This window comes from Danio aesculapii, chromosome 3 (genome assembly GCF_903798145.1).
Source record: "Danio aesculapii chromosome 3, fDanAes4.1, whole genome shotgun sequence".
NCBI classification, from domain to species: domain Eukaryota; kingdom Metazoa; phylum Chordata; class Actinopteri; order Cypriniformes; family Danionidae; genus Danio; species Danio aesculapii.
In genome coordinates this window covers 7161778-7228339 of record NC_079437.1, presented here as the reverse complement: position 1 = coordinate 7228339, position 66562 = coordinate 7161778, and the positions used below count along the sequence as shown (strand labels likewise).

At 40.3% G+C, this 66562-nt stretch overlaps 3 protein-coding genes across 4 annotated transcripts in view; 1 reads left to right on the top strand and 2 right to left on the bottom strand.

The window, feature by feature from the left end:
* Positions 1-6233: 6233 nt before the first annotated feature.
* On the bottom strand, positions 6234-26457 carry LOC130220770 (GTPase IMAP family member 9-like). Its single transcript, XM_056453007.1, has 3 exons — positions 26340-26457; positions 11327-11940; positions 6234-10885 (listed from the first exon to the last, which is right to left on the bottom strand). Exons 2-3 carry the CDS (start codon positions 11922-11924, stop codon positions 9882-9884), a joined length of 1602 nt encoding a protein of 533 aa, XP_056308982.1. The 5' UTR covers positions 11925-11940; positions 26340-26457; the 3' UTR covers positions 6234-9881.
* A 480-nt stretch (positions 26458-26937) lies between these two features.
* Positions 26938-32932, top strand: LOC130220785 (GTPase IMAP family member 3-like). Its single transcript, XM_056453028.1, has 3 exons — positions 26938-27022; positions 30487-30547; positions 30631-32932. Exons 2-3 carry the CDS (start codon positions 30536-30538, stop codon positions 31645-31647), a joined length of 1029 nt encoding a protein of 342 aa, XP_056309003.1. The 5' UTR covers positions 26938-27022; positions 30487-30535; the 3' UTR covers positions 31648-32932.
* Positions 32933-59197: 26265 nt separating this feature from the next.
* LOC130220778 (GTPase IMAP family member 9-like) overlaps positions 59198-66562 on the bottom strand; it is a 24028-nt gene continuing 16663 nt past the window's right edge. For both annotated transcript variants that reach the window (XM_056453020.1, XM_056453019.1), the window contains one exon: positions 59198-63156. In XM_056453020.1, the coding sequence (XP_056308995.1) occupies positions 61828-63156 (1329 nt within the window). In that variant the 3' untranslated portion in view covers positions 59198-61827. The remainder of the gene's footprint in view (positions 63157-66562) is intronic.

Sequence of the window (66562 nt, the reverse complement as noted above, 5' to 3'; positions counted from 1 at the left end):
GAGGGTAGAAGGATTATTTTAGTAGTTAAAAAGGACAATTCCAAATTTATTCTTTGTAATATATATGGGCATAATAATAAAACTGATAATAATAAAATGTTTAATAAATTATCCCTAGAACTTAAAAAAATTACTTCTAAATATCCAGATTCTATAATAATTTTAGGTGGTGACTTTAATGAGTGTGTTAACGATGCAGTAGATAGATTTTCCTCTAAAGCAGCAGAATACCAATTGCTTAATATTAATATCTCTTTTTGCGTTCTAAATTTAATCTAAATGATTCATGGCGTTTCTTTAATCCAAACAAAACAGAATTTACATGGTCCAATAAAAGCAAGTCATTGCAATCTAGGATTGATTTTTTTTTTATTTCTTCTTCAGCCCTACCAATTGTAAACGAGTCATTACATATATTTGCTCCTTTAACTGATCACAAACTGGTTAAATTACAATTGCTCTGTAATACAGATAACAACTCTAAACTGAGAGGTTATTGGAAGTTTAATAACTCATTACTTAAAGATAAATTGTTCAATGATAAAATAAAAGAGCTTTTTTTCAGATATTTTTTCTGAATTACCTAATAACAATTGTAAAAGTAAATGGGAATATTTCAAATATAAAGCTAGACAAATAGCAATTAAAAGAAGTAAAGACCTTAAAAAAAAAACAAAAAAAAAACATTCAAAATCTTTTAGATAAAGTAAATTCACTATTCCAAAAAAAGTTGACCCCTAATGAAAATTTAGATAATGCTTATAATCTAATAATCAAGATAATCTAGTAATTAGATAATGCTTTCTTAGACCTAGCTAAAGGTTTTTTAATCAGATCAAGAGCTAAATGGCTTGAAGAGGGTGAAACTAACTCAAGTTATTTTTTTGCACAAGAGAAAAGAAATTATGAAAGAAAGTCGCTTACTGCTCTTAATATCGAGGGCTCAACCTGTACAAATCCTTGTAAAATCTCATCTTTCGTGTCAGCGTTTTATAAAAATCTTTACTCATCGAAGTTTGATGCTCATAAATGCGAAGAATTTTTTCACATGACTGATGAAGATTTTGCCAAATTTTGTGATGATGATTTAACTAAAAAGGAAATACAAATTGCTCTATTCTCAATGAAAAAAAAATAAATCCCCTGGCATTGATGGGTTCTCTGTAGAATTTTATACGCACTTCTGGTACTGTCACGGATTAGCCAGGCTCTTCCACCAGTATCACGCAACGAGCACCTTCACCTGAGTATTAACCATGCACAGCTGCACCCAATCACTCAAACTCACTATGTAAGCACACACCTCACCTCACTCATTGTCCGGTCTCATTCCAACGAAGCGGACTCTTAGTGAACACCTCCTGGTTATCACTACCCTTCGATCTCAGCATTTGGACTTACCCATACTCTGTTTCCTTCCAGTCTGTCCAGTGTTCCCGGTGTCCTGTCAGAGTTGTGTGTGTCGTCAGTCTGTCTTCCCCGCAAGCCCTCTGGTGTGTGCATTCGGTCTTCCTCAGTGTCTGTCATCCATCCTGCCACAGAGGATCATCAGTTCCACCGAACTCCAGTCACTCCTCATAAATTATCCTTATATGCTCCACTGTTGGAATAAACATCATTAAATACTTACTCACCTTGTTTGTCCGTCTGCTTCCCTAACAGGTACTTAATACAAGACATATTATTAATGCTGTATAATGAATGTATTACTGAAAAAGAAATGACAACTACTATGAAACAAGGAATCATATTGATAATTCCAAAACCAGAAAAGGACTCACTTTTATTCGACAATTGGAGACCCATTACATTATTAACGGTAGATTTCAAGATATTAGCATTGGTATTTTCTAACAGATTAAAAACTAAATTAATTCTTATGATTACAGAATCTCAGTCTGGCTTCTTAAATGGTAGATATATTAGTAACAATATAAGATTGGTCTTGGATCTAATTGATTATGCAGATTTTATTAAATCTAAAGCTATAACTTTTTTTCTTGATTTCTACAAAGCGTTTGATACAATAGAACATAAATTTCTTTTCCACTCTCTCAAAAAATTATTGGAGATTATTAATCTCCACTGCTGTATGGATATCTGTTATGTTAATGTACAAAATAAACCTGATTTAACGTCCACAAACTGCGATTGAAGCATCTTCCTTTATAATTGTTCTGACACACGGCTGTGCTGATGAAGTGAATCGCTGTAATTCATGACACACATGCTCTAATTTAAAACATGTTAAACATGTGAAACTCATTCTTGATCACATTTGATGATGATTGATGATCACAGAGAGCTGAACAGATCTTTTATTCCCGGCTGCTTTGCGCTCGTCCTCTCTTGTTGATATGATTATACACGTGACTACCGGGACATGTTAATACGCGCAGCTGTCAATCAATTTGGTGGGCGGGGGGACCGCACTCCTACGTTAAGTTGCGGTCGATCTGAACACCGCTCCAATTGGTCCACCATTTTTATGTTGTTAAATTGAAAAAAAAAAAGCACTGGGTGTGTTTATATCAGCCCAATATGACAGTTTATACACCATACATGCACATATGTCTGTCCAAACAGCTTGAAAAGTAGATTTTTTACCATAGGTGCCCTTTAAAGAGTCTCTGATGCTGGTAATATACAAGCATAGTTCAGTGATCAATGCCTTAAAATTTGGTTGCTTATTAGTTAATTTACATTTATGAATGCACAATTTTGTTAACAATAAAAGTAAATTAAATAAAAACAATTTTCCTCTTGATAAGGATAGACAGTAAAGCCAAAAAGTACATTTTCCCACAATATAAAAGAGGTTTTGAACACTGAAAATTGTTAATAATCTTTTGCAGCTCTTCCTTTTGACTGAGTATGTACAATGCCAAAATAAGTGTAAAAGCGTCTCCTCGTATTCATTACAGAAATACAATTTACATCAATTCCACTTTTACATTTCTGTAAATAATGTTTTGCTGGATAAAATCTGTGGAGAAGTTTAGAGGATATTTCTTTAATTTTGTTTCTAACCTGATATTTCTGTGGTAACAGCCACACTTTCTTCAGCAAGTCAAGTCACCCTTTAATAAAGACATCCAATAAAACTTTATATAAGGAACAGTAGTGATTTCTGTTTGGAAAAGAGTTGGAAAAGCTCTATTATTACTCTTGGTATTTACTGTAAAACAAGTTTTGCCAAGATAAGATTTAGTCAAATCAAAAGACAATGGCATATTTGGCAATGGCAATACTGTGGCAATAATGGCAATGGCAATACTGTGGCATATCACTTGAAAGGAAGGACATTCATTCCGTCCTATTAATTTCACCCATGATTTCCTCTGTCCTTTGTCTTTTCGTGGAAATTGAGGTAAGGATGTTGTTTTTTTTAAGCTGGAGCAGCCGAGAACACTGCAATAACAGCGACGAGACGACTCTGCCATTCTATCTCACTCTGTTCCATTGGAACCGGATGTTGTGATACGCCGTTTCGCTTACCGGAACTAGGAAGTGTGAAAAAGACCTATTTCAATAATCTTAAACTGTTTTTAAAATGTTGCAGATAAAATGTTTCAGCTTTGTTCAAATGTCTTATTGCTTGAACATTCTTCAAAGAACATTCCACATGTCACATCTCAATGATGTTCTTAAAACATTTCTCTAATATGACTGTGAGAATGTTTTTACTTTGGTTATATGAAACATTGTGAAAATGTTTTCTAAGAGAACATTGCATAATCTGGTCTCTTACCAACATTTTCAAAACATTGCTAAAATGTTCTTGTTCATTGTTTTGGGAAAAACATTTTTAAAATATTCCTTGGATATTACATTGAAATGTCTTCTTTAAAACATTAACACAACCTGTAGGGAATGTTAGCCAAAGTTGAGAGAACGTTCCCTTCTAGCTGGGCCGCAGCATTTGAGAGAACAGGCTTAAACATTATACATTTTCTTTGACATTACATTTGCAATTACAAAAAAACGTGCCCTTTTGGACTTAAACCCAGCAAATATTTATGCATCCAATTTACAACCAGCTTCTAGTTTCTAATTAGTTTAGCATAAATAGTTTAACCATGAAAATAAATAGTTGCTACTATTAGTAATGTTGTTAAATGCATTTAAACCATTTAACTTATAAGTCAAAGGGTTGTTGGACAATGAAAATGGTTAAGTAATCATGTTTAATACAGTCATGTGACTAAAGTAGTTAGTTTCTAACATAAAAGCTTCTCACTTCATTTGTTTGTCTCTTGGCTTTGTGGTATAGTATTCAACGTTTATATAATATGGACAAGATAATTATTAAGAATGACGTAACATACCAGTCTTCCATAGAACTATCGCTTAAGCTTTCATTTTTGTGTTCCCCTGAAGATAAGGGTTGCCATTGCACAGTGGAAGCTGGCAACCGACAGTGAATACAGAAGTATTGGCCATCTTTTTGGTGTCAGTAGAATGACTGTGTATCAGTGTGTGCAGGAGTTCTGCGACTCTCCATGCGAATTATTGATTCAAGAGCAGAAATGTTTTCCTGACCAGCAAAAACTTGAAGAATTGGCAACTTACTTTGACAATCAATGGGAACTTCCCCACACATACCCATTATAGGAGGAGTATCACTGCAATTATTTTGATTGAAGCGCCTCATAGACAGGGACGAGGAGGTTTTAGACATATAAATACACACAAGTACTATTAAAACAATACATTAGGGTTTGTAAAACACACAAGGAAGTCTAACAATCCATTCAAATATAATTTGCAGATGTGTTTTATTTATATCAGATACACATAGAGAAAGTAACTATGAAGTTTAATCTATTCGCTACAATCCAACTCGCTCTTTAAGATCTCAAAACTCAAGGCTTCTTGTAGTACATTAAACAGCAAAGTCGAGTAAAGGAGGTCGAGCCTTCTCATTTATAGCTCCTAAACTCTGGAATAGCCTTCCTGATAACGTCCGAGGCTCAGACACACTCTCCCAATTCAAAACTAGATTAAAGACCTATCTGTTCAGTAAAGCATACACTCAGTGCATCACTTAGCTGTGTGATACAGGAATGTGCTCCACACAGGTTTCTGCATCTCGTTTATATACACTATGAACATCAGCTACGGTAATTATTCTCTTTATTCTCTATTTCCACCTGGGGATACTCATCGCGAGCCCCTCAAACCTCGCAGCACCACTAATGTGATCCAGGACCAGCGACAAGATGATCCAGAGGTTTCCATGTCCTGGACCAGGCCGTATCCAGCTGCTGTGGTGGTCATGGAGAGGTGGAGAACATGAGACTGATTCCTGTGACCAGAGATGTATAGTAACGAAGTAGATCTACTTCACTACTGTACTAAAAGGCAGTATCTGTACTTTACTGGAGTATTGTTTTTTTCTCCTACTTCCACTTTTACTTCAGTACATATTTTCGATGAGTTTAATACTTTTACTCCGATAGATTTTTTATGAGCTGCATCGTTACTCGTTACTAGAGGTGTCAAAATGGTCGATATCGGTTCAGTAATAGATCATAACGTGTTATTACGTACTGACGTCATTTATCTCCTATGTGCGGTGTCGCAATACTATGGCGAAGGACGGAGGCGCGAGGGCGAGTGAAGGCGGCACAGCACACGAGCCGATATTTCACTACTACAGAGAAATGTTGTGAGACTCCATCTCTGCCTCTCTCACTTTGGACATTTGACCCGCTGGCCTGTTTGTGAGGTAACTGTTCATCTCCTCTTGGCTGTTAAAGCGATACTTGTGGATCCAGACCTGGGCGTGTATGAGGTGCAAGTTTTCTCCACTGTGTCTGTTATAGATTACCTGTGATAACCGCGTATTATACATACATAGACTGTAACCGCGGCTGTTCTTCCTGCCATCAGTGAACAACGCTTTCATTTCTAAAGCCGATAGCAGCCCTTTCTGTTGAGAAGGTGAAGACAATAACTAATCAAAGGGGTGTAAGACCTCGCCTGTCAGCGTTAAAAAGCAGGCGGGAGAATATTTACATTAGTTTATTTGCTATAAATGCTCATGCTGTCTTCTGTGCATGAGTTTTGTTTGATACATTCAGAAAGAGTGTTTTCTTTGAGCGGGTCAAATTAAGATTACAGTTCACATATATTACTGCTGTGTTAAAGGACACAATTTTATTACAAGTAACCATTTAACTGTTACACCAAGAAAAAAACCAATAGAATTTTTTTTATTTATTGCATTTCTTAACTCCTAATGTCGCTAGTTAACACAATCAATACATTTTCCCCCAACACATCCCATAATTTCTAAAATATCAGCCTCTACCAAATGGTTGAGATGTTGGTGTATGGTAAAAGTACCAGAATGAATAAATATACTATAAAAATATGAAGTTTAAGACCAATTTAATTAAAACATAATCAAAATGAAACATTTTTGAATACTAAATCATAGCCATAAGCCATAAAATATTTCAGATTTTCATTTAACACAGTAATATACACGTTTTCTTTTTGTTACAATAAAATCAAAATCAAGTGAATTAGAACGTTCGTTTACAGCGTTTACAACCAGTAAATTGTGCTCTGAAAATGGGTTTCAATAGTGTTTTGAGTGGATTATGGACTGTTTTTGTGACACACAACTTTAAAAGGTGTGTGTTAAAGCTGTTATAATCTGTCAGATCTGTGGATCAAGCGTGAGAGAAAAACAGTATTGTAAGTCATGTTTCTTTTCGTTCAGCTTAATGACGTGCCCCCAAAAAGAGATTTAAAATAAACAAAACAATATGATGTCTTTTGACTGCATTCTTTAATAACTACATTACACAATACTTGTACTTTTACTTTCAGTACTTGAGTAGTAAATTTAGAAATAAACTACTTGCAATACTTCAGTACAAAAAATGGTGAATACTTTAGTACTTCCACTTAAGTATGGTGCTTAAAGAGCACTTTTACTTCTACTCAAGTAAAAATACAAGTACTCTATCAAAAAGTGACTTAAGTCTGGGTCTCTAGTACTTTATACATCTCTGCCTGTGACACTCCAGGGACAGACGAGTCTTCGCTGATGTCAACTTCTCCAGCGTCTAGACTGCAGCTCTGCACAAGACATTTGGCCAGCGGAGAAATTAAAATGGTCGTGCCCAACTGAGCCTGGTTTCTCTCAAGGTTTTGTTTTCTTCACTTCCGCCAATTAGTGAAGTTTTTCCCTCTCCGCTGTCGCCACTGGCTTGCATGGTTCAGGATCTGTAGAGCTGCGCATCGTTGGATTTGCTCTTCAGTGTTTGGACTCTCAGTAGTGATTATTAAACCACACTGAACTGAGCTCAACTGAACTGAACTTAAACACTACAAACTGAACTACACTGTTCCTATTTACTGTGACCTTTTATGTGAAGCTGCTTTGACACAATCTACATTGTATAAGCGCTATACAAATAAAGGGGAATTGAATTGAATTATTATTATTATTATTATAACAGCTCAGAGATATTCAAGGAGCAACATGTTTGTGCACTTTCTAAAGAGTGTAGTTCTGTTTTTGAATAAAGGGTTTGGAAATAAATGCTTTTCTGTATTTTTTTTCATTCATTGATTAATCGTAAAAATAATCGACAGATTAATAGATTGTTAAAAATAATCGTTAGTTGCAGCGCTAGTAAAAAAGGTAATTTATTATTTTCTTGGATAGTTAATGATGTGCTGTTCTAAGTGCAGTCTGGAATAAAAAGCCCCCAAATTTTTCATCCTGTGTCTGCTGTCATTACACATTAAATGCCAAGGCTGCATATATACAGCTGCTCTCTGAGGATTTTAAGTATTTCTTTTATCCTCATTTGTAAGTCATGATTGGTTACATCAAATGAATGGCTGAACTCACAAGGGGTCACTGTCTAAGTATCTGTGTAACAATCATAACGAATAAAAAAAAACATCAGAAATGAGTGTTAGTGTGATTAAGCTTTTATGAATTTATTATTATTATTATTATTAATAGTAATAGCCAGGGTAAAAATCCAAAGTCATGTTAGGGTATCTATATTACAAACTTTAGTTTAGACACAAGGTGAAACCAGTACAATTTTATTCAGATGTATTGTAAGGAATTAGTCTTAAATTTAAAACAATCTTTTCAATGAGATTTAACCCAATATCGATTTGATTATCTAGATTTGGCTATCGATTAGATCAATATAATTATCAGGTCTAGCAAGGAAGGAGCAATTTTTTTTTTATGAAAGCCCAGAAGAGTTATGAACAAAAAGTCAAATGGGTCACACGTTATTTTGATGGTCCCCTCACTGATAGTCTCTTGAGTTAAAGTAATTTACAAGTTCATATCTATTTACTCTCATCTGGATAGTATCTGTAGATTGTTTATGTTTTTTTAATGTTCTTAGGCCATGTCTAAACATTAGGCATGTAGTGATTCACCGGTTATGTCGATTGAAAATTCATTAAAATATGTGACAATTCAAACTGGTAGAAATGTTAAATGAATCAGGAATCATGTTTTGAACAGAGGGGGCACTATGTTTACAGGCGCAAACTTGCTTTACATCACATCAGTGGCGAGCAAGAGGCAAGGCGGCAGAGTAAAATGACAGCAGTGAAGTGCGCTAGACAAACACAAACTGTGTGTAAATACTGCAAAATGACAGCACAGCACAGTGAAAAACTACTGTCACAGACATCTGTGCGCAAAAAAACTATAAATAGACCAAATCATGCGGACCGGATGATTTGCAGCTCCGCTTGCTCAGACAAACGCTGACTTTACGGAGATCACACATCAGCGTTTTCATAGCGAAAGATGTTTTAGAGACTGAGAGAGCTGTGCTGTTACAGAACCAGCTATTACATTATTTTTACCCTCTCCTTTTCAAATTAGTTTATGCATATGTTTATCATTTGCTTATTATATCATATATTATAATCTGTTTTTTATGCCAGTGGTCAGTCCCCTGGAGCAGAGGGTCTATTAACCACCTCTGTACTAACTGCTCTCTAGTTTAGGACAGGCTTTTCTCTCCACACCAACAATCTCAGTCCCCAGTGAGTTTGTTCATCAGCAGGGGACATTGTGAATGTGCAAATACCTCAGCTTATGCCAGAAAAGATTTGCCGATATATTTATATTTTTTTATGTAAATTTCCAGCACAGTCACAGTTTTAGTGTTTATATTAAAGAGACATCTTTAGTTTGTATTATTCACTTTTTTATTAGGATTTTATTTTAAAATTCACATTTAGTTATTGCAGAAAAGGTTTTAGTTTGTAAAAAGAATTGTGCAGCATTTAAGAAAAAAACAAAATAGCTCTTATTAACCTTAAATTTGTCTAAAATAATTTTGTACACCTTTTTTAAAATATATTTTCAAGAGTGCTCTACTATTTGTTGCATTTAAGTTAGCTTTTACTTAACAATGAATTTACTTTAAGCTTATGTATATTCATCTGGTCATCTGTTGTCACATTAGGCCATAATGAAGTGAAAATCTTTATATATGGTTTAAGATACTTTAAATGGATGTTGTATTGATACTTATAGGCAGCTGAATGTGCATAAATACAGACTGCTAACAAAGGCTGTAGTTGTATAAAGTGTAGTTGGATGCAGACTAATACACTTTTGAACGTCTAGAACCTAAACTAGTAATACATTGATAACACTTTACTGATCACAATTTATTAGATGTTTGTATGTTGTAGACCTTGCCTAAGAACATTAAAAACTTAAGAACTTGTAAGTTAACTTATGGTCAGCAGGTCCATAACTTATGGTCTTTAAGAGACCATCAAAATAAAGTGTGACCATAAAAGTTTTAAAAAAATAGATATACTTTGGTCATATTAAAAAAAACCCTGAGAAACGTTAAAAAACGTTAAAAAAGCCATGAGAAAAGGTTGTATATGCTTTTAAAGAAATCAGCAATCTTAGTAAAAAATGACCAAAATCCATTACTTTCATCTTTCTCATTTTTCTCTCCGTCTTGTCTTTCTTTCTCATTTTTCTCTCCGTCTTGTGTTTCTTTCTCATTTTTCTCTCCGTCTTGTCTTTCTTTCTCATTTTTCTCCTCATACTCTGCTCTGACTTTCTCCGTTGCTTCCTTTCTCACTCTCTCCATCTCATCTTGTCTTTGTTTTTCCTTTTGTTGTTTTCTCTCCTCTTCCTTTCTCAGTCTCTCCTCTTCTTCCTCTCGTCTGAATCTCTGAGCGTCTTCATACATCTGGTTACTGTAGTGTGCTCCTCCATTCTGCTCTATCATTGAGTCAATCTTCTGCAGTAGCTCCTCCACCTGCTGTCTGTTATTCACATCTCTGTTGTTGAACAGCTGATATCTGCCTCCACACTGCTGGACTAGAGATCTTAATCTACAGTTCTCCTCTATCAGCTTCTCTACAGACTCTCCATCCAGCAGATCTCCATGAGTAAAGAGAATGATGGAGTATTTCAACACTTCTTCACCAAACATCAGCTCAATCTTCTGAGCAATCTGCTGCTCATGTTCAGTGAATCTCATGTTCACAGGAAACACAATGAGGAAAGCGTGAGGTCCAGGCCTGGAGATATACACACTTCTGGCGATCTCCATCATTAACTCTTCAGGATTCATCTTTGTGTCAAATAATCCAGGAGTGTCGCCTACAGACACAGATCTGCCTGAAACTGTGGCCTGAGCTGCTGAACATTCACTGGTTACTGAATTCATGCTCATCACAGATGTGAACTCTTTCTGTCCCAGGATTATGTTTCCAGCTGCACTTTTACCAACACCAGATTTACCCAGAAGAACAATCCGTCTGGAGGGGAGACCAGAGACACGAGAGACTGGCTCAATATCTTCTGGTGTTTTTCTCTTTAGTAGATTTAGTTTATCGGCACCAACTGAAAAAAAAACAGAAAAAAATAAACAGGAACCAATTTTTAAACTTCAGCAAATAAGTTTTGTTAAAGTGTAAAGAATATTTTAAGTCAGCATAACCAGAAGTTGCTGAGACTTTTATTTCCGTATGTTGATGTACTTTCAACAGAAACTGTATATTGAGTAACGGGTAGGGCTTTCTTTTGCACATAATTTCCTCATAGTAAAGTGACAGTAAGGGAGTAGAGGCTAAGAATATTAAGGCTAAAGCGTCAAACTGACATCAACAGAGAAGGACAGATTTTAAGGAGTTTGAATTAAGATTACCCAAACAAACTATTTTTTTTCAGTGCATTAATTTAAATTAATAAAATTTTCACTTAAATAAAAACATGTGAGCTGACAAAGAAAAAAGTGTACAATTTGATTTCACATGGATATTAATATTATTATAAAGCACTCACCCACTATGTCCAGGTAATTCTTCAGTATTTTTGTAATCAGCATCTTCACTTGTTCACTCGGTCCCTCCTCCTCCTCCATCTTGTTCTTGTTGTTGAACATATGGTATCTGTGCTCATATTTCTGCACGAGTGTCTTCAGTTCTTCAGTCTCCTCTATGAACTCCTGTATTGTCGTGTTTTCTTCCTCCAGTTCGTCTCCTCTGGTGAACAGAATCCAGCTGTTTTTCAGCCGTTCTTCTCCCAGCATCTTCTCAATCTTCTCCACAGTTTTTCTCTCTTCTTCAGTGAATCTGTCAGCTCTGATGACCAGCAGAAACACACACAGACCTGATGCACATTTCTGGAGGACTTTTTTATTGATCATCTGCTGAATCTCTTCATCACTCAGCTTTGTGTCAAACAATCCTGGAGTGTCATAAACAGTGACTGGTAGTTCACAGAATGTTCCAGACTCCACAGTGACATCTCGTGTGACTGATTTGGCACTTTTCTTGAAGATAAAGGCTTGTCGACCCAGGATTGTGTTTCCAGTTGAACTTTTTCCAGCTCCTGTTTTTCCCAGCAGGACCACATTTAACTCAAAATTATTTTCAGTCATTTTCCGTGTGTCTAGCCTAAAATTTAAAAGATGCAAAGAAAAAAGTAAAAGTTACTAATAATTATTTAGCTGAGTTGAGCTGAGCATTTCCTTTCTGTTGTAAATATACATTTAAGGCACAGTGATGAGAGCCTGGTGTTCTTTAAAAGCTTTGACAGTTGTGAAATAAAAGCACTCACAGCTGAGTTTTTAGAAAAGTGCTTGGGTTTCTGCAGCGCAAAAACATGCTTCGGTAGACACACTCCCTTATACTCAGCAGTCTACATATTTGTTGACTCACTACAAACATAAGCAGCAAATTTCACAAATTTCAGGGCGGCTCTGAATAAGTTTTTAATCTATTAACTGCAGCTTGATACACAGCCCGCCAGCCTGTACTGGAAGCATCTGTCAGGATGACAGCATGACTGGACACTGTTAACATTATGAGGTGCCTCATAGAATTTAATTAAAACTTCACTTATCAACACATACATAAAACACATGCATATACACCTATAAATTACTTGCACACATATTATTGGATGTTCAAAACAATAATTATGAAACTTGCATATATAAACTTGATGAAATGCATGCACTCACATACGCTTATATGCTTATCTGTGAAAACTCAATCATTGTGTATACACCCACAACAACACATGCACATACATTCACATTTGCTGCATGCAAACACACCTATACAGACTTGTATATACATATAAACTGGATCTATGTGTATACACCTATAAAATCATGGAAATATAGAAAAGTGTTATGCATGCATAGACACCCGCATAACACTTGCATAAACATACAAAATACAGCTCATAAACATGTATAGAATTAGTTGTCAATATAGATACAGTATATAAAAGTGTTTCAAATGTGGGTGTACATGAACTTTTTAGTGTAAAAGCAATATTACTGTAATTTATAAATGTATATGTATGTAGTGGTGTAACGAATTACATATCTCATGGTTAGGGTCACATTATGGTTTTTTAGTCACGGATCGGACCATTTTTCGGATCAGCCAAAAAAGGGAGGAGACAAGTGTAATTTGCTTTGTATTTATTACAGAAACAGCACTGCAAGACACTTTTGGTTTTAACAAACAGAACTGACAACCTGAAATTTAATTAAAAATGAAATGAAGAAATAATCTCATACATGTGATTTGAATTACGCGTACGCGAGAGGTGATCTCTTTACGGTCGGTACAAATTTATGATTATCTACAAGTTAAAAAAAATGTAGGCTATTAAAATCTGTGGGTTATGTGTGTTTCGAACAGTGGGTTGTGATCCGTACAGAGCACAGATCAACCATGATCCGTTACACACCTACTTACATGCGTTTTATTTATTCGTTGATAAGCAAAGTTTGGTTTGAATCCTATGTGGTGTCTCATAACCCAATTTGCATTCTTACACACTTGTGAAAAGATGGCTCATGAAGTCGTTACTTAACAATGCATAGAAATTGATCTGGCTTTGACTTTGCCGTGACTTCCATTTTTAAAATTAGAGTCCCACATACATAGTAAGTTTCATATAAGCTTAGATAAAGTAAACATAAATCTCCAACAACACATTTTGATGTCTGGTGTCAAAATGTAATCTCAGAGTAGTAACAAAACAGATGTGAGCAGTCCTGTAGACGTTCATCTCTGATGCAAATGACAATGATATTTGCACTGTAAACGTACTCACAGCTTCTCTAGCAGCTAAAAATATGGCACAAAAAAATAAAATAAAATTCCACGATCACAGTCCGGTCTCACGCCTTCACACACAAGTGTCTTTATACCATATGATTTTGTTAGCTCACATTGCTAGTTATGCGGTAAACAATTCATTTGCGCATGTCATTTCTGCAAATTGTTTGCCCTTCTAATCTTTCACTGAAATCTGATGCACTTGCTGTTTGTTTCACTTAAATTGTCAGATTACGTATAACATAGGAATTGGTTGTGGCTAACATATTTAATCACGCTGCTCCAGCTGTCAGTTTTTCCAACAAGCAGAAATGGTTAGCAGGAGGAGTCTGTTAGGTTGTACAAACACTCCCCAAACCCTTTTCCCCATCTTTCTGAATAAAATTCCTACTTTACTACATCCAATCAGTGTGCAGTAAAAAAAGCAAGTCACGCCCACCGTTGTGTCATTTCATATTCATATTGGGAACTGCGTCACAGTTAGCAAAAAAAAAAAAAAAATAGCGATCACAGCTTCCGGTTTATGCGGACTTCAACGTTGACTAACTCCTTCGGAGCATTAACCTACTGTATTTCACAAATATGGCAATTGATTGCCATTGATTAGTTTCCCATATCAATCATTATTTCATTATTGTGTACTGTGTGTTTTGGTACTCAAATTAAATTGGGCCGCATGGAGAGGAGAAGAACCGTTCTTTCCCTGGTGGAGGGCCGGGCCTCACCTCTGTGAATGAATGTAGCGATCCGAAAAAGAGCAGCTTTTCCTCCCTCTGGGTGTGGAAGCCCAGTTGCTGCCAGTAAGGGACGTGCTGCTTCCAGCTCTCAACTTTAGTGCACTTCGCCACAGGCTTTGAGGACACCAGAGAATGAGCTACTTTCTCGCACCTCCAGCCTCTCCATGTAGGAGTCCATCTCTTATTTTCAGCTCTTTCTTGGGACACTCTGCTTCCCAGGGTGAGCACTCCCCATCCCGAATCTGCCCCTTCGCAGTTATGTCAGCGATCGTACGATGCTGCTCGTTCGGACTTTGTCAGCCTGGTTAGCGCTGCTCAGCCTGTCATAGTAGCTCACGACTCAGACTCAGCTATGCGTTTCAATTTGCTGTTGGCTTCCTGAATTCATGGGTGTGTATTTAGGTGGTCATCGCTATGCCACCCCTGTCTAATGTGAGAAGATGGTTATCTTCCTGGCGAAGGATTCAATCGAGCTGGTCCCTCCAGCTGAGATGAAGTGTGGGTTCACGCCCCCAATTCAGGTACTCAGAGAACGGTGGTTATACCAATCCTATCTGCACGTTTTGATCTGTCATCTGTTCAGGATGCCGATCAAGATGCTCATGCAGAAACACATCCCCCAGTGCGTCCGTCCATGGGATTGGTTGCAGCTATAGACCTGAAGGAAGCTCACTCCATGTCTCGCTGTCTCTCCCTTTTTATATTGTGTTTTTTCTGATGTGCAACAGGGACCAAGCATGGCAGTGAACAGTCCTCCCCTTCAGGCTCTCCCTGTTTCCATGCATGAAGAATGCCCTGTGCCTTTTTGGTGCACGAGCATCTGCATTTTTTAATTGTTCAAAGACCTGAAAAGACAAACCAGTTAATGAATTAGTTATGCACAGGGACCTGGTGCTCCGGCACCTCAGCCTGTTCGGGTTTCGTTCAACCAAGAATGAGCAAGCTCACCCCGGGCAGAGCTTCTCTTGTCTCGGGTTGGAGCTGGACATGGTCTCCATCACAGTGTGCTTTACTAAGAGCGTGCTGTGCTAGTGCTGCCCTGTAATTCGGCAGTTACAGTGGTTTCATTGATGTTATTCAGAGGCTCCTGAGGCATATACAATTTGTAGCTGCTATCACACCGCTCAAATTGTTCTTATGAGACCACATCAGCACTGGCTTCACGATCGGGTCCCCAGATGGCCATGTCGCGCGGAGATACATCAGGTGTCCATCACCATATTGTGTCACCGCACCTTCAGTCCCTGGATGGACCTTGCCTTTTATGGGCCTGGTGCCCTTAGAACAAGTGCCCAGTCATGCTGTCATTCTGACAGATGCTTTCAGTACGGGTTGGCGGACTGTGTGTATCATGCATGCAGATACAGGTTCGTAAACCAGCCTTCGGTTGTGTTGACATTTCAATTGCCTGGATCTTTTGGCAGTGTTTCTTGCTCTCTGCCGGTCCCTACTGGTACAGGAGGGGAAACATGTGTTGGTTAGGACGGTCAGCAAGCTGCGATAGCGTACATAAACCGTTTAGGTGATGTGCACTACTGCCGCATGTCTCAGCTCATTCGCCATCTGCTTCTCCAGAGTCATGCGGCTAAATAGCTGTGCACCATTCATATCCCGTACGACCTCTACCGTGCCAGATTACATGCTCTCACGGCAGTTACGTCTCCGGGAGAATGGAGACTCCACCCCGGCAAGGTCCAGCTGTTATGGGCACACTTCAGAGAAGCCCAGGTCATCCTGCTGCTTCTCCCGAGCGGCCCTTTGCTAGCTGCTTTCCCTGCTCTGCACTAATGCGCTGGCTCTCAGCTGGCCTCGGCTTTACACAATATGCATTTTTTTCCCCAGTGAGCCTGTGCACACAGACTCTGTGCATGGTCGGGGAGACGAGGAGCGGGTCTTGCTTTTTGTGCCTCCTTGGTTTCCGGACTCAGACTCCTTGTGAAGACCCTCCCTGATGAATTCCCCAGAAGAAGCACTTTCTTTTTCTGGGACAGGCACCCTCTGACACCGGTGCAGGGTTCTGGAACCTCCATGGATGGTTTCTAGACAGAACGTGGAGGACTTAGATGACCTATCAGTCGATGGTTAACACTATTACTCAGGCTAGAGCACCCTGGAAAGGCAAGCCTATGTCCTGTAGTAGAGTCTATTTGTTGTGTGGAGCTCTTCTCTCTGAGAAGAACCCCGGACATGCCAGATGAGTGTTGCGTTTTCTTCCTTCAAGATAGCTGGAGCGCAGGCTGTCACCCTCCACACTGAAGGTTTGGCATGCTGCCATGGCCTCTCTCTGTGGGGTGACAGATGATAGTGCGCTAGGAAAGCATAACATCATCAGCCAGTTCCTCACAGGCAGTTAGTGTGAGATGGTTATTTCCATCCTCACCCCCCTCTCTTGCCCTCTTGGGATCCCTCTAGCCCCAGCAGTTATGGTTAGATCTGTTGAGCCACTCGATTCAGTATCTATAAGCTGGTTATGTGCGGTACCCCATGGCGACCCCATATGCTTATTCAGACACAAAGTGTTCCCCCTGACCAGGCGGACCCGTGTCTTCCCTACCCACTAACCAGCTTAACATATGTAGCACTCGCCCTCCATAGGACTAGTCCATATGTTCTTATTGCCATCAAGCCTCCCCTCTTGAGTAGCAGGTGGCATCCGCAGTGTTCTCCTACATTGGGGACTGGCACACCTTCCCAACGTACTGTCATATTTCTTTTAATCCCTAGTCTATATTAGTTTGGTAAAAGCACATTTACAACCCCTGATCTAAATGTTCTAATTATTCCCATGTAATGGTAATTAACGGGGCTGCTGGAAGGTTGTGCTCTTGTTAATGCTTGTGTGCTCCCGCTATGCTTGGCAAACTTTAGCGATATGGGCTTAGCTGCTTTGGCATTTTCCATACAGTCTCCCATATTACCAGACACACGTTGTAGTTCCTATGAATGGGAACGTTCTGCTTACGTATGTAACCCACCTTCTCCAAATAGGAAAAGAAGATGTGTGTCTCCACTGCCACAGCAGCTGAGTCTCCAGCTGTTAGCTGAGTGATCGGCTCGTCAGCATGCAAAAACTCTAATGCTCACTTCTCAGCCACCAGCTGATATATCCCACTAATGTCTAATCGGTGACAGCTGTGGTGCTAAGCTCCGCCAATTCATTTGGCATTCATTGGCCCGTTTTCTTACTTTTCAGAGTGGTTGGTCATCTGGCATACTTCCATAGTCTGTTACCAGACACACGTTGTAGTTCCCTATAGGGGGTACATGGGATACATACGCAACCAGGACATTTCAGGTGTCATTTTGTCCCATTCTTCCTGCAAACAAGTCTTAAGGTGGGCAATAGTGCGCTTCAAAATGTGCCACACATTCTCCATTGGACACAGGTCGGGACTGCATGCACGCCAGTTAAGCACCTGCATCTTCTTCCTCGGAAGCAGAACTCTGTAATGTGTGCAGAATGTGGTTTTGCACTGTCTAGTTTAAATATTCATGGGCGTCCCTGGAAAAGAAGGCGGCAGATTGTGCTCCAAAATCTCACTGTGCTTTTCAACATTAATGCTGCATCACAGAAGTGCAAGTTACCTTTGCCAAGGACACTGACACGACCCCATACCATGACAGACCCTGACTTTTGGACTTGTTGCTGGAAACAGTCTGTTTGATCTTCTTCTTCTTTGACAAACGGCATCCATCGCAGAGAAGTAGACGATGCTTCTGGACGCTTAACATAGGGGTTTCCATTTGGCACAATACAGTTTTTACTGCTTAGCTTAGGCTTGCAACCTTGTCCTTTATGCCCCTGTCACAACTTTTGTTGCAAAATGTGTTGCAAGAAACAAGTGTTCATTTTGAAAAATAAAAATCACGAGGAACACATTAAACCATGTGTGTTGTATTGTCTGCAATGAAATACAAATCAAAGTAAATGTAGAAATCACTACTTTTTATTTGCGTTTTCCATACTGTCTGTAGGAAAGTCCTATAACAGGGTTGCAGTTCTTATGAGTACCCACTAGATGGCGCACCTCTCTAATTTGACAGACATTTGCCACTTTCACTTTAAGAGCAAGCACGTGGCACAAATAACATGTGGGGCATGGTGAGACTGCAAAAGATCTATCCTGTGTGCGTTCATGCCAAGAAAACCACACACACCCACAAACACACACATCCCCTCTGTACCTATACCAATAACAGGTGACCTGTACTAATATACCCATCATTAAAGCTTTTGTTGGATGAAACTCTCCAAGCCCTTTACTCTCTTACCGGAGTCTCCAGTTTTCAAGGACTATCAGAACAATCCAGAGGTTTCACCTCTACAAATGGTCCTTCGAGCCGGATGATAGTAACCTTGAAGACAACATGCAATGCGAGCAGGAGGTCACAACCTTGTACTTGTGCGACCTTGTACTCAGCGGGAGAGACATCCACCAGCCTACTTGGGTGATTATGATGTTGGGTATCAACCAAGCCAGTTTCCAGCTTCCAGTGCAGGGGACAGTAGTACAATGCCAGCAGCTGCCATTGCATCTGCACATTCATCTGCAAACTCACGTCAAAACCAAGCTAGGACAAAGACCACCAGAAGCAGTGTACCCAGCTGGACGACAGCTTCGCAACTGACAGAGCTACAGGCAGCTATTGTAGAGGAAAAGTTAAAGAGCATAGAGCTTGCAGAGATGCAGAGGCAGATGGTGGAGGAGAGCAAAGCTGAGGAGCAGTGCGAGTTCCAGGATCAACAAGCACACTTTGCATTATATGAGAGAAAAGAATTACTCAGAGAGCAGCAGAGGAGAAGTCATCAGTTAGATGAAGAGGCTCGTGCAGCACACAAGACCAAAGAACTGATCACCAAACAGCTTGAGAGACAGCGTCACATTAAGCAGAAAGAGATGGAGCTGGAGAAAGCATGTCTTGTTGCATCACTTCTCAGAGAATCAGAGACTGAAAATGCAACTGCTGTTTCACAAATTGGAAGTGAACTTGACCCAGAGCAGGTACAGACTGATATCATATATCATATATGCATCATATATGTCTCCAGATTCAACAGCGACCAGATATGCTCAGCCACCTCACCAGTCAATTCCAGTACCGTCTCAGCCCCAAAATCAGTCACAAAATCCTGTTAGGCAACAGCAGTTTAGTTCACAGCCATTACCCAGGCTAAATGTTCAATTCAATTCAATTCAATTCACCTTTATTTGTATAGCGCTTATACAATGTAGATTGTGTCAAAGCAGCTTCACATAAAAGGTCACAGTAAATAGGAACAGTGTAGTTCAGTTTGTAGTGTTTAAGTTCAGTTCAGTTTAGCTCAGTTCAGTGTGGTTTAATAATCACTACTGAGAGTCCAAATACTGAAGAGCAAATCCAACGATGCGCAGCTCTACAGATCCTGAACCATGCAAGCCAGTGGCGACAGCGGAGAGGGAAAAAAAACTTCACTAAAGGCGGAAGTGAAGAAAAAAAAACCTTGAGAGAAACCAGGCTCAGTTGGGCACAACCATTTTAATTTCTCCGCTGGCCAAACGTCTTGTGCAGAGCTGCAGTCTCAGTGGCGGAGGCTGGAAGCTGGCCTCAGCGAAGACTCGTCTGTCTCTGGAGCGTCACAGGAATCAGTCTCATGTTCTCCACTCCTCCATGACCATCACAGTAGCTGCTCAGGATTCGGCCAGGTCCAGGATATAAAAAACCTTGGGATCATCTCGTCGTTGGTCTTGGATCGAATCAGTGACTCTGCATAGTCTGAGGGCCTCGGGAAGAGTATGCCCAGGTGGAAATGGAGAATAAAGAAAATAATTAGCGTAGCTGATGTTCACAGTGTATATCAACAAGATGCATAACCTGTGTGGAAGCCCCCAAGTGTTCCCTGTGTACAGCCACCAGCCCCAGCCAATGTTATGGACATGCTAATCGCCAATTCATATGGTATACCTAAACCAGCTCTGCCTACATTTGAGAGTGGTTGGGAGTCAGACTTTGCCCTATTAAAAATGGCATTAGATAGTCTCATAGGTGGCCACGCTCATCTCACAGAGCAGTTTAAATACCAGGTACTTCTAGACAGAATAAGACTACCCAGTGCATACATATTAGCACAAGCCTATATGCATGATCCTACACCGTACACTTCTGCATTTGCAAGCCCTCCAAGACAAATATGGGCAACCCCGTCATGGGCAACTTGTACAAAGTGAACTTGGGTAAATTTGGAACTCTCCACCAGTTAGAGTAGGGGTTGCTGATGACTTTGATAACTTTGCTCTTGCAGTACATGCAGTTGTAGGCATGCTTCGTACTTTAGAAGGGGAGAATGGGTATGAACTAAAATGTGGCTCACACGTGGACAGACTTTTAGTCAAATTGCTGGCTAACTATCGAGACGAGTTTGTTGAACATTGTCTCAGTCGTGGTATACTGGTCACAGGGACAGATAAAACATACACTCTTCATGACTTTGCCTGTGATTTTAGCTGAAGCCATGCTGCTAAGCGCATTTCAAGTAGAGCTGTTGACATGTTTCAAGAACAGATGAAGCCTCAAAGGAAAGGGAAGAGTAGCCACACATCATCTTCTGTGTACTACAACATAAGTAGCAGTCATGATAAATTGCCCCTTACCACTCCGCCATGTCGTACCTTTCCACAAAAGCCTAGAGACAAACCTAAAGCTTACTGTCCATACTGTAATACCCGTGAGCATTATCTCAGTTTGTGTTCCAAATTTTGAGAACTGTTCGACATGAGGTTGTTCACCTGAAGGGGTCATCTGTTTTATTTGAAATTTCACCCGCTGACAATCAGAATCAGAAATCAGAATCAGAAAGAGCTTTATTGCCAGGTATGTTCACACATACGAGGAATTTGTTTTTGTGACAGAGCTTCTACAGTGCAACAGGATTACAGAGACAGGACAAAAAACAGATAATAAATATATTTAAAAAAAATAGAAGTAAGCAGTGAGTGCAAATATACAGATTGACAAGTGTATGTACGTGTTTATTACTATATACAACGTTATAAGTGCAGCTGTTATGTGCAAATTGGCATGTAAAGTGTGTTTTTAATTAAATAGCTCTGCACACCGAACTATTCGGCGTAGTCTTTGGAGGTCATAATTAGTAGCTGAGCTAAACCAGACAGTTATTAATGTGCAGATGACTGATTCAATGATGGAGGTGTAGAACTGTTTCAGCAGCTCCTTTGGGAGTTTAAACTTCCTCAGCTGACGAAGAAAGTACAGCCTCTGTTGAGCTTTTTTGACAATGGAGTCAATGTGAGCAGAGCATAATGCAGTCCCATATTTACTGCATCATCCACAGACCTGTTTGCTCTGTAGGCAAACTGAAGAGAGTCCAGTGAGGGTTTAGTGATGTCCTTCAGGTGGGCCAGCACCAGTTTTTCAAAGGACTTCATGACCACAGATGTTAGTGCCACCGGTCTGTAGTCATTTAGTCCTGTAAGTTTGGGTTTCTTTGGGATGGGGATGATGGTGGGGCGTTTGAGGCAGGAGGGAACTTCACACAGCTCCAGTGATCTGTTGAAGATCAGGGTGAAGATGGGGGCCAGTTGGTCAGCACAGGATTTTAAACAGGCTGGTGTTATAAAATCTGGGCCTGGTGCTTTTTTCCTCTTCTGTTTCCGGAAGACCTGGCGCACCTCCTCTTCGTTAAACTGTAGGGCAGGTATGAGGGAGGCAGGGGGTGGTGGAGGTGTTAATGGTGGCGTGAAGAGCAGTTCAGAGTGGGTGTGGGGGGTTTTCTCAAACCGGCAGTAAAACTCATTCAGGTCGTTTGCAAGTCGTTCATTGTCTACAGTGCTGGGGGATGGTGTCTTGTAGTTTGTGATGTTTTTCAGACTTTTCCACACAGATGCTGAGTCGCTGGAAGAGAACTGACTCCTTAGTTTCTTAGAATAGTTCCTTTTTGCGACTCTGATCTCCTTTTCCAGTGTGTATTTGGCCTGCTTATACAAGGCCCTATCCCCATTCCTGTAAGCAACCTCCTTGGCCTGACGTAGCTGTCTGAGTTTTACAGTGAACCATGGTTTGTCATTGTTGTATGTGAGTTGAGTCCTGGTAGGAATGCACACGTCTTCACAGAAACTGATATAAGATGTTACAGTCTCTGTGAGCTCATCCAGATCGTTTGCAACAGCTTCAAAAACACTCCAGTCAGTGAGGTGGAAACAGGCTTGTAGATCCCGCTCTGTTTCGTTAGTCCATCGTTTCACAGATCTTAATACAGGTTTGGCTGTTTTCAGTTTCTGCCTGTAGGTTGGAATGAGATGAATCAAACAATGGTCAGAGTGTCCCAAAGCTGCTCGTTGGACGGAGCGGTACGCATCCTTTATTGTAGTATAGCAGTGATCCAGTATATTTCTGTCTCTTGTGGGACATGTAACATGCTGTCTATATTTTGGCAATTCACAGGACAGTTTTGCTTTGTTAAAGTCCCCGAGAATGATTAAAACAGAGTCCGGGTGTAGTTGCTCTAGCACCGTGATCTGATCAGCTAGTTTCTGTATCGCCAGACTCGCGTGCGCGAGCGGAGGAATGTAAACACTGACGAGGATGAACGAGCAGAACTCGCGCGGGGAGTAAAAAGGCTTGCAGTTAATAAACAGTGCTTCGAGATCTGGACAGCACATCTTCTTTAAAACTGTTACATCTGTACACCACCTTTCATTGATGTAAAAGCACGTCCCGCCACCGCGTGATTTCCGCGTTGATTCTTCGTCGCGATCCGCTCTGAACAGCTGATAGCCCGATAGGTGAAGCGCGTTGTCCTGTATGGTGTTGTTCAGCCAGGTTTCCGTGAAACACAGAGCAGCTGAATGCAGAAAATCCCTGTTTGTCTGAGAGAGCAGAATGAGTTCGTCTATTTTGTTGGGTAGAGAGCGGATATTTGCCAGATGGATGCTAGGCAACGCGGTCCGAAATCCGCGCTGTCTGAGTTTCACAAGCGCGCCTGCACGCTTTCCTCGTCTGCGCGCTTGAAAGCGTTTGAGTAGCACCGCGGCTTCTCCGACTACAATGTCCAACAGAACATCAGATACATCCAGGTATGGAAAATATTTGGTGGTGTATCTGCCCGAATGTCCAACAATTCGTCTCTGGTGAAACTAATTGTAGGAATATGACTCGAGACAGGACAAACTAACAAAAACACAAACACTACTGCAGAGCACGACACGGAGGCGGCCATCGTCATCGGCGCCATCTTGGATAATCCTAGACAAAAATACAAGATCCATTATGCCTTTACTGCTGATGAATTGGGTTTCTCAGAGCATACTTACCCAGTGAAAGTACTGATGAAAAAGTACAGGCATTTGCGAGGGTTACCAATACTAGAAATTGATAGTGTGTGGCCTGTGCTACTGATCGGTTCCGACTTTCCACATTTGCTCATTCCCACTCAGCCTGTGCATATGGCCCATCTGGTGGACCTGTAGCAATTTGCATCCCGCTTGGCTGGACACTCCAAGGTCCTGCCAGCTTGATGCATGTTCCTAGCGAGGAGCAGCAGTGTCTCTTCACTGCAGTGGGACCTACCCACTTAGAGTTACAGAGACATGTGGAGAAATTGTGGCAGATTGACACTTTGCCTAATATCAGTAAGAAAGGAGCCACACGATCCAAGCTAGATCAGCAAGCACTTGAATGGCTTGAGCAGCACACTGTAAGGGTGAATGTAAATGGCACAATGAGATATGCTACACCACTTCTCAGGCGGAAAAACAGTCCTTGTCTAAAAGCACTCAAATTGGCTTGTCTTTCACTACTTCGAAGTACAGAGCGAAGAATCATTAATGACCCTAAGCAAACCCTGAGGTTCCACCTCTACAAATGTGGGCACCATTAAACCTTTTAAAACTTTGTCTCTTCATCACTAAGAATCTCTTTATTTGAAATTGCCATGACACAGTAGATGGCACCATTTTCCTACCAAATTACGGCACATTATGTTATCGCTCATGAATGAAATTTAAATGTTCTTTAAAGTTATCCAGCATATGTTTTACACAGCAGGTTCCCTTCCAGCTGCAATCCATAATTGGGAAACACCCATACACTCTCATTCACACACATATATTATGGACAATTTAGTTAACCCAATTGCCAATAGCGCACTCCACACAGAAATGCTAACTGACCCAGCTGAGGCTTGAACTAGCGACCTTCTTGCTGTGAGGCGACAGCACTACCCAGTGTGCCACCATTTAAATTATCATTTTGTAATAAAAAAACAAACAAAAAAAACGTATACCATAATGTGTCGCATTCAACTGAGTTTTAATAGATTTACTCCTTTAAACCCACACGAAAAATGTTTCAAGAAGTACTTATACAGTATAATAAAATGTACTACTACTAATAAGTATTTACAACTCTTTGTTAATGAATGAAACTACATTCTATAATTAAAAACAAACAATGATGATAAACTAATATTTACGTTATTACTAACAGTTGCTACAGTTTAGTAAAATATTTATTATGTTAGTTTATTTGTTTGTATCCCTATATTTGTTGCAACTACAATTACCACAAATGAATTCGAGTACTTTAACATGGTTCAAAAACAATATATTACTTACTAGTAATTACTATAGTATTTAATGTGGGAAAACAAACAATTAGTCAAATAATATTATTATATAATATATATGCATTATAAATGAAACCTGTCCCATTTGTTGATTATATATCTCTGAAAAATGTTTCCACAAAGCCAGCGAATGGGTAGTATCTGCTCTTTTGACTCTGTCAATAAATTTTGACTGATAGAAAACTGAACTGTTCAGTCTATTATAATGAATGCCTGAATTGGTGACACCAAAAGGGCCATGTCATTGTTCAATGGTTGTTGTGTTTTTATTATTTAATGTCTACTCTACACCTATTCCAACTGTATCCCCTACAGTAATAAAAAAAACATAATTTATTGTTGTACATCGTACTGTATTGATGAGGGAGGCCTGAGATGATGTTAATAACGTTTACAGCCGTCATTAATCGTTGGATTTGCTCTTCAATATTTGGACTCTCAGTAGTGATTATTAAACCACACTCAACAGAACTGAACTGAACTTAAACACTACAAACTGAACTACACTGTTCCTATTTACTGTGACCTTTTATGTGAAGCTGCTTTGACACAATCTACATTGTATAAGCGCTATACAAATAAAGGTGAATTGAATTGAATTAACCCTATATGGTTCGCCTCTGCCTAGATCGTTGTCAGGTATTGTGGGTCTGCAGCTGGATATTATTGCACACAGCCGCCTACTCTGCTGTAGGCTACTCTCAACCGAGGATGTGAAATCAGCAGTTGTCAGGCAGAATTTCTACTGATACGTTGTGAGTTATGGAACTGAAGTGAAGAGTAAACAACAACCCTCTATACACTCTCAAAAAAAAGGTTGTTTATTGACTGGTTCCATGAAGATTTCACATCAAAATAACATCACACAAATGGCTCTTTACATGTGGAAATTTTGTAAACATCTTAAAATGTTTTAAATGTTCGTCACGCTAAAAAAAGAAAGAAAGCAGAGCTCCTTGAAGTGTTAATTAGAAGTGTTTATTTCACCCCTCTGTCTTTTAACAAGGTACTTGCTTAGTAGCCATAGATGATGCTAATGTTGCTGTATTAAAATCATTTAAGCTCTATGACCTTAGGTAATGTTAGATAATATTCGGTAAGCAAATGTTAGTAGATGATCATAGTCAAAAAGTCCAACTGTTGTAAATGACACATTTCCTTTTGATACATTTAGGAATCTCGAGTTAAATGTGATTATAGAACAAAACGGCACAAATAATCTGTGATCGTGTTTTTGACAATTTAATAAGTATTGTTGTACAGAGTTCAGTTCTCTATCAGAGTCCATAAGTTCATTAAATTATTATTTCACAACTTTATGATAAAGGTTATTGTGGTGCAGTAATTAACCTTACCTTTACGAGAAGGAATATCGAAATACAGTTGTGTATTACAGATGACTTTGCGAAGGTTTCAACAGTAAATTTCTGCTTTCGATTTTAAACTACACTCTTATTTAGCCACTTTGGGAAGGCAGAACCAAAGCTGTTTCAGACAGCTGACATCTTAAAGGGGAAAGGTGGGGGGGGGGGGGGGGGGGGGGGGGGCGGTATTAAATATTAAAGTCACCATTTTAGTTTGACAAGGTTAAAGACAAGCAGGGTTGATGGAGAACATACAGTATGTGTGTTTTATATACACACATTGTCCCACATTAGTGTGAACAATTTGTTATAAAAAGGTAATGCTTAATTATGTTTGTGCTAAATATGATGGATACCTGTTTATTTAAAATGCACTACATTTACAATGCGATTTACAGTAGGCCTACATAATATTAAATTATTTTTTTGTGGCAACTACACAGTCAGATTTGCCCACATTTACGTGAACATGTTTATGCTTCAGAGAAAATGTTTCAATGGCATTCATTGCCGGTTCAGCTGATAGAGTCACAGCGCCTTCTGCTGGAGGTAAACAGCATCACATCATTCAGTAATGCTGTTGTTAAAAGTGAAAGTAATACAGTATCCGACATTTTGTTGAAGCTCACTGAAGACTGAAGACATCTTAGCTCGACTGTTTTTACTTCGTCTCCGTGAGTACAATTATATTAATCTATATTTAACAAACTCATTGTGCTGAAAGTAGTTGGTTTTCTTTTGTGAATGCTTCCATTTATAATACTTTGACATGTTATAAAAAATAAATATTTAGCTATATTTGTGAAACATTAAACTAACCAGATCTTGATCATGATCTTGATTCTTGAATCGACCTTGAAAGCAAATACTAAACATCCAGAACCAATTAAGAAGCAATTTGTGTAATAAATGTCCACAACATTCAAACTGTGCTTGTACTATTATATCATGTCTATTTGAATAGAAGTGAGCCTTGTCATGTTTCTAACTGCATTTTATTACTTACTTCATCACTTACCCAAAGTTTGAGTTACTGTACGTTGTATCTAGAGACAAGAAAAGTGATATCTGTATATTTAAATAAGCCAATCCTCCTTATATGCATTGCACAATAGTTAAGCAGGGCCCCCAGATCAGATTTCAGGGTTATTTGGGGATTTAATTACAGTTTCATTTTCGCTGCAGTATTTTGGTTTTCATTTGGTTTGGTCTAATTTTCATAAATAAAGTGCAGAGATGGCAAAAGTACACACATCCTTTACTTGAGTAGAAGTAAACGACTGTGTAAAATGACTCTAATACAAAAGTGTAGTCAGTACTTCAACTTTTACCAAAGTAAAAGTAAAGTCTCAAATATGTAATTAAGTAAAAAGTATCCATTAATACTACCTGTTTTAGTTTCACACTGGTAACTAGACCTTACATACTGATATATTTTTATAAAATAACTTACATTTCTAATTTTGATGTTTAAAACATTGTTGCGGGGCGGCACGGTGGCTCAGTGGTTAGCACTGTTGCCTCATTGCAAGAAGGTCACTGATTCAAGTGCTGAATTTATATTATAGTGCAGTACAACTGTATACACAGCCATTACAAATGCAATTTTTTATGTATACAACATGGAAACTTGTTCAAAGCAACTCTAAAGAAATCTGATATATGCCAATCAATGCAAATTACATAAATATTTGGATTTCACATATATTAAATATGCTATATATGAAAGAGATATAAAAAAAATAATATAAAAATGGCTGTTTACACACACACACACACACACAGTTGCAAGAAAAAGTATGTAAACCTTTGGGTTTAGTAATTAGTTGACCCTCCTTTGGATCAGACAAAAGACAAGACAAGAATGAGTGTTAATCAATAGATTAGAAACCTATATATATATATATATATATATATATATATATATATATATATATATATATATATATATGAACATGTTTGTAATTTCTATAGTTAAAAAAAAAAATTTGAATATAAAATGGTTGCAAATATGCAAACAGACAGTTTTGCTATATTGCTATATTTTGAAATATGTTGCATGTTGTATATGTAAAAATATATGTAAACTCCAATGTAATTTGTGTATATTTCCATTTATCTAGTTTCTATATGAGAACACATCAATTAATTTACACACACTAGCAAAAAAAAAAAATATGTACTGTAATATAATTTAAATTTTACTTTGCAAGTTAGTTAATGCAAATTATAACAGCCTTCCATTGCTGTTGTTGCCGGTAACAGGGTGAGCACGTATTTCACGCGTGCAGTCAGAGTCCATGCATGCTGAGGTTGATTCAAGCAGAATGTCTTTAATTTGTGCAAGTGAATAAAACAAAGCCTCAATCTTTGCTTCTCCTTTCTTCATTAGCATGTGCATATAAACTTTGTACCTTGTACACACAGCACATATCTAAACACTGCATTATTCCCACACTAGCAAGCAAGTTACCTGTTAGCACGGTCAAAAAACGCGTGCTTTCCCATTACTGACGCTTTTCCATGCTTACAAAGGCACCTTATGCCGAGTTCAGCCTGCATGGTTTTAGCCCCGATTTTGACTCACCAACAGGTTTTGAGAAATCGCCGACAAATGGCTGAAATCACAGGCAAATCAGTGCTCGTTCACGTGAGTGACTATCACACAGTATGAACTATCAAAGACGCCATCTGAGGGAATCACTGATGAGTCGCCTATGCCTGGGAGATAATTGGCATGCTGAATATCTGGAGCTGTCAGCGAATCAAATCATGCCGTGTGAAATGAGCTTTGTCTGAAAATAACATCGGCGATCACCTACAGCCAATGAGAGAGCAGTATTCACTAGTGTGGGTATCTACAGGCCAGCAGGAGGTTGAGTGAGAAGTTAAAATTGCTCATTTTCGCTTTATTTGGACCGAAGAAATGGAGGAAAAACTAGCGGAGGTTTGACAGGAGCACCTGTGTCGTGCTAATTCCCTTCAAACCCAGGTGAACAAATATGTACATTTTCTACCCCATTAAAGGCTTCTTTATGTAGTTAATAACAAAAGATATACTACGTGTTTTGGGGTGTGAGACGTCATTTGGCCAAAGTTGTCGACGATTCTCCTATTGTAAAGTAATGCAATGTGAAAGCCCCTGTCGCCGATCCATCTTGCAGTGTAAACAAAGCAGCGATACAATGCTAGCCCAGATAGTCATGCAGTGAAAACATCTGTGACATGACTACTTTGAAAGTCCTGCAGTCTGAACTCAGCATTAGTTACACTTATCATTTAGCGACATCTAGTCACAAAATCACTACAATATAAAAAAGTAACTCCTACACAGATCCAATTGTGATCATCAGGTGAAAATTAATAATTGGAATTTCTGAAATCTCTTGCAGAAATTTCTAATTTACAAATGATCAGACAACAATCAAACAAGCTGAAAATCTATGAACAATAAGGATGTGATTCATAACAATGATTTATTGATTAAACATAAAGATCAATAATGAATAATAGACAAATGTATGAAAGAGACAGTGATAGAGCAAATTCGGTGGATGGGGATGATTGGGAGGCCAGGATCGTAAGGGCCGATTGAGGGACTTTGGCCAGGACACCGGGTTACACCCCTACTTTTTACCAGAAATGCCATGGGATTTTTAATGAACACAGAGAGTCAGGACCTTGGTTTAACATCTCATTTGAAAGACGGCGCCCACTAACAGTATAGTGTCCCCTTCACTATACTGGGGCATTAGGACTCACACAGACCACAGGTTGAGCGCCCCCTGCTGGCCTCTCTAACAACACTTCCAACAGCAATCTGATTTTCCCATGTGGTCTCCTATCCAGGTACTGACCAGGCTAGCTTCAGTGAGTAACTGGTCTTGAGCTGCGGGGTAATATAGCTGTGGCATGGCATTTGTATAGACTTATTTTGTGCAGCGAAAATGATATTCTGTGATTATGTGTATTGTACTAACACAATTGAAAATATGCTGAAATGTTTAAAAAAAGTACTCCTTTGATCAACTGTAGGATTTAAGTGCTAAGAGAAATAGATATTAATAGACAATTTTAAGAAATGAAATGTAGTCATCTTTGTGTTTTATAAATCTGCAGTGTTGTTGTTCTTGTTTAGTTTGCAATAAATCTTGGTGAAAGTGTCATCTGAAAAATCAAACGGGACCATGATGTATCAGGTGAGTCAACATTAAACATTTATTAATGTGCAATCATATATTGCAGATGCAGCTGATTTTCATTGTGTTATTTTGTGTTTTAGAGCTTTGAGAACACGGCACAGAGGACAGATGGAGATGAATCTTCTGTCAAACACCGGCTGCTGCTGCTGATTGGGAAAACCGGGTCTGGGAAAAGCATCACAGGAAACATGATCTTCAATGCTTCAGTGTTTGAGTCCAGGAAAAGCTCTTCATCAGTGACGAGAGTCAGTCAAACACACACTGGATCTGTGAATAACCGCAGAGTAACAGTGGTCGATACTCCAGACTTCAGATTCTCCACACACACTGACTTTGACTCAGACTTTGAGCTGAAGACCACTCTTCGGTCATGTGCACCAGGAGCTCATGTTATTCTGCTCTTTCTGCCTTTAAGCACCTTCACTGAGCAGGAGCAGGAGTTCATCCACTGGTTTGAGCAGAAGTTTGGTGCAGAAGCTCTCAGATTTACTCTGGTGCTCTTCACTCATGCAGATAAACCACACATGAGGACACTAGGAGAACTGATCAGGGGAAACACCCAATTATCTGATTTCATTAATCGGTATGGTCACAGATATCATGAGTTCAACATTAAAGCTCCAGCAAACAGTCGACAGGTGACTGAACTGATGGAGAAAGTAGAGAGACTGGTGTCTGAGAACTCACACTACTCCTATACACTGGAGATGATGGAGGAGGAGGAGAAGAGGAGAGAAGAGAAGGAGATGAGAGAGGAAGAGGAGAAAGAGAGAGAACATCAGATTACATTAGAGAGAGTCAGACAAGAGACTGAGATACAGGTCAGGAGAGAATATGACGAGGAAAAACAGAGGAGAGAAGAGGAGATTAGAAAGAGAGAAGAGCAGATGGCATTAGAGAGAGACAGACGAGAGACAGATATACGAGTCAGGGGAGAATATGAGGAAGAGAAGAGGAGAGAAGAGAAAGAGAATAAAGAGAGAGAACAGCAGATGACATTAAATAAAGCAGGAAGTAAGAAAAACAAACAATTCAATAAAAAAAATAGAAACTATAAGGGTCAGAAAAAGGAAAAAAATCGATGTGTTTTCAGTTGATTTACATGATCAGTGTAATTCTGTTTTGTGTGTGTGTGTGTGTGTGTTAATGAGTAAGAAAGACTCTTCACTGTGGATGCTTATGTGTGGCTTCATTACTTGAGTTTGCTCAGGGATTCTCTGTAGACTGATGTGGGAGAGTCCATTCATTTCTTCTTCTCCTCATGAGTGTCCCAGTTTTAAGTAAATCATTAAAACATTAATAAATGCCTCAGCAGTCTACTGGTCTCAGAAATTTTGTTTATCACAGTGTTATTGTGCAAAGACATGAGTATTTTCCTCCTCAGTGCTCATCAGCATGAATGCCTCAAGGTTCTTCTGTGTTAAAGTGCTTCTGAGCCAGTTTTTTTTATGAATTTCAATATTGAAAAACTTCTCCCATTACTTGTGTGATTGACAGAGTTAATAGCAACTTGTAGGTGAGTCCAATAACATGGTAGGAGTCAGTTAGAAGATTGTACTAAGAGAGAATGAGATGGACACAAATGGCAGTTTTTACAAGAGGAACCAGTTTTGCTCTCTAGTTTCTACATCCTGCTGTTCCACGGAAGGATCAACATCACTTTATTGTGGCATTTCACTGGCTGTCCTGACAATGTAACCTTGCAGAGGGGACATCTTTAGTCTGTCCCACTGAGATGCAATGCTGCACAGTTCACCACAAACTGTAGCTCTTTTGTTAAATTTAAGCAGACATGTGCTTATTTCTTCCAGAGCTGAGCTTTGGACTCCATTTTTCCTCACATGAACAAAGTTTTTAGGGCCTGAACAGGCAAGATGAGAACAAAGTTTTTCATTAGCATAAAACCACTTGTGCATACTGTCTATTACTGTGTCCATAATGACATTGTGTTACCCTGAAGTCAGCATCTGCTGATGGCAGCCGCTCATCTTCTGCAAGCTCTCCTGGCATCTTTTTCTTCTTTCTGATCCTTCTTTCAGAAAGCGCAGCCTGTACTACAAGCACACACTCTCCCTTCTCTGGCAACTTTCCATTAGCCAACTTCACAAACCCATCAGCTGCACACTTAACTCCATCAAAATCCCTGGCACACTTTCTGAGACCCTCTTCTGTCCCCTCAACCAGACATTGAGCTGTGATTATAACCATTCTCCTTGTAGAAGCCATTTATTGTATATTGGTGATTGGCCACAAGGTGGCAGTACCAGACTATATAACTGTGGCTTCACTGCATGGAGAAAGAAAGCATTGGTAGGAAGCACAGTTTTTGACCGTGACGTAACTTTGACTGTTACTTAAGGTAAAGAAAGTAGTGTAATATTGATGAAGGAATTGTGTTTATTGGAAAATAAAGACGTTTTTATTTGCATCTATTTTGCCTACGAACTCTGACTTTTATGCGTAAAAAAAACTTGCTTGCTCTACCAACAATAGCAGCAATGGAACGCAGCTACACCCCTTGTCTGTAGGTATTTTGAATGGGGGATGTAAGCTCAAACATGTGAAGGAAGAGTTGAGCAGTGAGCACTGTCTCATATTTCAAAAGGACTTATATGAATCACTTTGCCTTGGCCCCTCACAGTTGGCTTTTGCTCTTTGTCTTCTACGGTGGTGTCACAAGTCTAAAGTAATTCAATAAACAAGGCTCCCTGAGGATTCCTGAAGCACCCAAACACGTTACTTATGGCTCTTTTCCACTGACTGATACGGTACGGTTCGGTTTGGTACAGGTCACCTTTATCAGGCTTGCGTTTCCACTAACAAGGGTACCCTTTTGGTGGGCGTGGTGTATGACAGAAAGTTTCAGTCGACGTCATTCTAGCTCGAGGAAAAGTCAAAGTAAAGCTGTACGGGTCACTCACATATCATATGAGAAGCTCTTCTCACAAAACAGACGCTTCATACACAAATACTTGTGTAGAAATGTTTATTAGTAACTTTTCAATGAACATGAGCTGATTATAACTGCAGATCAATGACAGTGCGAAACAGCCTACTGTAACGTCTGTAATTAATTAACTAAACAAATGAACATATAAACACATACAGCCCCTTAAAGTCTCCGTTATGTTCCCAACTACAGAAGAACTACATATAGCAGACATTTAGTCCGTATTTAGGTTCAAAACAACACAAATTATAGCCTACAGTCAGTGAAAACCTCTCATCTGTGTCTGTAATCTTCAGCAGCACATGTAGCCTCTGTCATTCCCGGTTCATATTAGTCCAAAATGTGAAGATAATAAGTTAGTTATACATTTTTTCCGGCTTCTCCTTTGTTACTTCGCGCTTCACTCTCGTGTTTGTCAGTGTCTGACAGGATCGGGTTTCAAAAGCACGTCAATAATCAAGCACAGGTTATTATCATCAGCTCTAGAAGTTTGTTATTTCAGATATAATGTTAGCAAGAAAGTGAAACCGCTCGCGCCTCAGACTGACTCGTAAAAACTACGGGGCACAGGGTAAATCTGCTCTTCTTGCCTTTGTGGCTGTTCATCCAGACGGCAACAAGGTTTGTTTGAGCTCAGATCGTCCATGGCTCGTTATTATATGTATTTATAATCCCGCTGTAATCTCTCGCTGTGTATTTCAAACATGGCGGGTTTTTTGTTTTCATTCTGGCTTGTTGCGTAAGCGAATGACGTATCTCCGTAAACTAATAGTGTTAGGTGCGTGTGTGGCTCCGCCTTTTGGTACCCTTTCTCGTGTTTGGTACCCTTTCAAAAGGGTGCCGAAAAAGTGGTACGGTACGGTTCGGTTCGGTACGCTTTTTGACAGTGGAAACGGCCATAAAAGCGTACCAAACCAAACCGTGCCACTCAGTGGAAACGGGCCATAAGTGCCTGATCCTTGATGTTGACCCTTTTGGGCACAGTTGTCTGTGATGCATTTCCTGACTCTTCTCTTCCCACTTCTGCATGGTCTTGTATGATTCTCTTAAAAAAACTGCTATATCATTAAGCAGTAAAAACAGAGATGCACTTTCTCCAACACTGCCTGTTGTGTCTGCCAGTACAAGATTCAAAAGTTGTGAATAACACCAATTATGAACCTTATTGGGGGAATGCTCAGAGAGGAGTGTAGAAAACCACCTAAAGTGTCCCTGCATATTAACTGCACCATCTGTTGAGTTGCCCACACATGTGCCAATGTCAATATTAAGATTCAGTAGCACTTTTTTCTACAAAACAAATACTGGCCAGTAGATAACACACACACCTCCAGTCTTTCTTGAATGACACCTGTTACATATTAAAGTATGATTGAACACTGGTCTTTGGAACTGATATCCTGGGTTGTGTCAAGCTGGACAGAAAACATGCCAGCTTGTCTCACTTCTTCTGCTATAGTCAATTTTATCAGCTGGGCGATGGCATCCACAACTTTTTTAAATGTCTTGCTTCCTTGTTTGACAGCAGAGTAACTGACATAACTGGCTTTTGCACCAGTTTCATGTTGCTTTTTGCTGTTTTCAATGCTAGTGTTATTATGCTGTTGGAGGCAAATGTCATATCTACTCAAGAGTAGAATTAGCTCCAGGATGTTCCCAGCAAGCAATAGCCGTCATTTTATCAGCTAGGTGAAGTATAGACCATATCTAGTCCGGCTACGTGTAACCCAGTTTTAGCCTGAATAACCTTAAATTTGGTTGCATCAGTGGTGTAGCCCCCCCCAAAAAAGGTGGTGTACTATTGCACCCAACCCAAATTTTAAATGAAAGTAGGCAAATAAACGACGAAAGTCAATGTTTCTTTGATTCATAAGCTATATATATGCTATATATATATATATATATATATATATATATATATATATATATATATATATATATATATATATATATATATATATATATATATATATATATAACTTAACATCAGCTACCTGTAACTATTAACTTCCACGAAAGGAAAAACAAATGCTATGTCAATGTTGTCAATCATTACAGGTTTCCAGCTTTCTTCAAAATATCTTCTTTTGTGTTCAACAGAGGGAAAAAAGACAAACCGGTTTGGAACAAGTAAAGGTTGAGTAAATGATGGAAAAACTACCAATTTAAAAACAAAAAAAACAAAAACAAATTTGTTCGTTTTAAAGGGAGATAGTAAAAATCTAATCCTATTCAGTGATTTATGTTTAGCTAATAGTGCCCCCAGCAGACCCAGAGATTGGCTGAATATATTATGCTGTGATAAAACCCAACTGTTTAACTCTAAAGAGACTTGTAAAAATGTACATAATGTACAAAAAAATCAAGACAGCTATATCAAGTACTGTGTGTAACATAAACTGTAAATTTAAAATAAAAAATTAAATCAGGAAAACAAAGGCACAGCACACTTTCAAATAAGATTAAAATAAAATACAGTATGTAGCTTATTTAATCATTTTAATATTGAAACTTTCTTTACTGGCTTATTACTTTTCATTTGATAGGTTGCTTTAAACATCAATCAGCCATTAAGTTTGATTGTCACCTTTGTGCATGCTTGTTTTAAACCTAGCTAATAGGAGTCTGTCCTCTGCTGATGCTATTGTATACTAGTAGTTTCCCTTTTGAATCACATATTGTTACGTGTGTAAGTAAGAATTTAAAATAATACACTTAAAAATGTTTGACTAATATGGTAGGGTTGTATACCAAACTAGAAGTATTCCACTGTATTTCATAGACAGGCAAAGCCATTTGAGTTCTGAATGAGCCAAATATGCTCAACATACCTGTTTTCTGTAGTACAAATCATTTTCTGTATTCAATTAATTTTTCCATAAATTCAATAAATAAAACGGCCACTTTCTAAATTCAAAATAGCATAAATATGAACATAAAAATGTACAGGCTATTTTACATATTTCACAATCATAATATAAGTCATAATAGGGAAAATAATAATACGATACAACACGTGATGTTTCACTCTGATATGCAGTTGAAATGAAAACATTAACTGAGCGGTTCTGTCACTGTGTTTAATCCTGTTCATGAATGTATGCTATAGTTAATGCCACATGCACTGTTAATTTTGAAATAAACATAGCGAAATGTTCATTAAGAGCTGCATTTTTGCTGGAGGAAACAGCTGTGATGATGAGCGGAGCGCCGAGGAAACAGTAGATGGGCAAACCCCATTACTCCTCCATGACCCATTGGGGTACAACTGATAAGTGTTTCTGTATATGCAGATATTACATCAATCTTTCGATAAACACAAACCTTGTGCTCTCGCACTGCACAGCTGTGATTTGCTGATTAAATATAAAACTAGCCGAAAATGGAGCGGCGGGAGTCTGTTCATATCAAAATTAAAGGGGACTGAGGTGATAATATAGTAGTGTACAGTATGAGCTAATCGCAAAACTTTTAGGGGGCTGAATAGATATAAATAAATATAGGAGGGCTAAAGCGACGCCCATACTGTTTTATAATTTTTACCTGAGCGTTTCAGCGAGACATCATCATTCAGTTGACTTGTCATGGTCTTCGAAAAACTCACAGCTGTTTCTCACAATTTTCTCATAGCTGCTGCACTCGTCAGGGGGCGGAGATTGGCGCAATTTATACAAAATTCCCCAATTGTAACAAATTAAGATGCGAGTTAAAAAACCCCATTTGGTATACAGTTAAAGGGGACGTGAATAAGTACAATTTAGGGAAGTCTAATCAGCAAAACAAGTGAGTACACCAAGGGTATACGCAATTATTGATCCGCAGAAGTGGTAATACCCAAACATCTCATGGAAAAAAGTAGGCATACGGCGTATACGTGCGTATAGCAAGGACTACACCACTGGGTTGCATGATGTTTTTTTTGCTAAATATAGCTTATGATATGTATAATAACGTTTATGAGGTTCCTGCAAGTAAAAGACGTAGTTTCAGTTTCTCGGTGAAGTATAGACCCAATCTAGTCCGGCTATGTGTAACCCATCTCTAGCCCAAAAAAACTTAAATTTGCTTACCTGTCTTTTTTTGGCAAAATACCTTGTGATATGTATGATATTCCTTTAAGTAAGGAAAGTCAATCGCATATAAGGTGTTTGGGCTTTTAAATATATATGCTATTTTCATAGTCTGAGCGTAGCCTTGAATTAGCTTGTCATCCGGCCGGCTATTTATAGCCCACTGATAGCCTAAACTGATTCACTGTATTTGGCCGTGCAGCGCGTGCATCACGCACGCATTATCAGTAAGTGTTAAGGTGTAATTTCGTGACATGTTCTATTTGTAGACATAATTTAGCTTTGAATTAGATGGGATTTACCTACCTCGCAAAATTGACAAAAAAAATTTATTGCAGAATTACTGCCTTTTTATTTTTAATTAAAAATGAATATGGTATAATATATCTTATTTATAATATATTACATATACCTTACGGTAAAACAAGCCAGATCTAATCAGTTAAGAAAAATCAATGCAGTTCTGTACCCCACACGATAGATGGCGGTATTGCACGTTTGTCAAGTCGGCTCGGCTGAAATGGACCAACAAATCAAGAGGAAGAAGCTATGATAGGAATGAGGGAAGTGTGGGGAAATGATTAGTCTGTAAACCTAACATCTGGTCCACACTCCGGGGCTGAAGGTGGCGGTAATGCACCAAAACGCTGGATGCCAACTGCCGTAAAATTATAAGAAGAAGAGGAAGAAGCTGTTGTGGTTTGAAATTTGTAGCGCTAAGGATTGCGAGTGCAAGTGGCCTGCAAGGAAAGTGTAATCTGCTTTAATATCATGTTGTTTAGCAATGTTTTTTATTATATGTGCGAGTTTTAATATAGTATTACGCTAATATCAAAGCACAGGCACCCTTTATTTAGTGATGAACGATGAATCAAATCCTCAAACCGACTCCGCAAATGATGAATCAAATCCTCAAACTGACATCGCAAATGGTGAATCAAATCCTCAAACCGACTCCACAAATGATGAATCAAATCCTCAAAACGACTCCGCAAATGGTGAATCAAATCCTCTAATCGACTCCGCAAATGATGAATCAAATCCTCAAAACGACTCCGCAAATGATGAATCAAATCCTCAAAACGACTCCGCAAATGATGAATCAAATCCTCAAACCGACTCCGCAAATGATGAATCAAATCCTCAAAACGACTCCGCAAATGGTGAATCAAATCCTCTAATCGACTCCACAAATGGTGAATCAAATCCACAAACCGACTCCGCAAATGATGAATCAAATCCTCAAACCGACTCCGCAAATGATGAATCAAATCCTCAAACCGACTCCGCAAATGGTGAATCAAATTCTCAAACCGACTGCGCAAATGGTGAATCAAATCCTCAAGCCGACTTCGCAAATGGTGAATCAAATCCCCAAACTGACATCGCAAATGGTGAATCAAATCCTCAAACCGACTCCGCAAATGATGAATCAAATCCTGAAACTGACATTGCAAATGATGAATCAAATCCTCAAACTGACATCGCAAATGGTGAATCCAATCCTCAAACCGACTCCGCAAATGATAAATCAAATCCTCAAACTGACACCACAAATGATGAATCAAATCCTCAAACTGACATTGCAAATGATGAATCAAATCCTCAAACCGACTCCACATATGATGAATCAAATCCTCAAACCGACTCCACAAATGATGAATCAAATCCTCAAACCGACTCCGCAAATGATGAATCTAATCCTCAAACCGACTCCACAAATGATGAATCAAATCCTCAAACTGACATTGCAAATGATGAATCAAATCCTCAAACCGACTCCTCAAATGATGAATCAAAACCTCAAACTGACATCGCAAATGGTGAATCAAATCCTCAAACCGACTCCGCAAATGATGAATCAAATCCTGAAACTGACATTGCAAATGATGAATCAAATCCTCAAACTGACATCGCAAATGGTGAATCAAATCCTCCAAACGACTCCGCAAATGGTGAATCAAATCCTGAAACTGACATCGCAAATGGTGAATCCAATCCTCAAACCGACTCCGCAAATGATGAATCAAATCCTCAAACTGACACCACAAATGATGAATCAAATTCTCAAACCGACTCCGCAAATGATGAATCTAATCCTCAAACCGACTCCGCAAATGATGAATCTAATCCTCAAACCGACTCCTCAAATGATGAATCAAATCCTCAAACCGACTCCGCAAATGATGAATCAAATCCTCAAACCGACTCCACAAATGATGAATCAAATCCTCAAACCGACTCCACAAATGATGAATCAAATCCTCAAACCGACTCCACAAATGATGAATCAAATCCTCAAACCGACTCCACAAATGATGAATCTAATCCTCAAACTGACATCGCAAATGATGAATCAAATCCTCAAACCGACTCCTCAAATGATGAATCAAATCCTCAAACCGACTCCTCAAATGATGAATCAAATCCTCAAACCGACTCCGCAAATGATGAATCTAATCCTCAAACCGACTCCACAAATGATGAATCAAATCCTCAAACCGACTCCACAAATGATGAATCAAATCCTCAAACCGACTCCACAAATGATGAATCAAATCCTCAAACCGACTCCACAAATGATGAATCAAATCCTCAAACCGACTCCGCAAATGATGAATCTAATCCTCAAACCGACTCCACAAATGATGAATCAAATCCTCAAACCGACTCCACAAATGATGAATCAAATCCTCAAACCGACTCCACAAATGATGAATCAAATCCTCAAACTGACATTGCAAATGGTGAATCAAATCCTCCAAACGACTCCGCAAATGATGAATCAAATCCTCCAAACGACTCCGCAAATGATGAATCAAATCCTGAAACTGACATCGCAAATGGTGAATCCAATCCTCAAACTGACTCCACAAATGATGAATCAAATCCTCAAACCGACTCCACAAATAATGAATCAAATCCTCAAACCGACTCTGCAAATAATGAATCAAATCCTCAAACCGACTCCACATATGATGAATCAAATCCTCAAACCGACTCCACAAATGATGAATCAAATCCTCAAACCGACTCCGCAAATGATGAATCTAATCCTCAAACCGACTCCGCAAATGATGAATCTAATCCTCAAACCGACTCCACAAATGATGAATCAAATCCTCAAACCGACTCCACAAATGATGAATCAAATCCTCAAACCGACTCCACAAATGATGAATCAAATCCTCAAACTGACATCGCAAATGGTGAATCAAATCCTCCAAACGACTCCGCAAATGATGAATCAAATCCTCCAAACGACTCCGCAAATGGTGAATCAAATCCTGAAACTGACATCGCAAATGGTGAATCCAATCCTCAAACTGACTCCACAAATGATGAATCAAATCCTCAAACCGACTCCACAAATAATGAATCAAATCCTCAAACCGACTCTGCAAATAATGAATCAAATCCTCAAACCGACTCCACATATGATGAATCAAATCCTCAAACCGACTCCACAAATGATGAATCAAATCCTCAAACCGACTCCGCAAATGATGAATCTAATCCTCAAACCGACTCCGCAAATGATGAATCTAATCCTCAAACTGACATCGCAAATGATGAATCAAATCCTGAAACCGACTCCTCAAATGATTAATCAAATCCTCAAACCGACTCCACAAATGATGAATCAAATCCTCAAACCGACTCCGCAAATGATGAATCTAATCCTCAAACCGACTCCGCAAATGATGAATCTAATCCTCAAACTGACATCGCAAATGATGAATCAAATCCTGAAACCGACTCCTCAAATGATGAATCAAATCCTCAAACCGACTCCGCAAATGATGAATCAAATCCTCAAACCGACTCCGCAAATGATGAATCAAATCCTCAAACCGACTCCTCAAATGATGAATCAAATCCTCAAACCGACTCCACAAATGATGAATCAAATCCTCAAACCGACTCCGCAAATGATGAATCAAATCCTCAAACCGACTCCGCAAATGATGAATCTAATCCTCAAACTGACATCGCAAATGATGAATCAAATCCTCAAACCGACTCCACAAATGATGAATCAAATCCTCAAACCGACTCCGCAAATGATGAATCAAATCCTCAAACCGACTCTGCAAATGATGAATCTAATCCTCAAACCGACTCCACAAATGATGAATCAAATCCTCAAACTGACATTGCAAATGATGAATCAAATCCTCAAACCGACTCCTCAAATGATGAATCAAAACCTCAAACTGACATCGCAAATGGTGAATCAAATCCTCAAACCGACTCCGCAAATGATGAATCAAATCCTGAAACTGACATTGCAAATGATGAATCAAATCCTCAAACTGACATCGCAAATGGTGAATCAAATCCTCCAAACGACTCCGCAAATGGTGAATCAAATCCTGAAACTGACATCGCAAATGGTGAATCCAATCCTCAAACCGACTCCGCAAATGATGAATAAAATCCTCAAACTGACACCACAAATGATGAATCAAATTCTCAAACCGACTCCGCAAATGATGAATCTAATCCTCAAACCGACTCCGCAAATGATGAATCTAATCCTCAAACCGACTCCTCAAATGATGAATCAAATCCTCAAACCGACTCCACAAATGATGAATCAAATCCTCAAACCGACTCCACAAATGATGAATCAAATCCTCAAACCGACTCCACAAATGATGAATCTAATCCTCAAACCGACTCCACAAATGATGAATCAAATCCTCAAACCGACTCCACAAATGATGAATCAAATCCTCAAACCGACTCCACAAATGATGAATCAAATCCTCAAACCGACTCCTCAAATGATGAATCAAATCCTCAAACCGACTCCGCAAATGATGAATCTAATCCTCAAACCGACTCCACAAATGATGAATCAAATCCTCAAACCGACTCCACAAATGATGAATCAAATCCTCAAACCGACTCCACAAATGATGAATCAAATCCTCAAACCAACTCCACAAATGATGAATCAAATCCTCAAACCGACTCCACAAATGATGAATCAAATCCTCAAACCGACTCCGCAAATGATGAATCTAATCCTCAAACCGACTCCACAAATGATGAATCAAATCCTCAAACCGACTCCACAAATGATGAATCAAATCCTCAAACCGACTCCACAAATGATGAATCAAATCCTCAAACTGACATCGCAAATGGTGAATCAAATCCTCCAAACGACTCTGCAAATGATGAATCAAATCCTCCAAACGACTCTGCAAATGGTGAATCAAATCCTGAAACTGACATCGCAAATGGTGAATCCAATCCTCAAACTGACTCCACAAATGATGAATCAAATCCTCAAACCGACTCCACAAATAATGAATCAAATCCTCAAACCGACTCTGCAAATAATGAATCAAATCCTCAAACCGACTCCACATATGATGAATCAAATCCTCAAACCGACTCCACAAATGATGAATCAAATCCTCAAACCGACTCCGCAAATGATGAATCTAATCCTCAAACCGACTCCGCAAATGATGAATCTAATCCTCAAACTGACATCGCAAATGATGAATCAAATCCTGAAACCGACTCCTCAAATGATGAATCAAATCCTCAAACCGACTCCACAAATGATGAATCAAATCCTCAAACCGACTCCGCAAATGATGAATCTAATCCTCAAACCGACTCCGCAAATGATGAATCTAATCCTCAAACTGACATTGCAAATGATGAATCAAATCCTCAAACCGACTCCTCAAATGATGAATCAAATCCTCAAACCGACTCCACAAATGATGAATCAAATCCTCAAACCGACTCCGCAAATGATGAATCAAATCCTCAAACCGACTCCACAAATGATGAATCAAATCCTCAAACCGACTCCACAAATGATGAATCAAATCCTCAAACCGACTCCGCAAATGATGAATCAAATCCTCAAACCGACTCCGCAAATGATGAATCTAATCCTCAAACTGACATCGCAAATGATGAATCAAATCCTCAAACCGACTCCACAAATGATGAATCAAATCCTCAAACCGACTCCGCAAATGATGAATCAAATCCTCAAACCGACTCTGCAAATGATGAATCAAATCCTCAAACCGACTCCACAAATGATGAATCAAATCCTCAAACTGACATTGCAAATGATGAATCAAATCCTCAAACCGACTCCACAAATGATGAATCTAATCCTCAAACCGACTCCACAAATGATGAATCAAATCCTCAAACCGACTCCGCAAATGATGAATCAAATCCTCAAACCGACTCCTCAAATGATGAATCAAATCCTCAAACCGACTCCACAAATGATGAATCAAATCCTCAAACCGACTCCGCAAATGATGAATCAAATCCTCAAACCGACTCCGCAAATGATGAATCAAATCCTCAAACTGACATCGCAAATGATGAATCAAATCCTCAAACCGACTCCACAAATGATGAATCAAATCCTCAAACCGACTCCGCAAATGATGAATCAAATCCTCAAACCGACTCTGCAAATGATGAATCAAATCCTCAAACCGACTCCACAAATGATGAATCAAATCCTCAAACCGACTCCACAAATGATGAATCAAATCCTCAAACCGACTCCACAAATGATGAATCAAATCCTCAAACCGACTCCTCAAATGATGAATCAAATCCTCAAACCGACTCCGCAAATGGTGAATCAAATCCTCAAACCGACTCCACAAATGATGAATCAAATCCTCAAACCGACTCCACAAATGATGAATCAAATCCTCAAACCGACTCCGCAAATGATGAATCAAATCCTCAAACCGACTCTGCAAATGATGAATCAAATCCTCAAACCGACTCCACAAATGATGAATCAAATCCTCAAACCGACTCCACAAATGATGAATCAAATCCTCAAACCGACTCCACAAATGATGAATCAAATCCTCAAACCGACTCCGCAAATGATGAATCAAATCCTCAAACCGACTCTGCAAATAATGAATCAAATCCTCAAACCGACTCCTCAAATGATGAATCAAATCCTCAAACCGACTCCGCAAATGGTGAATCAAATCCTCAAACCGACTCCACAAATGATGAATCAAATCCTCAAACCGACTCCACAAATGATGAATCAAATCCTCAAACCGACTCCGCAAATGATGAATCAAATCCTCAAACCGACTCTGCAAATGATGAATCAAATCCTCAAACCGACTCCACAAATGATGAATCAAATCCTCAAACTGACATCGCAAATGATAAATCAAATGCAAATGAGGTGTCAATCAACTAGCCTAGGCAGAGCTTTAAGGCGGAAGAGTTTGTTGACAACTACCGGTAGCGCTTTGAATTTTTCAAAGTGAAAAGAAAGTGTTCAGATTTGCCTGACCTATTCCAAGACGTATCCGTATAAGAAGTTTTACTTGTGAAAGACAAAGCGAGAAGTCCCCTACTGCTTCTGTCCACATTCTGAAGTGTTCATCAGATGGGTACATCTATCCCAGGAGGCCACGAAAGAGTATACGGGAGGAAGATGATACTGTACGTCATTGTGGGAAAAAAACTTCCATAACTGACGTTACAAGCGCAACTTTAAATAAATGGCAGGTTTAATTAATCTTAATTTAAATAATATTTTTATTACAAAAGATATCCTTGTTAAACTTCATCTAATTTGTTGTTACCTTTATTGTTAACATTTTTCATCCACAAGTAGAACATGCTTAAAGCTTGTTTTCCTGTCTTGTTTGATTATATAATCATATATTCTTATATCAAAAGATTACATTCGTTCTCTTTTCGCCGTCTTTGTTAATTGTTAAAGATACAGCAATGTTTCCCTAAGCCTGTATGAAATTGTTATTTCTGCATAATAATGATTAATAATAATTGTTATTAATAACAATCCCATAATAATACAAATAAAATAGCAAGGAGAGAAGCAATAACACCTAATAGCATCAGTAACTTGATAACCCTACCTAATAGTTTTTATCAGCCTTTCCAATGTTGGCACATTGGTACATATGCACAAAGATGTCGGACAGCTGCTTGAAGATCTTCCTTTTGAGAAGTTTTACACTTGAAAAATGTAAGTATTTACTTTAGACTGCAAAGCCCACCCCAACACTTACAAAAATAATAAATGCTGTTCACACGCACACACACATACATATATATATATATATATATATATATATATATATATATATATATATATATATATATATATATATATATATATATATATGCCACAGCTATCCATGAATAGTCACTAGAAATGTAGCCAAGGTGAGTACATCATTTTTTTTTCAGTCAAAATATGAAATAATGTATAGATTATTGAAATTATTCATTTATTCATCAACAATTAAAGAAAATATTAATGTATGATTAAAAGAATGAATAATAGTAACCATGATAAATAAATACAAGTCAACAAGATATGAAACTAAGTTTTATTCAAACAATCATGTTTTTCAGACAAAACCCCATGTTCTGCTGCATCTCCACACAGTTGGGCCAGTTCTGCAGGACTTCACTTGTTTTTGCCATCACATCCCTAAGTGCTGCAGTCAGACTGGAACAGAGTTGTGACATGAGGCTGTCCATGCCTGAGAAACCGATTCATACTGAAGATGAAGAGACCACACCAGCATCTGGCTCAGATGAGGACACACAGGCAGGTGGAGGGATGCAGGGTCTTGTCCATGGCACTACAGCATCTTCAACATCTCCTTCATTGTTTTCAGCACACTGCTGTGCTCACTGCACACACTAGACATTTCAGATTATACAAAGCACATAATAAAGAAGTCATTTTAACAGCACACTGTCATTTGAGTTCTGAATTGGAATTAATAACATGATCTTCATGTTTTAGATTCAGGTTTTCCCTAAGGTTTTCAACATTAAGGAAATTGTTGTAATAGCTGTTTGAAATTACAATATTTTTATTGCGACTTCCTGATTTGTCCTTAAGTCGCTAGAGAGGCAGTGAGGGTCCTTGTGAATTTGTGACGCGTTGATGGCTGAGACAGACACACTGAGCCCAAGATGTTATTAGCAAAACTTTATATATAGTTGAAACATGACAAACAAAACAGCAATTTGTGGGTCAAATACCTGTTGTGTATGGAGCTGATTATTGCATTGTAGTGATATAGGGTTGTTGCGTGTGCTGTGGCGGTCAACAAAAAGTACAGCTACCCCACTCTCATGCTCTCCTCCGAACACCTGTGTGATTGTGCACGTGCTTTATTTGCTCTAGCAGGTGCCCATTATAATTAAATGAAAAGTAATATGGCTCCTATAATATTGTTAAAAAGTATGATGGTAGCATTTGTTCAGTCACTCTGCACCAGCTAACACACAAACATGTGTGCTTCCTTCTCTAACAACCAGACAAGTCACATTACCTCTGTGATTTGTGTGCTCAAAATTACATTTTCATAAATGTATCACCAAATGAACAGAAGAAAACACAAGTTGTATTAATATTACATGTATCTAACCTAAGCAGAATTGACAACAGTGAATTCTACATCAGCACAAACACATCACTCAGACGTCTGTTTAATGTTATAATTTGCTGATCTGCAATACCTCATATTTTATTTTTAACATTTAATATTCGTCTTTATGTAAATTCATGTTTGAAACGTAACGTCATGTGCTTACAGAAGTTCCAACATGATGTTTTACAGCAAAATAAAATAAATATACTATAAAGCATCTTTACACTTTCAGTAATTCTACAGTTCACTGTACAGTAGCTCAACTATTGCGATTTTACTGTAACTCAAGGAACTTTCTTTATGGTTTTAATTTTTTACATGTCAAGATGTCTGCATCCAATTTTCCACAATGACGTACAGTATCATCTTCCTCCCGTATACTCTTTCGTGGCCTCCTGGGATAGATGTACCCATCTGATGAACACTTCAGAATGTGGACAGAAGCAGTAGGGGACTTCTCGCTTTGTCTTTCACAAGTAAAACTTCTTATACGGATACGTCTTGGAATAGGTCAGGCAAATCTGAACACCTTGAAAAATTCAAAGCGCTACCGGTAGTTGTCAACAAACTCTTCCGCCTTAAAGCTCTGCCTAGGCTAGTTGATTGACACCTCATTTGCATTTGATTTATCATTTGCGATGTCAGTTTGAGGATTTGATTCATCATTTGTGGAGTCGGTTTGAGGATTTGATTCATCATTTGCAGAGTCGGTTTGAGGATTTGATTCATCATTTGTGGAGTCGGTTTGAGGATTTGATTCATCATTTGCGGAGTCGGTTTGAGGATTTGATTCATCATTTGCAGAGTCGGTTTGAGGATTTGATTCATCATTTGCGGAGTCGGTTTGAGGATTTGATTCATCATTTGTGGAGTCGGTTTGAGGATTTGATTCATCATTTGCGATGTCAGTTTGAGGATTAGATTCATCATTTGCGGAGTCGGTTTGAGGATTTGATTCATCATTTGTGGAGTCGGTTTGAGGATTTGATTCATCATTTGCGATGTCAGTTTGAGGATTTGATTCATCATTTGTGGAGTCGGTTTGAGGATTTGATTCATCATTTGCGATGTCAGTTTGAGGATTTGATTCATCATTTGAGGAGTCGGTTTGAGGATTTGATTCATCATTTGCGGAGTCGGTTTGAGGATTTGATTCATCATTTGTGGAGTCGGTTTGAGGATTTGATTCATCATTTGAGGAGTCGGTTTCAGGATTTGATTCATCATTTGCGATGTCAGTTTGAGGATTTGATTCATCATTTGCGGAGTCGGTTTGAGGATTAGATTCATCATTTGCGGAGTCGGTTTGAGGATTTGATTCATCATTTATGGAGTCGGTTTGAGGACTTGATTCATCATTTGAGGAGTCGGTTTCAGGATTTGATTCATCATTTGCGATGTCAGTTTGAGGATTAGATTCATCATTTGCGGAGTCGGTTTGAGGATTAGATTCATCATTTGCGGAGTCGGTTTGAGGATTTGATTCATCATTTGTGGAGTCGGTTTGAGGATTTGATTCATCATATGTGGAGTCGGTTTGAGGATTTGATTCATTATTTGCAGAGTCGGTTTGAGGATTTGATTCATTATTTGTGGAGTCGGTTTGAGGATTTGATTCATCATTTGTGGAGTCAGTTTGAGGATTGGATTCACCATTTGCGATGTCAGTTTCAGGATTTGATTCACCATTTGCGGAGTCGTTTGGAGGATTTGATTCATCATTTGCGGAGTCGTTTGGAGGATTTGATTCAACATTTGCGATGTCAGTTTGAGGATTTGATTCATCATTTGTGGAGTCGGTTTGAGGATTTGATTCATCATTTGCGGAGTCGGTTTGAGGATTTGATTCATCATTTGTGGAGTCGGTTTGAGGATTTGATTCATCATTTGTGGAGTCGGTTTGAGGATTTGATTCACCATTTGCGGAGTCGGTTTGAGGATTTGATTCACCATTTGTGGAGTCGGTTTGAGGATTTGATTCATCATTTGTGGAGTCGGTTTGAAGATTTGATTCATTATTTGCAGAGTCGGTTTAAGGATTTGATTTATCATTAGCGGAGTCGATTTGAGGATTTGATTCACCATTTGAGGAGTCGGTTTGAGGACTTGATTTACCATTTGCAGAGTCGTTTGGAGGATTTGATTCATAGTTTGCGGAGTCGATTTGATGATTTGATTCACCATTTGCGGAGTCGGTTTGAGGATGTGATTCACCATTTGGGGAGTCAGTTCTAGGATTTGATTCACCATTTGCGATGTCAGTTTGAGGATTTGATTCACCATTTGCGGAGTCGGTTTGAGGATTTGATTCATCATTTGCGGAGTCGGTTTGAGGATTTGATTCATCATTTGTGGAGTCGGTTTGAGGATTTGATTCATCATTTGTGGAGTCGGTTTGAGGATTTGATTCATCATTTGCGGAGTCGATTTGAGGATTTGATTCACCATTTGAGGAGTCGGTTTGAGGATTTGATTTACCATTTGCAGAGTCGTTTGGAGGATTTGATTCATCATTTGCAGAGTCGATTTGATGATTTGATTCACCATTTGCGGAGTCGGTTTGAGGATTTAATTCATCATTTGTGGAGTCGGTTTGAGGATTTGATTCACCATTTGCGGAGTCGGTTTGAGGATTTGATTCATCATTTGCGGAGTCGGTTTGAGGATTTGATTTACCATTTGCGGAGTCGGTTTGAGGATTTGATTCACCATTTGCGGAGTCGGTTTGAGGATTTGATTCATCATTTGTGGAGTCGGTTTGAGGATTTGATTCATCATTTGCAGAGTCGGTTTGAGGATTTGATTCATCATTTGAGGAGTCGGTTTGAGGATTTGATTCATCATTTGCGGAGTCGGTTTGAGGATTTGATTCATCATTTGTGGAGTCGGTTTGAGGATTTGATTCATCATTTGAGGAGTCGGTTTCAGGATTTGATTCATCATTTGCGATGTCAGTTTGAGGATTAGATTCATCATTTGCGGAGTCGGTTTGAGGATTAGATTCATCATTTGCGGAGTCGGTTTGAGGATTTGATTCATCATTTGTGGAGTCGGTTTGAGGATTTGATTCATCATTTGAGGAGTCGGTTTGAGGATTTGATTCATCATTTGCGGAGTAGGTTTGAGGATTTGATTCATCATTTGTGGAGTCGGTTTGAGGATTTGATTCATCATTTGAGGAGTCGGTTTCAGGATTTGATTCATCATTTGCGATGTCAGTTTGAGGATTAGATTCATCATTTGCGATGTCAGTTTGAGGATTAGATTCATCATTTGCGGAGTCGGTTTGAGGATTAGATTCATCATTTGCGGAGTCGGTTTGAGGATTTGATTCATCATTTGAGGAGTCGGTTTCAGGATTTGATTCATCATTTGCGATGTCAGTTTGAGGATTAGATTCATCATTTGCGGAGTCGGTTTGAGGATTAGATTCATCATTTGCGGAGTCGGTTTGAGGATTTGATTCATCATTTGTGGAGTCGGTTTGAGGATTTGATTCATCATATGTGGAGTCGGTTTGAGGATTTGATTCATTATTTGCAGAGTCGGTTTGAGGATTTGATTCATTATTTGTGGAGTCGGTTTGAGGATTTGATTCATCATTTGTGGAGTCAGTTTGAGGATTGGATTCACCATTTGCGATGTCAGTTTCAGGATTTGATTCACCATTTGCGGAGTCGTTTGGAGGATTTGATTCATCATTTGCGGAGTCGTTTGGAGGATTTGATTCAACATTTGCGATGTCAGTTTGAGGATTTGATTCATCATTTGTGGAGTCGGTTTGAGGATTTGATTCATCATTTGCAGAGTCGGTTTGAGGATTTGATTCATCATTTGTGGAGTCGGTTTGAGGATTTGATTCATCATTTGTGGAGTCGGTTTGAGGATTTGATTCATCATTTGTGGAGTCGGTTTGAGGATTTGATTCACCATTTGCGGAGTCGGTTTGAGGATTTGATTCACCATTTGCGGAGTCGGTTTGAGGATTTGATTCATCATTTGTGGAGTCGGTTTGAGGATTTGATTCACCATTTGCGGAGTCGGTTTGAGGATTTGATTCACCATTTGTGGAGTCGGTTTGAGGATTTGATTCATCATTTGTGGAGTCGGTTTGAAGATTTGATTCATTATTTGCAGAGTCGGTTTAAGGATTTGATTTATCATTAGCGGAGTCGATTTGAGGATTTGATTCACCATTTGAGGAGTCGGTTTGAGGACTTGATTTACCATTTGCAGAGTCGTTTGGAGGATTTGATTCATAGTTTGCGGAGTCGATTTGATGATTTGATTCACCATTTGCGGAGTCGGTTTGAGGATGTGATTCACCATTTGGGGAGTCAGTTCTAGGATTTGATTCACCATTTGCGATGTCAGTTTGAGGATTTGATTCACCATTTGCGGAGTCGGTTTGAGGATTTGATTCATCATTTGCGGAGTCGGTTTGAGGATTTGATTCATCATTTGTGGAGTCGGTTTGAGGATTTGATTCATCATTTGAGGAGTCGGTTTGAGGATTTGATTCATCATTTGCGGAGTCGATTTGAGGATTTGATTCACCATTTGAGGAGTCGGTTTGAGGATTTGATTTACCATTTGCAGAGTCGTTTGGAGGATTTGATTCATCATTTGCGGAGTCGATTTGATGATTTGATTCACCATTTGCGGAGTCGGTTTGAGGATTTAATTCATCATTTGTGGAGTCGGTTTGAGGATTTGATTCACCATTTGCGGAGTCGGTTTGAGGATTTGATTCATCATTTGCGGAGTCGGTTTGAGGATTTGATTTACCATTTGCGGAGTCGGTTTGAGGATTTGATTCACCATTTGCGGAGTCGGTTTGAGGATTTGATTCATCATTTGAGGAGTCGGTTTGAGGATTTGATTCATCATTTGCAGAGTCGTTTGGAGGATTTGATTCATAGTTTGCGGAGTCGATTTGATGATTTGATTCACCATTTGCGGAGTCGGTTTGAGGATGTGATTCACCATTTGGGGAGTCAGTTCTAGGATTTGATTCACCATTTGCGATGTCAGTTTGAGGATTTGATTCACCATTTGCGGAGTCGGTTTGAGGATTTGATTCATCATTTGCGGAGTCGGTTTGAGGATTTGATTCATCATTTGTGGAGTCGGTTTGAGGATTTGATTCATCATTTGAGGAGTCGGTTTGAGGATTTGATTCATCATTTGCGGAGTCGATTTGAGGATTTGATTCACCATTTGAGGAGTCGGTTTGAGGATTTGATTTACCATTTGCAGAGTCGTTTGGAGGATTTGATTCATCATTTGCAGAGTCGGTTTGAGGATTTGATTCATCATTTGTGGAGTCGGTTTGAGGATTTGATTCATCATTTGTGGAGTCGGTTTGAGGATTTGATTCATCATTTGCAGAGTCGGTTTGAGGATTTGATTCATCATTTGCGGAGTCGGTTTGAGGATTTGATTCATCATTTGTGGAGTCGGTTTGAGGATTTGATTCATCATTTGCGGAGTCGGTTTGAGGATTTGATTCATCATTTGTGGAGTCGGTTTGAGGATTTGATTCATCATTTGAGGAGTCGGTTTGAGGATTTGATTCATCATTTGCGGAGTCGGTTTGAGGATTTGATTTACCATTTGCGGAGTCGGTTTGAGGATTTGATTCACCATTTGCGGAGTCGGTTTGAGGATTTGATTCATCATTTGCAATGTCGGTTTGAGGATTTGATTCACCATTTGCGGAGTCGGTTTGAGGATTTGATTCATCATTTGCAATGTCGGTTTGAGGATTTGATTTATAGTTTGAGCATTTGATTTATAATTTGATCTTTTAAGCGTTTGAATTTTCGTTTTAATTTTGTTAGGAAAAAACTTCCATAATTCATGTCTGGTGCACTCAGCAGACAATCGCCTGTGATGTGTCATAGGGCTGTGCAATTAATCAAAAATCCGATTTTGGCTTCTAACGATTATGAAAAAGCAGTGTGGTGGAGAGAGCGTGGCCGAACACCCGAAAGGGGGAGAGAGAGAGTGGACACACCGGCGGCTGGTCAGTAGCCCAATCAGAAATAATTAATAACACCTGCTTTCTCTAGTGATTGGGTCGGAGAGACGCCTTCTTAAGGGAGCGAGAGAGACCAGTCGGGAGAGAGAGAGAGCGAAGCAATAACCACCACATAGAGGAGCTGGTTGTTGATCCCCGAAAATAAATAAAAATAAAGAAACCTTGTCACTACCTTACGCCGACCCTGTCTTCTTCTTCCCTCACAAAGAACCGTACAACAGTGGTGCCGAAACCCGGGAAGAAGAAGAGATCTCGCTGCCAAGATGACCACTCCGTCCACCAGTCCATTTGCGGAAGTGATCCAGGCGCTCGCGGTCCTCCACCGTGAACAGCACCAGGAACTCCTGGATATCCGGGCTGAGCAGGAAAAGCGCTTTAAAGTCCTGGTGGAGGCCCAGCGCGAGGACCGCGAGCTCGTCCGGAGTCTGCTGGACCGGGAGATCCAGCCCGCCGTAACATCAGCCACCCACCCTCCCATAACACTACACAAAATGGGGCCCACAGATGACCCGGAAGTTTTTCTCGACTTATTCGAGAAGATGGCCAAAGCGTGTGGGTGGCAGCGGGCCAATTGGCCGGTACGAGTCATCCCGCTGCTGTCAGGCGAATCCCAGACCGTCGCACAGCAGCTACCGGCCGAGGATCTCCTGGACTATGCTCACCTGAAGCGAGCCATACTTCAGCGGGCCGGCTGCAATCCGGAGGAACAACGCCAGCGCTTCCGGTCGCTGAAGCTGGAAGAAAGCGGCCGGCCCTTCGTATTTGCCCAGCAGCTCCGTGACGCCTACCGCAGATGGCTGGTACAGGATGACCGGACCATCGCCCAGGTCGTGGATTCCGTGGTACTGGAGCAGTTCATCGCCCGCCTTCCCTCCCGAACATCGGAATGGGTCCAGTGCCACCGGCCAGACGATCTGGACACGGCCATCCAGCTGGCGGAGGATCACCTGGTAGCGAGGTCCAGGGTCAGCGAAGTAACCTCTCTCTCTCTCTCTCCCCCTGTCCCACCTCTGTCTCTCTCTCCTCCCACTCCCAGGCCCAGATCGCAGGGACCGCCCATCCCGGCGCCCTGGAGGCGAACCCCAGGCCCGGACCCTCAGCGATTCACGCCTCACTGGGGCGCTTATCGGGATAGAGATGGGGACGCCCGAACTATGGGCGGATTTCAGGTGCCGACAGGTCTCTCTCCGGCCCAATCGATTGGTCCTGCTGGCCCCGGGGGTGTAACGGGAAGGTCTGGGCCGGCGTGTTGGCATTGCGGGGTGGAGGATCATGCCCCAGAAAACTGCTCCGTAATGGAGGTGGGGGCATTGATCCGCCTGCCCGACGCGCCAGCCGTCGCCCCTGGTCGCAATGGGCTGTATCAAATACCAGTGAGTATTAAGGGGGATACCTATCAGGCCTTGGTGGATTCAGGCTGTAACCAAACCTCCATCCACCAATGCTTGGTGCAACGCTTGGCATTGGATAAGAGCCGCACGGTGCAGGTAAGGTGTGTGCACGGAGAGGTAAGACGCTATCCGCTAACGGCTATGAAAATTCAATTCAGGGGGAAAAAGCATAAGGTGGAGGTAGCGGTTAATCCACACCTCAAACACCCGCTAATCCTGGGGACGAATTGGCCTGATTTTAACAAATTACTGGAAATCCTAAGCGCGGGTGTGTCTTGGAAAAAAAAATAAAAAATCGCCGAATAGGGGGCGGGTCGCTCAGCTGGGGGAATCCCCGTCACGCGCTGACTCAGGGGCAGGGCCGGGAATTTCCCGGTGGAAAGACTTTCCCCTAGAGCAGTCGCGTGACGACACGCTGAGACATGCACTTGAAAGAGTGCAGGTCTTAGATGGGAGAATCCTCCAGCCGGATCGACCCCTGTCCTATCCGTATTTTAAGATTATTAATTACAGGGTGTATCGAGTGACCCAAGACACTCAAACAAAGGAAGATACAACCCAATTATTAGTACCAAAGAGCCGCCAGGAAATGCTTTTCCAGGCGGCTCACTCGAATCCCATGGCCGGACATTTAGGTCAAGCGGCCACTCTAAATCGCCTCATGACCCGATTCTTTTGGCCGGGCATTCACGGAGATGTTAGCAGATGGTGCGCTGCATGCTGTGAATGTCAACTGGTGAACCCACCGGCCACATCAAAAGCGCCATTGCGCCCTTTACCAATCATGGAGATCCCCTTCGAGAGAATTGGTATGGATCTCATCGGGCCATTAGAGCGATCCGCACGCGGGCACCGCTTTGCATTAGTCCTAGTGGATTATGCAACGCGGTACCCGGAAGTAGTAGCGCTCCGTAACATCTCAGCAAAGAGTGTTGCGGAAGCTCTGTTTAGTCTGATCTCCCGAGTGGGGATCCCCAAGGAGATCCTCACTGATCAAGGCACCGCGTTCATGTCACGTACACTACGCGAACTTTACGGATTATTGGGCATTAAATCGATTCGCACCAGCGTCTATCACCCACAAACAGACGGGCTGGTGGAACGGTTTAATCGCACGCTTAAATCAATGATCCGTAAATTCGTTCATGAGGACGCGAAAAATTGGGATAAATGGTTGGAGCCGTTATTATTTGCTGTCCGGGAGGTCCCCCAAGCCTCCACGGGGTTTTCCCACTTCGAGCTTCTCTACGGCAGACAGCCCCGTGGGGTTTTGGATGTTGTTAGAGAGGTTTGGGAGGACGAGCCTTCACAAAGCAAAAACGCAATTCAATATATCCTGGACCTACGAGCAAAACTCCAGTTCCAAATTACTCGCCAAGTGGCAAGGGCCGTTTGTGGTCACACGACGAGTTGGCGATCTTGATTATGAGGTGGTGCGAGCGGACAGGAGAGGGGCACGTCAAATTTACCATATTAATTTAATAAAACTGTGGAGGGAGCCGGAGGAGGTGATGCTGGCGGCACTCGTTACCAGAGAGGATGACCTGGGACCGGAGAGTGTTAACCGGAATGGGGCAAACACCCTGGTCGCCGGGGGTGACCATCTTTCGCCCGCGCAGCTCACCGATGTCCGGCGCCTCCAAATCGAATTTGCAGACGTGTTCTCCCCCCTACCCGGTCGCACCAACTTAATTCAGCACCACATCGAGACCGAACCGGGCGTGGTCGTAAGGACCCGACCGTATCGCTTGCCTGAACACAAAAAAGGTGGTTCAGGATGAATTAAGAAAAATGCTGGAAATGGGTGTAGTAGAAGAATCCCGCAGTGACTGGGCCAGCCTGATCGTTTTAAAACCCAAGACAGATGGGTCGGTCCGGTTTTGTGTGGATTATCGCAAATTAAATGCTGTGTCGAAATTCTACGCGTATCCAATGCCGCGGGTTGACGAATTGCTCGACCGGTTAGGCGCTGCTCGCTATTATTCGACATTGGATCTGACAAAAGGATATTGGCAGATACCCCTAACTCCTTTATCCCGTGAAAAAATGGCCTTCACGACGCCGTTTGGGTTACACCAATTTGTGACGCTTCCGTTCGGGTTGTTCGGGGCACCGGCCACGTTCCAGCGCCTGATGGACAAAATACTGGCCCGTCACTCGGCATATGCCGCTGCCTATCTGGATGATATAATCATATACAGTAATGATTGGCAGCGGCATATGCAACATGTGCGGGCGGTGTTAACGGCGCTGAGGCGGGCCGGGCTTACGGCCAACCCGAGGAAGTGCGCGGTTGGGCGTGTGGAGGTGAGGTATCTGGGCTTCCATTTGGGCCATGGGCAGGTGCAGCCCCAAATTGATAAAACTGCAGCAATTGCAACTTGTCCAAGACCCAAGACCAAAAAGGGGGGTAAGGTCTGGCGGGATATTACAGACGGTTTATACCAAATTATTCGGACCTCGTCAGCCCCCTGACTGATCTTACTAAAAAGGGGGAACCAGATACTGTCCAATGGTCAGAGCAGTGCCAACAGGCCTTCACCGAGGTTAAGGCTGCACTTTGCAGGGGGCCGCTATTGCACGCTCCTAACTTTGCTCTCCCCTTTCTTTTACAAACAGATGCATCTGAACGGGGTCTGGGGGTGGTTCTCTCCCAGGAGGTTGAGGGTGAGGAGCGCCCGGTGCTGTACATCAGCCGGAAACTGTCCAACCGGGAGGCTAGGTACAGCACCATAGAAAGGGAGTGTTTGGCGATACGGTGGGCGGTCCTCACCCTCCGTTATTATCTCCTGGGGCGAGAATTCGTCCTCTGTTCGGACCATGCTCCCCTCCAGTGGCTCCACCGCATGAAGGACACCAACGCGCGGATCACCCGTTGGTATCTCGCTTTACAACCATTTACATCCCACTCACTTTTAGAGACAGACCATTTAGAAACAGGTGATTAATAATTATATGAACGTATGATCTCATACAGCCGTCCCCCCACTTTTAAAATATCCGATACGCCCCTGGTTGTAGGCGTAGTTATTATAATATTTATACAATATAATTATAATATTCATACATGATCAATCTTGTGTTACTTTCTCCGCTTCAGCAATGTCCAGCGGGGCAGAGTAACAGCTTGAGCAAAGGATGAGATGGACAAAAGTACTCAATGCATGCCCTTCTTTTACTTATTTACGTGTTGTCAGGTTCACAGTGCAAACAGCTCCTGGTGGAATAACTTGAGTGAACGTAAAACAAAGTCGATTAAAGCTTTATTCCTCTGCTTCAGCTGCACAGCACACACTGAGCTCACATCATCCAGCATGCGTGTTGAACTACACTACCCACAATACAATTCGCTATGGACTACAACTCCCGTAAATAGCAGGCTTAAAGCAGCTATTTCCCCTCTTCTGCAACACTAGTGAGCAACTTAAGCAAAACTGATACTAAAATAGTTTTACATTTGGTTTTGTAGTTCGGCCCTAAATAAATATTTGTTGCAGTTTTTAATCGTTTAAATTCTTATGATTGACTATATATTAATCAGTGGATATTATTAACGCATTTATTGGGTAAAAAAGTTACTTTTTGCTGTCATTCAATGTGTTTTGGTGATTATCTATGCACTGTCACTGTAATTGAGCGTGAGCAGCGCAGCAAAAATTGACCCAGCACCGAAACTATCGCTGCACTGCTGCTTCACCAACGCTCACGCCTCGCACTGACGCGCTGTTGCTGCGTGCGATATTAAAGCTCTAATCTGTTAACATGGACGCTGAAAAAACACGCTGACGCTCTACTCATGCGCCGCTTACGCTTGCGGTGTGAAACAGGCTTTAGCGTTCTTAAGTATGGCTGTATTTTACAAGGATTCTGACACAGCAATGTGAAGCAGACGCTTTACAAAAGTTGCGTTTACGGGGGAAACGTGTCAAACTTAATGACACATTTGAGGGCTCATAGAAATCATCTGAAAAGGAGAGAAGAGAGGAGATCTTTGACAGCTTGCGAAATCATCTGGCACTTTCACTGAGTACATTTACATGGACACCAATACTCCGATTTTATGATTAAGATAATACTGATTAACAGTTGACCATATAAGCAGCCGTTTTTGATTACCTTAAAGGACCACACGAGTCCCGAAATGCGGCGGTTTTTCTTTCCGTTCACCCTGCTAAAAAACCTGTTTCTTTAAATTTCTTTAGAGATAGTTTTTTTTCCAGTTTTTCTCAAAATAGGGTTGATGTGGGCATTGTGGCACTTTAAATGCATGTAATGCCTGTTTCATTCATAATCGAGTAAAAGTAGTAGAACATTCCAGGAAATCCCTGAGATCCGAATAAACATAAAAAGGCTTTAACTGTGTTCTTCCAACCATTTTAGATATTTTCATAAGAATAAATTCATTTATAATCCGATGGATGGACAGTAGAATATAGCTATAAAATAATAAGCTAGATGCATGAACTCACTGTGATTTAACTAATACAGAAAAACACGTGACTGGCTATATCATATCTAGATAAATGTGTTTAGATATCTATATCAGTTTGGCGAAACTGTTGTATTAATACCTCATCAGCTTCAGCTCCTCAAAATAATGAACGAATGAAGACAGTGCAGTTACTTTAAATACCTGACACAAACACTGCGTTAAGTTAAATGTGCGTGATGTATGTGGTAATTTTAAGAACTTGGATAACAAAATAAATGTTATACATTTTTATTTGTGCAACATATTCCAAAAGATCAGGGGCTTTTTACAATACATCAGGGGCTTAAGCCCCCAAAGTCCCCCCTCGCAACGCCACTGGCATGTGTTACAGTTTTTTTTGATTGCTTTGATGCAGTTGTCAACTGAAACTCCTCATTTTCAAAACCGTTAACACACAGACCTAAACAGTGGCACTCATCGTCAAAATGACACATTTTGCTTGCAAAACGCACATACCGTGTCAAAACATTTAAAATATGCAACAAAAGCTAGTTTTACTTTTAAACAACACAACTTGCAAACAAGTATATGAGCTCTTTCAATTAATCATTACACAATGGACAGCAAAATACAGAACTCAGTGTGAATCAGTGCACCATTGCTTGCCATTGTAGCCTATTGCCCATGCCGTTTGATGTCTTTTTATTTGGGCAAATTTGTCTTTTTGCAAAGAATTGGATCCAGAATAAGAAATGCTTTGATTAAATTTATATTGAATTCAGGACATTTTTCAAACTGTGGCTGAAAACTGAAATACTGTAAAAAAACAGATAAAAGTAATAAAATACTGTAAATATTAGAGAAAACACATGTAAACAAATATACAGTCAAATCTATTGGACTGTAAATAGGACATGGCGACTATTGACCTCCTCCATCAATGCTGGCACAAAACACAGACTTTCCACCATTTATAATGTTTGCAGACTGATTGCTAATTGAAGATTTGTATGAAGGAGTGTCAAACCGGTGCTTCAGTGAATTCATTCTGATCTTGGTAGTTTCTAATAGTTAGGAATAGATGGTTTCTGTTTGGTTACCATAGGTAAAACAATGGAGTTTGGACTGCTTGAATGACATCCGTGTTAACAGTTTTGAAAAACATTGGGGAAATTTTGTCTATCCAATGAGAAAGAGTTTACACATTTGCAAGACATGTCCTCTTCTCTGCTGGGATTGTGATGAGGAAAATGGCGGAGATCCTAGTTTCTTTAACCAGATCAAAGCAATCAAGAAAAACTGAAACGCACTAATTTTGACAGCCCTAATATATACACACACACACACACACACACACACACACACACACACACACACACACACACACACACACATACAATTAATTAAACAATATATACATCTAATTAAAAACCAAACCAATTGCATAATATTCCACTGAAAAAACACTAATTAACACCAGTTTTTACTTAAATGCCTTATAGTGATGTATGCTGATCTTCTGGCTTTGCATTTTATTAACTTTTAAATGAATCACATCATATATCATAAACATTTTTAAATGTGTATATATTTGTTCTGTAATAATTGCATTACAGTTTTTCTCAATTGATTTGGCTCATTTCTTGAAACAGAAATTACATTCTCAAAACAGCATAGACAAACCTCCAAACCACTTGGCAATTGTTCACAACAGCATTGATTTTCTCATTCATTTCATCAAATTGCTAATGTCTAAGTACATCTTTGCAAATGATTAAGTACAGGTAGCCGACATTTAGCCCAATTTCCAAGTAAATAGATCTTGTTGATCTAAACTGATTGTTAATTCTTAGTCTAATGGTTGTTCTCTCCAAAATGTGTCAGCATCATTTCATTGTATAAGTCATCACATGCACAATAGTCTGTTAAATTGTCAAAATTAGTCAAGACCATAATACCATGAATACCATACAATAGGTCAATCCTTGAAACATTTGATTACAATTTATTAAAGCTATTTTTTTAATTTATTATTTTTATAGCTTTTTGCACTGATATATGGAAGTTCCTTTGTGTGTGGTTGATCATTACAATAAAAAAGGAGTTAAAATTTCCTTGGCAGTATGAGTGCAATGTAGGACGTCAAACCTTGGAGGCTACTCTTACCCTAAAATCCAATTTATTTTTTTCAGTTTTATACACAATTGTATTCTGTTAGCTAGACAAAAAGAGTACAGTAACCTTTGTCAATGAAGGACTGGTCTAAGACTGTAAGGTGGACATGAGGTATATTTTAGTGGTCCTTTGCCATAATGACAAAACATATAAACATTTTGACTTGCAGTGCTTACACAATGCTAAAGGGACGAAGAATTTTGGGGGCACTGATTGTTTAAATGAGAAGGAAATTTAGTTTTGACACGAGTGAACTGTTTTGGGAAAGGTATGAGCTTTTGCAAGTGGGCTATAGTGTTGTGTTAAACTGTAACACTGTTTTGCCAAATGGTCTTAGAATTTTGAGAATGTAATTTTTGTTTCAAGAAATGAGCCAAACCAATAAAGAGAAACACTGTAATTTATTCATGTAGCAAACATTACATCACACATGACAAAATTTATTTGACAAACCAAGACTTTTTATTTAAGGTTGGTGTGTACTATTCTACTTTGTAACCACATTTCACCTTTTCATGGTCGATTCTAAAATGCTTGTTCACATGGAAATAAAAGTGTACAATTGCTACAAAACAGGAAGTTGGCTCTGTCTACCTACCAGTCTATCTAATCTCTCTTTCCCCCCTAAAAAATTATGAAACGTTAATGTTGCTGATTAAAAACTGATGTTCTCAACCAGTGCTACCTCTAAGATTTCGTGGCCTCATGAAAGCTTATTGTTCTGAGTCTCTTCAATTTCCATCAGCAGCATCACCTTAAACAGCTTCAATACTTATTCCTTGATCACCAGCTCCAACAACACCTCCATCATCAGCTCCAACAACACCTCCATCATCAGCTCCAACAACAACTCCATAACCAGCTCCAACAACACCTCCATCACCAGCTCCAACAACACCTCCATCACCAGCTCCAACAACACCTCCATCACCAGCTTTAACAACACCTCCATCACCAGCTTCAACAACATCTCTATCATCAGCTCTGAGCATGCTTCCAACACTTCTAAGTGCAAATTCAAGAAAAGCACCTACAGCAGCACCTGTAAGAGCAACACCTGAAAAAGCAGCACCTCCAAAAGCAACACCTGCAAAAGCAACAACTGCAAAAGCAGCAGCAGCACCTCCAACAAGACTACCTACAACAGCAGCAGCTGTTGTACCTCGAAAAGCATATTGATTTTTCCTAGATATTTTTACTAATTTGACCTGCTCATCATAAGAATCTGTCTCTCTTTTGGTTTTCTCTAATGCCATCTGCTCTTCTCTCTCTCTATTCTCCTCTTCTCTCCTCTGTTTTTCCTCCTCATATTCTCTCCTGACCTGTATCTCTGTCTCTCGTCTGACTCTCTCTAATGCAATCTGATGTTCTCTCTCTTTCTCCTCCTCCTCTCTCCTCTTCTCCTCCTCCTCTCTCCTCTTCTCCTCTTCTCTCCTCTTCTCCTCCTCCTCCATCATCTCCAGTGTATAGCAGGAGTGTGAGTTCTCAGATACCAGTCTCTCTACTTTCTCCATCAGTTCAGTCACCTGTCGACTGTTTGCTGGAGCTTTAATGTTGAACTCATGATATCTGTGACCATACCGATTAATGAAATCAGATAATTGGGTGTTTCCCCTGATCAGTTCTCCTAGTGTCCTCATGTGTGGTTTATCTGCGTGAGTGAAGAGCACCAGAGTAAATCTGAGAGCTTCTGCACCAAACTTCTGCTCAAACCAGTGGATGAACTCCTGCTCCTGCTCAGTGAAGGTGCTTAAAGGCAGAAAGAGCAGAATAACATGAGCTCCTGGTGCACATGACCGAAGAGTGGTCTTCAGCTCAAAGTCTGAGTCAAAGTCAGTGTGTGTGGAGAATCTGAAGTCTGGAGTATCGACCACTGTTACTCTGCGGTTATTCACAGATCCAGTGTGTGTTTGACTGACTCTCGTCACTGATGAAGAGCTTTTCCTGGACTCAAACACTGAAGCATTGAAGATCATGTTTCCTGTGATGCTTTTCCCAGACCCGGTTTTCCCAATCAGCAGCAGCAGCCGGTGTTTGACAGAAGATTCATCTCCATCTGTCCTCTGTGCCGTGTTCTCAAAGCTCTAAAACACAAAATAAAAATGAGCTGAAACAGCAATTTACACCGTTAACCCTTGCTGTAGATTATGCACTAAATAACTCTAAAATAGCCAGTGTTTTGCTGTAATAAAAAGAAACAGTATTTTACTGTAAAACGAGTAGCATTTGTATGGAATTGTGTGGTGCAAAAGCTAAATTAGTCAGGGGCAGAAATCTTAAGGCAGAAAACAATTTTTTTTTACTTTTGAGTGTGCTCCATTCTCTGTATCTGAACTGATGGACAGAGTCTGAAATGTTTTAAAGTCCCGTAAAGTGCTTTGGAGTGTGCATTTTTATTCTATGCTTGATGTCATCTTAACCGAAACACCAAAAGAAGGGTGGGACACAGTGTAGCTCCTCCCCTTTTTGTAAAACAGTCAACAGCGTTTTGTTTTATCACCGCTCTGACATGCCCCAACCCCTTCAAGATGCTTCTCATTTCATGCACTTGAGCTCAACCACTTCTGAAGTGATAATTGGATTTATCACAAATATTAACATCAATGTTTTGGTATTGATATTTTGGCCTCTCGTTATTTGAAATATACAAATGTAAAGGTGTTTATTATCTGGCCAAATCTGAAGGATAATGAGATCATCTGTATTTACTGTATTATCAACACAAGGAAGACACAATTGTAATAAATGTTTATTTATTAACAAAAGAGTAAAAAGGGGTAACTAAAATTAATACATGTACAATAAATGAAGTGCATAGGCATGAATCATGAAGGTGATTAAGTTATTGATTGTAATTTAGAAAAGATAAGTGATAGTCTGATAAGGTAACCCTTATTCTAAAGTAACAAAGAACTTCCTGGTTATGCCCGTAACCCACATTCCCTGAATAGGGATCGGGGACGTGTGTCTGTATTAAACAGACTTTTGGGAGTGCGTTAGATGACCAATCACTTCTGAAGATAAGAAAATGGGCCAATGAAATGCCAATTGAATTGGCGGAGCTTAGCTCCACAGCTGAACCTGATGAGCTAATCAACGCTATATCAGTCATCTGCTGTAGTCAGCTCCTCAGATTTTGCCTGCTGAAGGCTCAGTTGCTGTGGCAGTGGAGACACCTGTCTTCATTTCCTATTCGGGGAACGTGGGTAACGGATGTAACTAGGACGTTCCTCTTCATAAGGGAACTCAAACATGTGTCTGTAGTAAACAGACTTTTGGGAGACAGTATGGAAAACGTCACAGCAGCCAAGCCCGTCACACTCCTGATGTGCAGCTTGGCAAGCGAGGCGTGAGCGCACTGACTAGGCACAAAATATTACCATTACATGGGAATAACAATAAGAATTTAGATTGGGGGTCTTAAATGTTATTTTACCTAGCTAATATAGACTAGGGATTTTTAGAATATGACAGCATGTTGAGAAAGCGTGCCAGTTCCTGAAGGGGGAGGACGCTGCCGAGACCACCTGCTACCCAAGAGGGGAGACTTGATGGTAATAAAGCATATGGACTAGCCCTAATGAGGGGGAGTGCTACATATTATAAGCTGCCTAGCAGTTAGGGAAGACACAGGTCTGCAGATAAGGGGGAACACACCGTGGTAAATAATGCATATGGCATCACCAAAACTGGGGAGTGCACATAGCTGGCACCGACCCTCAGCATGCAGGTAGACCAAACGGGCATACCAGACCACACACTCCTACGCTGAGTCAGGTGCTGGGGGCCTTGGAGGAATTCTCTAGGGTTCACCTAAAAAGGGAAACTTACTAGTAGAATAGAAAATGTGCACACATCTCCGGATTAGGGAGCCTGGCGCAGCAAGAGTTTATTGACACTGAGCTTTCCTCCCGATTGATCGAGTAACCAGTAACCAAGAGGAAACTGACTCCACTCGAGGATATAATCTTGATAATGTGTTAGGTGCCGCCCAGCCCGCAGCTCTACATGATCTGTTAAGAGGTGCTGCGTACTCACGCCGAAAAGGAGGCCCGGCTTATTATATTATTAATATTATTATATAAGTGTGCTCTCTCTCACAGGGGACACAGCTCGCCCTGGCACATAAAGTGAGGGTGATGGCATAAACTAAAAAATGGACCAACTTCTATTTTAATACAGCACCTTCCTTCTGCTGATCATAACAGAAAAGAGCTGCGTATGCTTCGTGTCACGTTAAGCGCAGTGCGTGGAAATAGCAATGAAAGGCTGGGTCTGCCTTCTCCGCAGGCAGCGGTTGCAGGCTCACCACTTAATATTAAAAGGGGGCGGTAGCAGCCTTGGCACAAGGTGAACTGAGGTCTCAGGTAAACGTGAGAGTAGTCCGGTCCGAATTACTGGAACAATTCGCTGAAAATGCCACCGGAATCCTAACCCTCCTGATACCAGCGTGATCAGCAGAGCTGCCTTAAGGACAGAAAACTTAGATAGATACTGATCGAGTGGCTCAACGGATCTAATCATAACCAATGGGGCTAGAGATCCCAAGAGTGCGAGAGAGGGGGTGGGGATGGAATTAAACATCTCGCGCCACACACCTCTGAGAAACCGGCTGATGAGGTTATGCTTTCCCAGCGCGCTTCCATCAGCAGCAAGAACGGAGATGACCGCACGTTAAACCCTCAGTGTGGAGGGAGACAGCCTGCGCTCCAGCCCTCGTGAAGGAAGAAAACAACACCAATCTGGCATGTGCGGGGGTTTTCTCAGAGACAATTCCCACACAATGAATAGACTCCACTGCAGAACATAGGCATGCCTAATAGGGTGCTCTAGCCTGAGTGACGGTGTTAACCATTGCACTGATAGGTCACCTAACTCTACTGCGCTCTGTCTAGAAACCATCCAAGGAGGTTCCAGAGCCTTGCACAGGTGCCAGAGGGTGCCCGTTCCAGTAAAACGAAGTGCTTTTTCCGGGGAATTCATCAGGGAGGGCCATCACGAGGAGTGTGAGTCCGGAAACTCGGGTCCGGTTGGGCCAGAGAGGCGCAACGAGCGAGACCCGCTCCTTGTCTCCCCGACCTTGCACAGTGTCTATGCAAGCAGGCTCACTGGGGAAAAGAAAACACATATTGCGTAACCCGGCACCAGCTAAGAGCCAGAGCCTGTGTGCAGAGCAGGGAAAGCAGCCAGCGAAGGGGTGCTTGGGAAAAACAGCAGGATGACCTGGGCTTCTCTGCAGCATGCCCATAACAACTGGAATATGAACGGCGATATGAACGGCGTGCAGCTTTTTAGCCGCAAGACTCCAGAGGAGCGGATGTCGAGTGAACTGAGACATGCTACGGTAGCACACACCACCCAAATGGTTGATATACACTATCGCAGCCATGCAGGCCATCCTAACCAACACAAGTTTCCCCCTCCCGCTTCGTTAGGGACCGGCAGAGAGTGAGATAGAATACCAACAGCTCCAGGCAGTAGAAATGCCAA

Bases quoted from the DNA above. Each gene is read 5' to 3' on its own strand.
- LOC130220770 (XM_056453007.1), bottom strand. From the start codon at position 11,924: ATGACTGAAAATAATTTTGAGTTAAATGTGGTCCTGCTGGGAAAAACA. The intron at 10,886-11,326 runs GTGAGTGCTTTA...TTTTTTTTTCAG, and splicing joins GAATTACCTGGACATAGTGG to TTGGTGCCGATAAACTAAAT.